The sequence below is a fragment of the Cannabis sativa genome, chromosome 5 (assembly GCF_029168945.1).
Source record: "Cannabis sativa cultivar Pink pepper isolate KNU-18-1 chromosome 5, ASM2916894v1, whole genome shotgun sequence".
NCBI lineage: Eukaryota > Viridiplantae > Streptophyta > Magnoliopsida > Rosales > Cannabaceae > Cannabis > Cannabis sativa.
In genome coordinates, this window is record NC_083605.1 from 74,205,547 (window position 1) to 74,258,116 (window position 52,570).

The following is a 52,570-nucleotide window of genomic DNA, read 5'->3' on the forward strand; positions in this document are numbered from 1 at the left end:
ATAGCTCTTCTTACTGGGCGTTAGCTCACGGGTACTCTGTGTGCAGGTAAAGGCAAAACTATATAGTGAGGGTGGCGAGCTCGAGGCGTGGATTACATGTTAGGGGATTGTCACGATGTTTTGGTTTAAGAATATTTCTTTAAAGATTATGGCTCGATTACTTTTGTAAAAATTAATGTTTAAAAATTTGTAAATGAATCAAGTGTTTTTGTTTTAAAATAATGAGATCTCATGCTTTAATTATTTTCAATAAATTAGTTTATTGTTTTTATTATAAATGGTTTTAAACGGACTAGCGAGTGTGACGTCTCGGGAAATCGGGGCGTTACAGTTATAATATTATTTCTATAAATTTTTGAAAAATTCTAAATATATAATTTATAGTAACGAAAATAGAATTCCTGATATTTTATTTTAACATGTGTTTAAAAAATTTCAAATATAAATTATCCAAAAAAATTTAAAAATTTATTACAAAGATAATATTGTAAACATAACGAAAATGTTTCAATCACGAAAATTAACTAAAATTTTATAACAAGAAATTAACGATATCACTTTTATAATATTTATTATTAATTATAGCCAATTTAACAACTTCTTGCTCGCTTGTACGTAACATATATAATTATATGATTAATGTTATATATATATATATATGCTAATTAATTAAACTATATATTTCAAAGAGTTGGTAATAATTTTATTTTATTATATAGTAAAAATTATTTGTTCTTTTTTTCTTATACTTAAAATTCAATGCCTTACCGAATTCGAACACAATCGCAGTAGTACTCTTGATCAATAAATTAAGAGAAAATAAAATAATAATAAATGCATATTCAAATTTAGTGTACAAGTGGTCGTTTAGTTAGACTATTCCCTACCAACATACTCAGATTAGATAACTTAATTATCATATTAATTATCATGTTTCTGGCTGCTATATATATATTTAAAGCATTGTTATTAGGCACCAGTAGTATCTAGCACCTTCTTGACATGTCACATTGCGATTGGTTAGCGATACTCCCTAAAAACTATTATATTAAATTATACTATAAGACTCGATACTTAGTTGGACTAATAACGATATTGACACATAAGAGAGTGCTACGCATTACTGGTGCCCTTTAATGTTTCTCATATATAAAATATATATTTATGGAGGCTTAATAAGTTCAAAATAATGATTCAACTGGTGGGTGACTGAACCCATGTATTATAGTTGTGGTGTATATATATAGATTGATTTTGATTTTAAGTCAATTAATTATATTATAAATTATATATATGCATGTTTTATTATAAGTACTCAAGAAATAACTATACACCTATGTTTTGTTTTCTAATTATTTGTTAAATATTAAGAAGTAAAAACATTGGAGAGTAAAGAAAAAGAAACAAATTAAGTACGATCCTACATATAATAAATATTCAAGCACATATATTATATAGTTGTACTTAAATTAAATTAATTAAATATTAATCAATAATTAGGGTGTTGTTGGATTTCTAGCTTATTATTATTAGTACTAAAATGTAGGAAATTAAATAGGCTGCTCCTTTTTTTTATTGCATGTGTCTAACAGCTAAGAATAAGCATCAATTAATCTTTGTTTTGTTATTATAATTAATTTAATTGTTTTTTAATTATAATTAAATTATTAAGATATTGGTTGGTGACAATTGGTCATATTTTCATGTGTACTTTATCAATAGTAGTATTAGTAATGGTTGATTTTATGTTCTTTTATTTTATATTAAATAATATATGTTTTAACTATATATTATATATATACATACCTTATGGAACAAGTAATTAAGAATATTTTTCTTCAGTTAGGAAGAGGTACTTTCAAAAGTTCTAATATAGGAAAATCTCAATCACCTTTTATTCTGAATAGAAATTAAAAAACTACAATCCATGTTGGAAAATTTTCATATATATATATATATGTAATATTATATTATTGGTCATATTTCAGGTTGAGTTTGTTTACTTATTATTAATCACATGCTAATTAATTTGGTGTATGTTCGAATTATAAGGTACATATATATTTTAATAAATATATTCATTTATAGCTTATTAATAAATAGACAATTGTTAGAAATCAGTTAGTTAGGTTTTTTTTTTTAAAAAATATTTTGTTTTTTTTTCTGGCCGAGAGCGCCCACCGACTTTTTTGGGTTTAGGAGTGGCCTGTTCAAAATTTGTAGTTTAGTTACACTGAATAGGTTTGTCTCCATAACATAATTTTGAGTGTCTTTTGTTTAAGATTTAACTCATTTTTTTTTCAGGTATTGATACAATGATACTGTAAAGTCTTTTTTTGGCAAGTTAGTTGACAAAATAATTTTTCCATTTATGGTAAGATTGGTGTGCATTCATATTCGATTTCTTACCTTATAAATTCAGATTGTAGTTGCCATTTTCCTTGTTTGGAAAGTTGCACTTTCAGCTGAACTTTCCTTTGTTGAAAACTTCTCAAAAGAGAAGGAATTCTCTTTTGGAAAGTTGTCTTTTTTAGGGAAACTTTGATTATTGCCTTTTCCTTATTAATTTCGATTGTATCTTGATACAATCAGAATATCTAATCTGTTTTTGGCAGGAATCAAGCATTGATAGAGGATCGGACCCGATTTTAGTAAGTTTCCCGTTTCTGGTCAGATCTGCTGCGTCAGCATCCGAATCCGATGTAGCAGATCGTGTTTGTTTTTGGAAAGTTTTTGTACAGCTGCTAATTCGAACTTGTGGTTGCCTCTTTGGTTTCTATGATCTATAAATAGAGCCTAGAGAGCAACCATTCGAATTACCTCTTCCATTATTCATTTTCTACATTTATCTTTTGAGAGAAGAGAGTCTTTCTTTGTTTTGTGAGAGCCTAGTTGTTCATCTAGGTTCTAGTTGTTCTAATTCTGTTCTTACTCTATCCTAGAGGTTGTGAAGAACTACTTGACTGAACAAGAGATTGGTCTTCGGGAGAAGACTTGATAAAGCCTTACTTCGGGAGGAAGTAAGCACTTGGTCTTCGGGAGAAGACTTGTTGAAGCCTTACTTCGGGAGGAAGTAAGCACTTGGTCTTCGGGAGAAGACTTGTTGAAGCCTTACTTCGGGAGGAAGTAAGCACTCACACTTCAAAGACGAAGGGAGTTCGGGCTTGAAGGTGTTTCAAGAAGTCAGATTCATAAAGTGGATTACAAAGGATTGCGGCAATACTTTAGAGGGAGTCTAAACTTGTTTAAGTCAATTGTCTTTGTAATTTTGATACTTTATTAATTGATTTCATTCTCTGGGCGTGGCCCCGTGGACTAGGAGTGTTCGGGAGAACACTGATACCACGTATAAATCTCTTGTGTCAAGTTATTTATTTTTTTGCAAATATTTTATATTCTGCCTGTTCAGTTCTGCTGTAGCAGAATTACTTTCTCACTACTACAAAATTAACTTTTCCCCACAGTTTATAACTGTCATTTATACTATTTCCCATCAGTTCCTAAAACTGTTGGCTATGTGAGTGTCATAAAAATACGGAATTTTAAAAGACAGTTTATAACTGTTGGGAAAAGTAACTTTTTCCAACAGTTATAAAATGTTAGAAAAAATAACTTTAAATGACTATTTATAATTGTTGGTAAAAATATTATCTAGATTAAAAAAATACATTTAAACTAATTTATTATATATGAATAATTATCTAATTACAATAATAATATAAATAAATTTTAAAAAATAATAATAATATAAATAAAAATTAAAAAAATAATAATAAAAAAATTTAACAGACAATTTCTTGATTCACAACAACAAATTCTTGATTCATAAACAAGAAATTCAACTCAAACAAATACACTAAAAAATAAATAAATTATACCTAAAGGAATTACACTCAAATGTATATTCATATCAATTATATATTCATAGACTTTATGGGTTTCAAAATGAAATTCGAAGATGCAAGAGAACCCAGAACACTAAGAACAAAGACTTCCCCAAAACTCGTTCCCCTCTGTTTTCGGCGAGCACCTCGCTTCTCGTACGATGCCATCATGCTCAACGTGTTGCTGGACAGTCCCGTCAACAAATCTAGAAACGACATCGTCTCATTCACCCAACGGGCATCGTTCGTGTACTTGAGGGTAGACCGGTTCTTCGTCGCAATCATACTGGAATAGGGGCGTCGCACTCATCCACGCCTCGAGGCAGTTCTTCGTCTCAATCGTACTGGAACAGGAGCACAAGACCTCGAGGAATTTCTTCGTCGCAGTCGATCGGTTCATGTTTGAGGCAGAGGATTCGAGGTTCGTTGAGATAGAGAATTTCTTCGTCCAGTCGACCGTCGCTTGATTTATTTGTCCCGGAGTTGAATCAAGGGGCAGTGGAGACACCGAAGTGGAGGCGGCTTTCGATGATGGTGATGGTGGTCTGTACTGGAGGCGGCTTTAGATGATGGTGATGGCGGTCTGTGGAGGCAGATTGGGTAAAGACGAAATAGAGGAAGAAGAGGGGCGGAAGGAAGAAGAAGATGAAATAGGGTTTGGGTTTGGGTTAGGGTTTCTTATTTTCCTTTTATACCCAAAGTTAAATTTATTTACTAAAATATTTAAATTAATCTGATTATTTTATTTTCTCAAAAAAAAAATCTGATTATTTTATAAATTATACCTAATTTAATTTTACCCCCAATTAATTAAATTTTTAGAAAAATTCCTTAAAATATATATACTTTTTTTAAAAAAAAAATTATTTACATCTCAAAAACAAAACTTATAAAGACATCCCATTTTAACAATTTTTATTTTATATAAAATATATATTTTTTTATACTATGTTTTTTAACTTTTTTCTTCCAATTTATATTCTTAAACATATACTTAACCAACAAAAGTAAATTATATTTTAAATATTAAGACAAAAAAATTAAAATAATTTTTCTCTTTCACAATAATTTTTTTTTAATAACTTTCATAATAACTTTTTAAATACAACTAATCTATAAAATTATCCTCTAATTGAAAATATATAAAATCCAAACTTCTCAATTTTATAAATTCTCAAATTATAAATTAGTTAAGTAATTTTTTTTATTATTTAAATCTGAAACTTTATTTTGTATTATATTTAATTAAATACATATTTATTTTACTAAGTAAAAAAAGTACAACTTTTTTTTTTTTTAAAATCTGAAACTTTTTTTTTATTATTTTTTTTATTAAATACAAATTTTTTTTATTAAGCAAAAAAAAAATTATATACTAAAACAAATATGGAATACTAAGTATTCCCGACAGTTATAAAATGTTGGGAATGCTTAGTATTCCCAACAGTTATAAAATGTTGGGAATGCTTAGTATTCCCAACAGTTATAAAATCTGGGGAATGCTTAGTATTCCCAACAGTTATACACTGTTAGCATTTATTGTTCCTTTTTTAAAACTCCATTTAGTTTTGCCCACGGTTCTCCACCGTTGGCATTTATTTTTCCCAACGGTTTTTTTGTTTCGGTTCTAAACCGTTGGGAAAAATCTCCTCTTACTTTTTCCAACGGTTTTCATAATTGACCCCCTTATTAACCGTTGGGAAAAGCCAACTTTGTAGTAGTGTCTGCTGCTGCAAACGCGTACAGTTTTTATATTTTCGTATATACAACTGACATTTGCAAAAACACGGTTTTTCAGATACTGCTAAATAGTTTGAATGTAAATAAAATGTAGAATATTTTGAATCCTTTGATTAAAAAATAAAATATAAAAAATCGTAATAAGAATCTCTAGATGTACCTATATTAATGTACTTAGCTAGTCACAACTCATAAGAAATCTTAATTAAACTTGTTTGATTTGGTGTGTTTTTTTTTTTTTTTTTGGGTAAATCAGCTCAAAATTGTATTATGTACAAACACCAATCATTTAATTACAATGTAAATTTCCCACACAATCTTTATTTACTTTGCTAATTCTATTTGTGTTTAAGAAAATAAATCTATTACAAAATTCTTTATATCTCTAATTACATGTGTGACAATTAATGGAGCTATAGAGTTCCATATATCTTTATATATTAAAAGGGCCTATCTAACGGCATTTTTTGGTTTAACATTCTTGGTTTAACAGAATATACTTAAAAATAAAAGAATATTCTGTTAAATTTAACGATTAGGTTTGATCTCCCGTTAAAAAATAAACCCAATAATTAAACCCAAAAAATTAAACAATTTTTTAAATAAACAATCTTTTAAATATTAATAATCTCTTTTTAAATTAAAAAAAATCATCTTAGCCACATATCTCTCTAACAAACCTATCTTGGGTGAATATTAATAATTTTTTTATTTATTTTTTTAAAAAGAAAAATATAGATAAAATATCTAGAAAAGATAATATAAAAGAAGATTGATTGTGTTGGCTTAGAGATTTTTGGGCTTGGGCTTAAAAAAATAATTAAAAAAAAAAGATGAAATGGGCTGTAATTAGTATTTAGGGCTATTTTCAAAAATATGGGAAAAATTATTAAGGTTATGATAAATATGGCATAAAAAGTAAATACCACTAAATATGACATTATCTAACCAATCAAACTAAAAATATGGTTTTTTTCTAAAAAAATCCATACAAAACATTAAAAAGAAATCTGAATTTAAAATTCATAAAAAATAAAAACTTAATTAAATTACCATAAAAAATATTAAAATTCCCTTCATATTTATTTTTTTTAAAAAAATAAAACAAATAAAACTATAGTGATTGCCGAAGTTGTCACTCATACTGGAAAAGTCACCGGAGTTCTTGTCGACACGGAAAAGTCGTCGGAGTAGCCGCGGTCTTGAAAAAGTCGCCGGAGTTCTTCTTGGCCGAAAAAGTCGTCGAATTAGCATTGTCGTCGGAAAAATCACCAAGAAACCGGTTTCTTGATGTTAGAAACCGGTTTCTTGGTGATTTTTCGGTAATTTTACCAGTGACAATGCCAAGTCCGACGACTATTCTGGAGTTTGATGTCGGTGCCGAAAAAGTTGCCGGAGTAGTTCCTGGTGTTGGAAAAATCGCCAGAGTTATTGCCGGCGTAGAAAAAGTCGTCAGAACTGGTATTGTCGCCAGCAAAATCATTAGAAAAATCACCAAGAAAGTGGTTTTTTCATCAAGAAACTGGTTTCTTCACCAAGAAAGTGGTTTCTTCATCAAGGAACTAATTTTGCTACACAACAATAATAAAGATTATGAAAACAAAACAAAAATGATATACACTGAAAATAATTGAAACCAGTTTCATCAATCAACCAAATAGAAAAAAAAAATATAAAAAAATTACCAAGAAACTGGTTTCTTCATCAAGAAAATGAAGAAACCAGTTTTTGGTGATTTTTTCGGCGACAATGCCAATTTCGACGAATTTCCTAGAGTTTCCTGTTGGTACTGAAAAAGTCACGGAGTAGGCTTGTCGGTGTATTAGTCGTCAGAGTTGCTACCAACGCTAGAAAATTCGTCAGGCCATTGTCGTCAGAAAAATTACCGAAAAAATTACCAAAAAACTGGTTTCTTCATCAAGAAACCAGAAACCAGTTTCTTGGTAATTTTTCTGGCGACTATGCCAATTCTAATGACTTTTACGAAGTTCTTGTCGGTCTTGGGAAAAGTCGCGGAGTAGGCGCTAGCGTCAGAAAAGTCGTCAGAATTGGCATTGTCAACGGAAAAATCACCAAGAAACCGGTTTCTTAGACTTTAAGAAACCGGTTTCTTGGTGATTTTTCAGTGATTTTTCCGGCAAAAATGCCAATTCCGACGATTTTCCTCGCTGGCGAAACTCCGACGACTTTTCCCGCACCGACCGCTACTCCTATGACTTTTCCCAAGACCGGCAGCAAACTCCGGTGACTTTTCCGGCATCAATGACAAATAAAACTTCCTAAACAAATAAAAACAGTAAATATGGGATTTAGAAACCTAATTACATATATATGGCATATCAAATACCATACAAAAACCTAAAAACAAAAAAATACCATATAAATTGGCCAAACTTAAATGTGCCATATTTATCATAAGAACTTTTAAAATCCCATACTAAGTGTAATTTCCTCTAGTATTTACCTTATATGTTTGTGCTTATTTTTAGTTTTATTTTTAATTTTACCACCAAGAGGAGAAGGTTGAAAAATATTAGAATATGAAAATATTATTGGTGCTTATTAGTAATTTGCAAAGAATGTGAAAGTCTATAAATATATAGTTGTGTAACTATTATTAGATATGAAATGAGATAATAGAACTTTTTTCAATTAGAAGATTAATGTATATTTTACTATTAATAACATACATTATTATAACACAACTATGTTTTACTTACTAAATATACTGACACATATTTTATTTTTATAAAATAAATCGTTCAAATAATTATACTATTTTAATTATTAATTAAAATAAAAAACTAAAATATTAAATAAAACTAACACTACGTGGCTTGGCACGTAACAATCACCTAGTATATATATATGAACCAAATATGATACATTGGTGAATTATTTGGATGATTAATTAATTACAACTAAAAATCTTAATTAATTACAGAAAATATACAATGTATAAAACTGGATTAACTAATGATAATATTATAATTACAATACATAAAATAATTAATAAATAAATGAAATATTTGCATGTGAATGAAGTTAGCTCTCTCATCCATGATCAATGAATATTCTTACACAAAGTAGTTTTTCCATCTAGAATTGTCCAAAGTCTTTTCTTTTAATCAACTTGGAACCATAAATTATAATCATATATTAATTTAATGTAAAAATAATTAAGCAAAGTCACAGCCGTTTAAAGTATATAATTAGGCCAAATAGTAAAATTTACGTACGTACCCAATAAAGGTCTAAATCATGATTTATATATATTCAGACATGCACTGTGTTTTGGTCCCCAAAAAATATAAATTAATTAGTTTTAAAGTAAGATTATTAATCATGTGTTAATAATAATAGCCGGATAAGTTAAACAAAGAATAGGGTAACTTACAACTTTCAGCTTTTACAAAGTAATTAATTAATTATTATAGAAAATATGGCAAGTTGTGTACAACACCCATTTTTTTAACTTCTCCAATAAAGACAGAAAGGTGTACTAATATAAAATATTAATTTATGGCCATATTTGTTAAAAAATGATTTTCCTATAATTACCACCATATTAAAAATAATTCAATGGTTATTAATTGTTTTTTCTAGAGGGAAATTATAAGTTCATTTTTTTTCAACTTAAATTGGTTAATTATAGGCACATATATATGTCAATGAAAAGTTGATTTCAAAGAGGAAATTTATGTTATTCTTTAGAATTTGGTTGTAGGACTATTTCTAAATATGTTCTTCCATTGATAATTCAATGGTATTTGACTACCCAACATAATAATGTATCATGATGAGATCATAGAATTTTAATCATAAAAATAAAAAATTTTATTTTTATTTTTAAAAAATAAAAATGTGTTTTATAACCACTTTTATTTTTCAATTTTAAAAACAAAAAATAAATATGTATTTTGTAAATTCATTTTTAATTTTTATTTGTTGATTTTATTTAATACGGGTTTTAGGCCAGGTCCGAGGTCGGGGCTAGGTCTGGGTTCAGTTTCTAAGGTCTAAATTGAGATCAGAGTCCAAAATATTAATAAAAAAAAACTTTTTTTAAAAAAATTTTGCAAGTGAATTTTTTTTTTATTTTTAAATTTTAGATTCTTAATTAAAAAATTGAAAAGTAAAAACAGTTTTATAGAACATGATTTTGGAAAATATTTTTACTTTTTTAATTTTAAAAACAAAAAACTAATTAAAAAAGTGTTACCAAACGCACCATAAGTTGTTCGAACTCAAATTTAGCTGGCAATAGTTGAATTTTTATGAGTTAATTATCACTGCGAGGAAAGTACTATTGAGGGTGTATACCATGTCCAGCTTTGTCGAACCAACCCATAACTTATAAAATAAGCTACTCAATGAACTTATTTTGGCGACTCTTCATTGTCGAGCACATCGAGCTTTGGTGAGCTTATGTCGGGCTCAACTTTCATTCCCTTCTTTTTGGTGCCCCATTGAGCCCTTTTTGAGCTCTTGTCGAGATCAACTTCTTTTCTATGTTTTTGGTACTCCATCAAGCCCCTTCTCGAGTTATAAAAGAAGATACATTTCATTTGAATTTAAAATAAAGCTATTTTTAGTTATATGATGAAAAAAAAAAAACGGGTATATTTCAACTTACCCCTTGCACCTAGAGTCCACTAACCTATGAAGCACAATTTTTTTTTATATATATTTTTTTGAAAAACATATTTTTAGTACTTTTCAAAAAACATTTAATAAAAATGAATTCTCACTAAATAACAAATACCAAATACCAAAAAGAAGAGCAAAAACTCAAATACTACATTTTTTTATTATTATTTTATAGTTCTCACATACATTTTATTTTAATAAATAATATAAAAAATTACAAAAACTAATTATAAAATATAATATCGAATGATATTAGGCATTTTAAAATATCAAATAATAATGATTATATCTTTAAATTTTTTATTTGATAAGTTAATAGAGACTAGAGAGAGAGATTCTGATTATGTCATTATTGTAATAATTCTTTCTAAAATCTTTGTCGTAATTAATTCCTGATTTGAATCATTAATATTTTTTTTTCACTTAGTTCAACTGAGAAGTAATAATTAACTAAAATTAATTTATATGAGTTGCTCAAAAATTTCATAAAACTTTAAGAAATTCGTACTGTTTGTGTTTTGTTCTTTGGCTTTTAATTTTTATTCTGTTCTTGTTTCTTTCATGTGTTTTTCATTATTAATGGCCAAATCAAATTATTGTTGTTGTTGGAATAAAATTTCAATTTCCAACAATAACTTCCATATATAAATAAAATATATAATCAATTAATTAATAAAGCCATATCCCTCTGTCACACGTACGAGAATTAATTTGCGCCCTAATTTAATTTTCAGACATAGATATTATTAATTATCCTAATTAATAAAACTATGTTTTTTTATATGAAAAATAATTATTTCTTACAAAATTTACATCTCTTTTATATATCAAATATATGATTATACAATGAAAATTGTTGTTTTAATATTTTTTTTAAATTTTTTTTTCGTTATATTAGTTACAGTTAAAACTAATACGGTAAAATTAATTAATTAATTTTCTTTTTAAAAAATAATTTTAAATATCTACATTTAATTTATTTAATAAATTATAACTTAAATAATTATAGTTTGGGGTGCTATGGTGTTGCTCCGCTAGTTTTTAAGAGAATTCCTATGTAGATTTTAGTTGCAATGTAGGGTGCTCCATTAGCTAGTTGCTATTAGATTTCCGTAAAAATATAAATAAATTATTTTGAAGTATAAAAATAAAAAAACACAAAAAAAATAAATAATTATTTCTTAAATAGTTATATCCTATGCATATATATATATACTAGGCAGAAGGTACGTGTGCAATGCACGTATACTTAGTTATATACTTAATTTGAAAAAACTAAATGAAAATACAAAAAGTTTTAAAAATAGTAAATTAGTTGCAAAATATTTACAAAATGATAAGTTAAAAGCAATTACATTTTGAAAATGTTTTAAAAAAACTTGTTTCCAATTCTAAAAAATTAAGAAGAAATATGCTCTAAAACTTTAAAAATTAAAAAAAGACGGGAAAGCTTTGCTTAAGAGAAAAGAACAATGTCTATAATTTATCATAATATCAAAAATATAGGCCACATTTCATAATTTCTAAAGTTAATGTTACTTTAACCAATAAATATTTAGAATAGTCTGTACCCTCTTTCATAGTTTCTCTCCCTCTCATGAAGAGATTTGGAAAAACTCATGAAAAAATCATCAGTCACCGAAAAGAAAAGAATATACAAAGTGTCAATATAAACTATAATAAACAAGTCATATAAAGAGAAATATTACTAAACTTAAATAAAAAAAATCACAAAAATAAATGTTAAAAAAAAAAAAGCGAAAGACTTATCCCATATGAATTAATGTCGATACAATAACTAATCAAAGATAATAGCTAGTGGGAGAGACCTTCACACCACCGCAAACACCAGCACCAGTGGCAATCAAAGCTAGCTAGCCATCCTTTTTATTTTTGGAACCAGTGGCAATCAAAGCTAGCCATCCTTTTTATTTCTGGAAGAAACAAAAACTGTTGCACCAAACATCATATGATTGAACAAATTATATGATGACGACGTGGAAAAATACCAGGATAGGATAATGGTTGAGAGATGCGATTAAGAAGGTCGGAAAGGTGCGACTCGACTCAGACCACCAAACGTCAAGGAGGTTGTGCGACTGAGACGGCTGTCCGACTCGATGCCGATCGAAAAAATTATCTCTGAACATTCCATAGCTTTCATGGACTGATTGGGGCTCTACAGTCAATCGCGAATATTAATCGTGTAAATTTTAAAAAAAAAATAACAAAAAAAAAAATATGAAAATTTGGGGATATACGGTTTGTTAGAGAGATATGTGGATAAGATGATTTTTTTAAATTTTAAAAAAAAGATTGTTTCATTTTTTGGTTTAATTATTGGGTTTATTTGTTAACGGGAGATCAAACTATTAACATCGTTAAATTTAACAGAATATTCTTTTATTTTTAAGGTATAATTCTGTTAAACCAAGAAATGCCGTTAGATAGGCACTTTTAATATATAAAGATATATATATTCACACACGTTTTCATATGAACTCACAAAAAATAGACGTATGAAAAACATACTAATTATTATTTTGCACCTAACTATAGATTAGAAGAACTATTTTTGGATGTTTTTTTTTTCTTAAACATTAAAACAATATAATATTTATAACTTAATTGGTTGAACTAATTATATGAGCAACATGCTAATAACTTAATTAGTACGAATTTCTTAATTTTCAATCTAAAAATTTTAAGATCAATTTTCTATAAATTAAATTTTATATATAAATTTTTAGAATATTTTATTTTTGCTTCTATAAAATTTATATTTTTTTATTTATATCGTTATATATATTTATTTTTATTCATATAAATTTTATATTTTTCATATTATCCCACATAATTTTACTTTTTTTTTCCTATAATTTCTTTTTTTAATTTTTATCTTAATTATTTTCACATAATTTAATTTTTATCTCAACAAAAATTATATTTTTCATTATTACCTTTTTAACAATTTTTTTTTTTTGCCCCCACTAAAAAATTATATCATGTGTAATACAAATTAACATTAACTAGTTCTAGAAAATGTGCTATTCTCTTTATTTATAAAAATAAAAGTGCTAGCTCTTTTCATCTACTTCACGCAACACTAAGGGCTTGTTTGGAACGTCGTATTAGGTCGTATTGTATTGTATTGTATTATATTGAATTGGATTATATATCATATTTTTATATAATACTATGTTAAACTTTAATTTATACTAAAATATTATAGGTTTAGGTGTTCATAAAAGTTAATACCACATACAGTTTTACATAAAAATATTGCATAAAATACAATTCAATATAATACAATACAATACAATACGACTTAATACGGCGTTCCAAACGAGCCCTAAATATATTTAATAATACGTAATTATAAAGAGGGGAACATACATGATTATTTATACAATATAAAAAGAAATATAATTTATATTAATAATAATTAAATTGGAAAATTCAAGTACAATATACATTTGATGAATTACACCATACAATTAGGAGTTGTTGCCAAGTCTTAATCTTCAATCTTCCATTATTAATATTAATTAGTTTTGGTGTGTACTCAAGGAAATAAAAATCACAATAATAATAAAGCACACACACCCAAGTATAATAAATAGTTACCCTATTGTATATATATATACAATACTATATATTATAATGGCCCCATAACAAGACTTTAGGTTTATTTAATTAATTCATTTCATTTTTTTCATTGTTTAGTCAGCTGTAATAATTATATCTTTATATATTAAAAGTGCTTATCTAACGGCATTTCTTGGTTTAACAGAATATACTTTAAAAATAAAAGAATATTCTGTTAAATTTAACGATGTTAGTAGGTTTGATCCTCCCGTTAACTTTCAAAAATATATAAATAATTAAACCCAAAAAATTAAACAATCTTTTTTTAAACGTTTAAACCCAATAATTAAACCAAAAAATATTAATATTAATATTGTTACACGATTAGCGCAAGGCTTACACGATTTTTTTTTTTTTTAAACCCAAAAAATTAAACAATTTACGTTTAAACCCAATAATTAAACCAAAAAATTAAACAATCTTTTTTTTTTTAAATTAAAAAAAAACTATACCAATACCCACCCTAAATAACAATCATCAATATAAAATTTAAACTCTATACAAAAAATCGTTTATAACCGTTAACTTTCAAAAATATATAAATAATTAAACCTAAAAAATTAAACAATCTTACGTTTAAACCTAATAATTAAACCCAAAAAATATTAATATTAATATTGTTACACTTAACAGATTAGACTTACACGATTTTTTTTTTAAACCCAAAAATTAAACAATCTTAATTTAAACGTTTAAACCCAATAATTAAACTAAACAAATTAAACAATCTATTTTTTTAAAATTAAAAAAAAAAACTACACCGATACCCACCCTAAATAACAATCATCAATATAAAATTTAAACTCTATACAAAAAAATCATTTATAACATAAAATATTTGAATAGCAATGTGTATATTATAGGTTTATATACACAATTATGACATTCTTAACAATTAATTTTATAAAACATATCGTTTATAACATAATTTATAATTAGTCACTAAAGTCTTAAACAAAAACCACAAGAACTTAAAATAAAACTAATATTTACGTGGCTTGCCACGTAACTCGCATCTAGTACTGTATATATATGCACATATATTTTTGAAAATCTTAACTTGTTTTAGTGGTGGAAATTAATTAGTACCCTCCCATTGATAATCCATTTTGAAAGGAACCATATATAATCGACGTGTGTATGCATGAGATTATTCATATCACTTTATATATATATAGTAATGCATTTAGAAATTTATATTTCATTTCACTGTAAATGTTTCTATATAAACATAGTGAATAGAAGTCATGAGAAAAAGTTTTCTCAATAGATTGAAGAAGGAATACAAGTACACTATATATATAGCAGCTTGATTCCAGCTGCTGTAACTAATTAAATAGTTACAAGATACAACTGTACATAACTAACTCTTACTAATACAGTTCATTCTTAACTAATTCTTTTTTTGATACTCCCTCTCAAAATGGAGCATGAATATCAAATAATCTCATCTTGTCTTTGAGTAGTTTGATCAATTGAGCTGGAAACAGAGGCTTAGTTAATAAATCTGCTATTTGATCTTTGGTGGAAACGTGTAAGATTTTGATAATCCTTTCTTGAATCTTTTCACGCACAAGATAACAATCTATATATCTTTGTGTTTCATCCTCTCATGGAAGATTGGATTAGCTGCAATATGTTGTCCAGCCTTGTTGTCACAATGAAGCATTGTAGGCCCTTTGTGATCGATCTTTAGATAAAATTCACACTATTTCATATGTAGTGTTTGCCATAACTCTGTACTCTACTTTAGCAGATGATCTGGATATGGTTGTTGCTTTTTACTTTTTCAGGACACTATGGATGTTCCGAGAAAAACACAAAAACCACTAGTAGACTTTCTTGTATCGGGACAAGCTACCCAATACTGAGTCTGCATATGCCTCTAGCTTGATTTCACATGTTGCTGACAACATAATTTCATGTCCAGGATTTGCTTTATCATACTGTAAAACTCTTTGAGCAATATCATGTGATTGATTTTTGGAGTAGTTAAGAACTGACTTAACTTATTCATTAAAAATGATATATATATATATATTAGGTCTGGTTATGGTCAAATATTGCAGTTTACCAATAATTTTTTTGTACAATGTAGGATCAACCAACCTTTTGTTTATTGTCTTGGCATAGCTTTAGGTTGACCTCCATGGGAGTATTCATAAGTTTACTCCCTAAGTAACCCAAATCTTCAAGAAGTTGAAGAGCATAAGCTCTTTGAAAAATAATAATACCTTGTTTTGACCTAGCTATTTAAAGTCCAAGAAAGTACTTTAGTTTTTAAGATCTTTGAGCTTAAACTTGGTGTTCAATCTTACTTACAAAGCTTCCATCTCTTGTATATATGTGATTGATGACCAAAATAATATCATCCACATAAACAAGCAATAAGATAAAACTGTTACCAAAGTGCTTGATGATCGAAGAGTGATAAATGGCAGAATGATGGAATCCTTCATGTACCAAAGCTGTAGAAAACTTCTCAAACTATTATCGTGAAGCTTGTTTCAAGCCATATAATGACTTGTTTAACTTGCATACAACATTTGGCGGTAACAGTCATATACACATCTTCATGTAAATCACCATGCAAAAAGACATTATTAACGTCTAATTGGTACAAAGCCCAGCCTTTAATAGCAGCAAGTGCAAGAATAAGTTTGCCAGTGACCAATTCAGTCATTAGTGCAAAAGTTTCAAAGTAATCAGTCCCGTCTTGTTGATTGTACCCTTTTACAACCAATCTAGCTTTAAATCTTTTCACACTACCATCAACATTAAACTTGATCTTGTAAACCCATTTTCATCCAATTACCTGATGATGTAAAGGAAGACTAATAATAATTCGGGTATCATTTTCTTCAAGAGCCTCAATTTCACAATCCATAGCATCATCCAATTCAATAATCCCATGAGTTTGATAAAATTGCTCAGGTACTTGATGTGTTGAAATAGAGAGAATGAGAGCTCAAAATTTTGGAGACAACATGGAATAATCAATAACAGTAGACAGTAAATGTGCAATCACTAGATAATGATCCTGAAGGAAAACACCAGAAGAATAATTAGCCAAGAAAAAATGATAATCTGTGAGATAAAAGGGCTTTTTATGTGCTCTGGTGGGCCTGGTTGTCTGAGAAGAAGTAGGCATTTCAAGATTAGATTGAGGAGTTTCTGTAATGGAAATAGAAGAATGAGAATTGTCTATTGGAGAGAAAAGAGAGTTATGTTCTAGAGAATCAGAAGAAGCATAAAAGAAATAATAATGTGTGTATGGAAAATGGGCATTTTGAACAAAAGGAAAAATATGTTCATGGAAATATGCATTCCCACTGTAGAAGACACGATTAGTATAGAGATCCAAAAAATTATAGGCTTTCATACTCTTGGGAACCTAGAAAAACACAGGGAGCTGACATTGGAGAGAACTTAGTTCGACAAAAACTAAGTGTAGAAACATTTGCTAAACAACCAAAAGATTTTAGGTGAATATAATTGGGAGGCTTACCATAAAATGGGTTTTTTTTATTTGAGATTTGGTGAAGGAATTCTTGAGCAAAATAGGAAACTAAAGCTCTTCAGAATTGTCTGATCGAATGCCTTTAATAGACATGTTAAATTAAGTTTTGATAAGTTGAAGAAATTGATAAATGACCAATTGAGCATCAGATTTTTATTTAATGAAATTAACCTAAGTGAACCTAGAACAATCATCCATTATGATAATAAAATACTTATATCCTTCAGAAATCATAGTATTATAAGGCCCATAAATTTCAATATGTATAAGATCAAAACATTTTTTAACAATATTATGATTAGAAACAAAAGGCAACCTTTTTTGTTTAGCATAATGACAAACAGAGTAGTGAAAATGAGGGCTAGAGTTAAGGTCTGAATTGCACTTTTATTAATTGGATGTTGTTTGATACATGAGGGATGACCTAATCTGTAGTGCCACATAGTTTTGTCTTCAATTTCAAAATAAAAAATAACATAAAAAATAGCAGGAGAAAGTGAATTATGAGACAAATTCAGGTAGTAAAGATCTCCAATCAATCACCCATCTCAATCTGAGTCTTCATACTATCCTGAATAATGTAATGATTAAGAGGAAAAAATTAAAATGGCAACCAATAGATTTGATGATTAGTGTAGTAGCAAATAATAAATTGTGCTTAAAACAGGAACATGTATAACATTTTTAAGAATAAGGTCAGAGGAAAGATGAATTATCCTAATACAAGTAACAGAAATATGAGCATCATTAGGTAAATTGACACTTGAATAAGATGTATTTTTTTTTTAATATTGGTAAATAAAGATAAGCCAGGATACACACATAATGTGTGGCTCCTGTGTCAATGATCCATCTATTATGCAAAATAGGGAAGCTCTTACCAGAAAATTGTGACACCATGGGTTGATATAGTTTAGATGAGAGGCTTGATGATTCTTGATTCTTTTGAGACAACAAACTCATTAGTTGTTGGCACTGATATGTAAGACTCTGAATGAGATCTTGATATGGCATAACACACTGTCCACTTTGTCCTGCATGTCACTGTCCATTAGAATAATTTGTAGAAGCTTTTCTAGGTTAATTGGAAGAGTTTTGATTAGGATTTTTTTATTCCGCACAATACTTATGGCCTAGTGGGTATCCATGTAACATGTTGCATTTAGCCATGATATGTCCAACCATACCAATACCACAATGATTACAAGTAACTCCGGGATGATTAAAATTTACATTACCAGCAAACTGATTTGTAGTAGATCTAGATTGACTAGGTGTGATCTTAGGGACTTCGACAAGAATGGAAATAATGCACCTTTGTCTCTCTTCTTGAATTATCGAAGTGTACGCTTTGTTAACAGTAGGCATTAGATCTTGCATGAGAATCTAAGACTTTGCACTTCTATAAGATTCATTCAAGCCAATTAGGAACTCCATAACTTTGTCTTCTTCTTGATATTCTTGAACAACCTTCATCGCATCACACTTACAAATATGGTAGAGTGGTCTATAGTCTTGAATCAGATCCCATAAAAGCCTTTCTTCGAGTAAAATAAGCAGTAACTGTAACGTCCCCGCTTCAAGCCTCCATTGGGTCCTTACACCCACGGACTAATGGCTCTTATACACGAGTTCGTCACTCTGGCTGCTTCATGGACTGACGACTGACCCTACAGACCAACACGAGTGTTTCCAGCATGCTTTGTCCTCACTCGCACGCTTCCTGGGAAAACTTCCCAGGAGGTCACCCATCCTTAAATTACTCCAGGCCAAGCACGCTTAACTGTGGAGTTCTTTCGAGATGGGCTACCGAAAAACAAGATGCACCTTGTTGACATAGGTAGTACCAATCAATCCATTTAAGCCCTCTTCAACTGTGTAGTCCCATACCTACACAGTCTCAGAATCATCCCACTTGACCTTCCCGGGCGGTGTGAGATTGCACAGCTTACCCGGTGTTTCCCCTTACGGATCACGGGATTGCGGCCCATCACAATCACCCCCCCTTACGGGGTCCGACGTCCTCGTCGACCACACTTCCGGCTGGGTCAAGGCTCTGATACCATTTGTAACGTCCCCGCTTCAAGCCTCCATTGGGTCCTTACACCCACGGACTAATGGCTCTTATACACGAGTTCGTCACTCTGGCTGCTTCATGGACTGACGACTGACCCTACAGACCAACACGAGTGTTTCCAGCATGCTTTGTCCTCACTCGCACGCTTCCTGGGAAAACTTCCCAGGAGGTCACCCATCCTTAAATTACTCCAGGCCAAGCACGCTTAACTGTGGAGTTCTTTCGAGATGGGCTACCGAAAAACAAGATGCACCTTGTTGACATAGGTAGTACCAATCAATCCATTTAAGCCCTCTTCAACTGTGTAGTCCCATACCTACACAGTCTCAGAATCATCCCACTTGACCTTCCCCAGGCGGTGTGAGATTGCACAGCTTACCCGGTGTTTCCCCTTACGGATCACGGGATTACTGACTGTCACACTCTCATATACTCAGTTATGAGAGTCTTCAGCTTCAGCCAGACACGACCTACGAGGAGCAACCAGTGCAGATCCTGGATAGAAAGGATAAAGTCCTTCGGAATAAGACCATAGTATTGGTCAAGGTTCTCTGGAGAAACAGTAAGGTGGAAGAAGCCACGTGGGAGCTAGAGTCAGATATGAGAGCTCAATATCCAGAGTTATTCAGGTTAGATTTCGGGGACGAAATCCTTTTAAGGGGGGGATAGTTGTAAAGCCCGCTTAGTTAATTTGGAAATTATCAGTTGTTTATGTTTAATTATGAAATTATTTATAGCTATTTAAATAATTTATTACTGTTATTTATGTTATTCAGTGGCTTGCATATTTTGCATTTCCGGTGTCCGGTATTTTGGAACTCGGCGTTTGGCTCAGTAGAAATCACAACTTAGTATGTTAGTAGTTTGGGGACGGGTTTTAGACATTGGGAATGTCGGGAACGGCCGGGAATTTAGAATTTCCCAAAAATACCCCTTTAGTATGATTTTCATGATTTTATGGTGGAGGGGCAAAATGGTCTTTTTGCCCCATTAGTGTTTTGTCTTTTAGTGACTTTTTATTTGAAAATTAAATGTTTAATTTTTAGTATTATTTGGCTGAAATAAGAGTTATGTAATGGGGGTTTAATTCATTTATCCAAAAATTTCAAAGTTTAGAAAAATTAGAAAATTGGAAAACCTCTCTTTTCTCTCTCTCTTTTTCGGCTGAAGGCTTGGGGTTCAAGGGCTAGTTTTCTTTCAATTTTCAAGCTAGTTTCATCCAATCTAAGTGTTCTTCTAATCCTTGGTAAAGTCTCTAACCTTTCTTGTTGTAATTTCTTGAAAAAATGATGAAAAATGATGATGCATGCATGATTAATTGAGGTTGTTGCTGCTGTGTTTTGTTGATGTTTTCTGTGGTTCAAAGCATGTTTAATTGATGTTAAGTGAGTTGTTTGAAGCATGTTAGTTAGGTTGTTCAAAGCTTTGAGTGTTCTATGCAAAAATGTGATTTTTGGTGAAAATAGTGTGAATCTGTTTCTGTGATGTTGCTGTTGTTTTTAATTGTTTTCAGAGGCTTAGATAAGCTTGATTAAGTAGAATTAAGCTAGTGAAATGCATGATTAGGTGGTTTTGCTCAAGTTTGAGTTTAGATATCAAAGCTTGAGCTCCAATGGCATTTTTCGTGTTTGAGGTTTCTGGGTTGTTTTGATGCCTTGGATATGTTCTAGGGAAGGTATAGAACAGGTCTGGAAAGTTTGAGGTGATTTGGGGTTGAATTGTGCAAGTTATGAAAATTTGATGTTGCTGCCTACGAGGAACCGGAATTCCGGTTGTGCATCCGGAATTCCGGATGGGGGTCCTGAATTTCCCAGAACCGGAATTCCGGTTGGGCAAGCCGGTCTCTGGTTGGGGAATTTTCAGAAACCCTAGTTTTCCTCGTTTTTATGTTTTAGGGGGTATTGCCATGCTTTTTATCGATAGGGAAACTTTTAGTTCCTAGTTTTAGTCCCCGGGAAGTGATTTAGCGTGTCACTTATAGCGTTGTGATTTTTATGGTTTAGGAGCCGATGTCCGTAGCTCGGCTTCGGTTCCGGTCGGGTTGGCACACGAATTCGGAATCCGGAGTAAGATTAGTATAACGGTATGCATATGTAGATTACATGTTTAGCGTGCATGTAGGAAGCCTATTAGATTACATTAGTTGTATGTTGGCTTCGAACCATCCAACCCTGTCACGTCGGTACGGTGGAGTATGACCGGCGGCGGAGTATGACCGGTTTGACCGATCAGTGACACTTGGTTGGTGGTTCCGTGCTATTGACGTATCCCGTCGGTACGAGTGGAGTATGACCAAGACGGCGGAGTATGACCGGTTCGGCCGATCAAGAGGATATAGTAACACGTCGGTACGAGTGGAGTATGACCGGACGGCGGAGTATGGCCAGGTTCGACCGATCAGGTTGTTACGTGTCAATAGTACCGTCCCTATGAACGTTCAGAACTCAGTACCATGTTGGACATGGCAGTAGTGGCTCAGTACCATGTTGGACATGGCAGTAGCGGGACTCAGTATCGTGTTGGACACGGCGGTTAGAATTATGTATGAGTATTTCTATGCTTTTCTTACTGAGTCTGTCGACTCACAGTTTATGTTCATGTGTAGGTAAAGGCAAGGCTATAGCTGATGGACCGTGAGCGAGCTTATGAGATTGTACATGTCGGGGCGGTTAGGCCTGGAGCGTACGATCATCGGGACAGCGAGGCTGATTTTTGTAACTGGTCGTTAGACGACCTTTATTTTATGTATCAGTTAATCAGTTAAATCTTTTTGTAAATGATTTTATAATCGGGATCCCGAGTCTTTTGTAATATTATTTTATGAGTTTAATTAAAAAGCAAAAAATTTTAATTAATCACGTTTTTCCATAAACCTCGTTGATTAGCAACGAGCTGCACAGCATGTTTAAAAATCACGTAATACGCCTATGTTAGTTAGGGTGTTACAGTAACATCGAAAGATATTGGTTAAACATTTTCATTGATCTCTTTGCTTCAAAAATCCTTGGGACATTTATTTGATGATATCTTTTTTGTAGATCATTCCAAATTTTAGTAGCAAATTCTATGTACACATGTGCGGACTCACATAGAGGCCTGCCCCCTAAAAAAAATAAAAAAAAATATATATGTATTTTGGTTAATTACAACATATATTTGTAATTAAAGATGATAATTATAAACATAATAATAAAATCGTATTTATTTTTACTATTAAATTTACTTTTTGCTCCCTTCACCAAAAAAAAGTGCCCCCCCTCAATTTTAATTTGTACATGAAACTATAATGTAAAAGTCAAGAAATTACTAAAATGTTACATCGATTTCAGATATCATGATTTTCATCTGCTTGCTTGATCAGCTTTCTCTATTGTATTTTGTTTTCGAGCTAACAAAGCAACAATCAAAGATCTTCTCTAAATATTATAATTGTCATTACAAGTAAAATTTTTTGGAACTAAATATTTATATGCAAATTTAATTTAAATATTTACGCTATAAATTATATTAATTTTTTCATAATATTTTTTAAGTTAAAATAAATAAAATTATGACTTGCCTACATAAGAAATATAAAAGTAATGATACACGTGATGGAAGATCCAATTTATGTGTGTGAAATATATTTGGGTACGTTGCTTGAATTTTAGATTAGTTACAGTTGAATTAATATGAAAAAAAATACAAATAAAATATTGGAAAATGAAATTAATAAAGTGAGTGTGTAAATTATATATAATATATGATTTAACACAATAAATAGGCATTTAATAAACTGAGGAAGTCTCTCTAATCTGAAAATAATAAGAGTGACTTTTTTTTAGTTTTATTTTTCTTCTTCTTCTTTCTTCACTTCTAATCAAAACCTAATAATTGGCTGAAAAAACAATAATAATATAACACGTGCTTGTTGTGATGATATATGAGAATAAACATTATTGATTTAACTGTGTCATGTCATTACATGAATATATATATATATATATATATATATATAATATATTACGGGCTAATTACAACTTTCTATTATAATCTTTTAGTTAATTTCCATGTCCGAAATCACATGTTAAAATATTTTTTTTTAATTTTTTTATAGTGGTAGTCGTTATAGTTACAGTATCATTCTTGTAATTTTTTTTCTTCAAAATTCTGAATAATTTACATTATCGAAAATAGAATTCTTGATATTCCAGTTTACCGCGTGTGTTCATAAAACTTCAAATGTATTTTCGGCACTGTAAACTATTTGAAAATTTTTCAAAAATTTACAAGGATGATGTTATAAACGCAACAAACACCGCCGTGGAAAAAAATTAAAAAAAAAATATTCCGACGTATATTTTCGAATGTGGAAATTGACTAAATAGTAGTTGTAACAGAAAATTGACGATAACATTCTTTAAAACTAATAATAATAGCAAAATATACGTTTGTATATATTTAGAAAGAACATTATTATTAGGGATTATTTCACAAATACATAAAAATAACAAAAAAAATTATAAAAATACGATTATACAAAATTTTAAATATTTTTATAATTTTTATGATTTTTTTTACAGAAAATAAAAATTTTTTATGTTGTACTCTTATTAATTTGTTGTTCATTTTTCGTTATATATATGTTATTTTTATTGTTGTTTGAATGTTATTTTTATGTAATTTTTTTGTTATTTTGTGTTGTTTTGATTCTATGAAAAACCGTAAAAATATATATATAAAAAAATTTTTAAACGTAAAAATGTAAAAAATTTACAAAAAAATATGTACCTTACCAAATTGATGTAGCGTGTTGTGAGCAATTTAAGGACGAAAATTTTTAAATTCAACAATCTCAACAATTCAAAATAAATTTAAGGTCTTACAATTACAAATTCATGGAGTAAAAATTTTAATTCACCTTATTTATTAAACTAAAATGTGTGGAACACCATACACCAATAACATATTATGCCACTTTTTGGAATGTTTGATACTTTAAAGTATGGTTTAGCATTTTTCATTTAGAAAATATTAGATGAAAGTATATAGATCATTGCTATTAAATATTAAATATCAATTTAGTTTGTAATATTCTTTAAAATTAGATGAAATCCTATACTTAATTTGTATTTACGTTATTTTGAAATAAATAAAAGGTTTGTGCATATTGGTTTGGGGTTGACTAAAAGCCAATCCCAGCCGTCGACTCGTGAAAGGCAGTATCAACGGTCCCACTCCCACCTCATCAACCCAACCCAAATTGCCTAACGTAAATAATTTAACTAAACAGGTAAACTATCCTCTATTATATTACACACTCTATAAATCCACATTTTGCTACTTTTATTTGTTTCACCATTCAAATTTCTTTTTTCCCATTTTTATTGGTATGATGGTATACCTTATTTAAGATGAACTAAAAATTTTAAATTATTTTTAAATAATTTATAATATGAAAAATAATATTAAATAATAAGTACTATTTGAAACTTATTCTTCATTAATATATATTTTGACTTATACATGGTCGTAACATAACTATAATAAGTGACGGGCTTAAAATTTTTACTTTGTGAGGGCTTATTTATTATTAAAAAATATTTATACTTATATTATAATCACTCTTACTAGATTTATTTAATTTTGTAGAGACTTTTCTATTATTTTGGTCTATAATTATTAAATTAAGAAAAATTACATTTAATTTTTTAAAAGACAAAATTTTTATTAGTGTGGAAGCTATAGCCCCACATCAACACTACTAGATCCGACCATAATATAAAGATTAGACTAATTAAAAATTTCTTTTAAAACATATTGGTAAATTTACCAAAAGACAATTAAGAGCACCTTCAAAAAGACTGCATTTCCCTATTTTACTGCTCCTACGTGCTTCAATGTAGCTTTATATAACACACCATTTTGTTGTGTGTGCTACAATGCATGACATATTGTAGCATATGGACATCTCACTTTTTTTTTATTATTATTTTATTGTATATAATATATATTATTTTCTTTTTATTATTATTTCAGAAAATAGTAAACTAATACACTCTTATTTATTTTGGTATTAAAAAAAATTAATTTATTTTCTTAGTATATTATAGTTATTTAATATATTTTATAAACTTTTGAGAGATTTTAAAAAATAATAGGCCAAAAATATAATTTAAACAATTTATTGTACACGTAACTCTTTTATAAGTGTTGATTAAAAATTGTTTAAATACTATTTTTTATATTGTATTTTATTAAAAAAATAATATGATAATAAAAATAAATTTTTATGAAAGTACTGGATAAAAGTTTACAATTTTATTGTAACATGGAATTTTTTACAAAAATACTGTTGTTTTATAAAACAACTTAAAATAACTGTAAAATAAATTAAAAACAATAGTAGAATAACAGTAAAAATTTAACACAATACATAATATGAAATTTACACAGTATTTTTGAAAAAAAATTTGCTCTATAATAAAAAAAAAATTAAAATTTTAATATGTAGTATAAAAATCTCTAATAAAAAATATTATTTTTAGTGTTAATTTTAGTATTGTCTCTGGAGTATAAAGTGTTTTTAACATTAAATTTGATGATAGTGTGATATTAAATATAGTGTATAAAATGGAGATGCTCTAAGGGTGTACTAAATATTTATATAAATATATATAATTTGATTTTCCATTTTAGTCCCTAAGCTTCTTCATTCTTTCTTTGCTCATTTTCTCTCTCTAAAAATCACTATAAACCGCGTTGTTGTTGTGTTTCACAAAATTAAAAATAAATTTTATAGTGTGGGGAAAGCAAATGAGTACTAATTAATTAGACCAACCAAAAAAAGCTCTAAACCTATAAATATATATATATATGTATAGTTTGATTCTTTTCTTCATTCATGGCGGTTTAATTATATACCACTGTACCATAATTTTACATTGATGTAGATGATCATGATCGTGGAGGAAGACTTGCTTTGATTACGAAGTTTTTTTGAAGTGTTTAGTCTCTTTCATCTTTCTCAGCTACAAATTTCACCTTTGTCTTTTCTCTGCTGGTTTTGATTTTAGTTTCTCTTCCGCGTTAACATGTCAATTCACTGAGATTCCCCTCAAAATCAACGCGTCCGAGAGTTCGTATAAAAAACTTCTGCCTCATTTCTCATTTTGAATTAATAATACATTGACCGAAATATTGATTGATTTGATTGATTTCTCAAGAAATTTTCGATGAGGGATTTTCCGAAGCACGAGCGACGTTGGGCGTCTGATTCGGTTCCTGTTAAATCGGCGGTGAGTGCTGGATCATCGCCGGGATACGATTCCAGTTCGACTGCGGCGGAAGAGGAGTTTGTTGAGGTTACGCTTGATCTTCAAGATGATAATACGATTTTACTTCGGAGTGTTGAACCGGCGACGGTGATTAACATCGATGACGCAATCTCTGTCGTTGGTGGTGCCGGAAGTGAAACTCCGGCTTCGGTGTCGAGATCTCCGTCTACGTTTAGGCGGAGCTCGTCGAGTCGGCTTCGTCAGTTTTCTCATGAGCTTAAAGCGGAAGCCGTCGCTAAGGCGAAGCAATTTTCGCAGGAACTAAGAGCTGAGCTAAAGCGATTCTCGTGGAGCCACCACGGTCACGGCTCGCGTGTGCTCTCGGCGGCGGCGTCTACATCAGCTACTCCTCAAAATGGCGTTAGTGCCGGACCTGGAGCTGGATTCGACTCGGCTTTAGCGGCTAGAGCTTTGAGGAAACAGCGAGCTCAGCTCGATCGGACTCGTTCTGGAGCTCATAAGGCTCTTCGTGGATTGAAATTTATCAGTAACTGTAAGACTAACAGAGTCGATGCATGGAACGAAGTTGAGGCAAATTTCGAAAAGCTCTCCAAAGACGGTTTTCTCTATCGCTCCGATTTCGCCAAATGCATTGGTAATAATTATTTTTAATTGTTATTTTCTTAATTACATTTTCATTTTTTTATATATAAATTTTTATTTATTAATAAATAAAAATAGGAATGGCGAATTCGAACGAGTTTGCTCTGGAATTAGTTGACGCTTTGGGAAGAAGACGAAGATTGAAAGTTGACAAAATCAGCAAAGAAGAACTCTACGAGTTTTGGTCACAAATTACCGATCAAAGTTTCGATTCCAGGCTTCAGATCTTCTTCGACATGTATGCATTAATTAATTTAATCATTATTACAAAACAAATTAAACTAATTCACTAATCTAATCTTTTTCAGTGATTACGTTTTTCTTAATTATTATATATATTTAAAATGCAAGCACTTATGCTCAACGACGTAGGGGCAAAACCGTCTTTTCATATTTACTAATTATGTGTTTTTTCTTGTTATTGATGTTGAAGGGTGGACAAGAACGAAGATGGTAGAATTACTGAAGAAGAAGTAAAAGAGGTAAATTAACTAATTATTATATTATAATAATTAACTAAGAAAAAAAAGAAAAAATTGTTGGACTTTTTTATTTTTTGAGATGATGTGTGACCTTACTCTTCATTAATTAGTGAGTATTTTTTAAGGCTGCTGCTTGATTAGTTATATTAATTAAATTAATGATTGTTGTATAATATGCATGAATTAGCCAACTTGCTTTCTCATTTAAATTATTTTATATTAAAAATAAATAATAATAAAAAGAAGTAAATATATATATTGAGCCGACCCTTCTTGCTAGAGTGACCAAAAGTGACACTGAGAGTCTTTAATTTTTGCATAATCTTCTTCGATTATTATGTGACCATCTTTAATTTTAGTCTACGGTAGGCAAGGATTGGGTGACCTTAATCCATGAGTTTGTAAAACTAACCACTCCCTCAAATATTATAATTATATTTTAATTGATAAAATAATTAATTAATTTTTTTTGTTGTTTTCTTGGTCTTATAATGTTTGCCATGTTCTTAAGCATCTTTATCTATTATTAGATGTAATATTCAAGAGTTAGTGAACTAGGACTCTTGAACAGAGACCCTGGGCTTTAGACAGGTGGACACAGTGTTTTCTAATTTTACCCAAAAAGTTTTGTAGAAAATATTATGACGATTTTTTTAGTGGGGTTGGTGAGAGGGCCTTTTCGTAATATCATGCAATTGCTTCTTCATCTCTTATTTTCTTTCTTTTTTTTTTTTTTGAAAAATAAAAAATAAATCAAATTCTATTTTTTTTTTCTCTCATTTATATGTTATAATTTGGTATTTTTGTATATGAATAGATTATTATGGTAAGTGCTTCTGCAAACAAGTTAGCGAGATTGAAAGAACAGGCAGAAGAATATGCAGCTTTGATCATGGAAGAATTAGACCCTGAAAGACTTGGCTACATTGAGGTAAGCTAACGTTAATTATTATTCGTTACCTCAATTTCTAACCATATTGGCAATAATTTTCTTTGGTGTGTAGTATAAGATTTACGTATATGGAATATTTTGTGAGAGAGAAAAAGACTTTGACTAAGGTTCACTACAGATTGACTTTGACTTTTTAGTTTTTACTATGCTCATTTTTTAGCTAGAAGAAAAAAAAATTATTAATTACTGTTTCAATTTTGTTTTGTTCGTGTTGTTGAACTGTGGAGGAAGGGATTTTTTCTACACGAAAAAGAAAATAACCATATAGTCTATATATATAGGAATTAGTCTAAGTTAATGACTTGATCAATAGGTAGTTGCTAATGAAATAAGATTTCCACTATATAATACATTACATTAGAAGAACAAAAAGAAAAGCAACCTTTATTTCTTTCATTTCAATAATTAAAATAAGTAATAAATATGTGTAGTAGTTGAACAATTTTTTTCTTTTTTCTTTTTGTCTTCAATTTGTTAGCTAATTATCTTTTCTAGTGCACTTTTAGCTAGTTGTCCCAACAAATCATTTTGATAAGTTTCATATCATATTTGCTAGCTATTTGTAATTTGTATACACAATCATAAATATATAAATAATTGAAATATCGGTGCTAATAATTTGTGGCTTCGTTACTGACATCATTGATCTTGAGCATTCCGCCCCTTCATAATATTTGTATTCTTTTAATTGATCCACATTATAGATGACTATTTCAAACAAATATAGCTAGCTAAGAATTTCCTTGAATATATATAATACTATATACGTGTGTGAACAATGACTACCGGAAAGGTATTATATTATATATACACATCATTTTAAATTATTTCAGATGTCAGCGTATATATATATAATTTATAATATATAGTGCAAAATGTCGTGCCGATAATTAAGTAGAAACAGCTTATTACATTAATATTTAATTACTAAACCTTCATGATTGACCTTCTGAACGTATAATTTCTCTCAGCAAGTGTTTTTTTTTTCATCAGCTTAATCTATTTCTATGCTTGGCTTTCACTCCTACGTGCACGTAGGCACGCGCCGTGATCTTATATTGAGTTGACAAATTGAAGATATTATTATTAAATGAACAACATTTTCATACCATGATTTATATTGTTTTTCACCATAGTAATTTTGTTTTTGTTTTACTCAGCTATGGCAATTGGAGACGCTTTTGCTACAAAAGGACACATACTTAAACTACAGCCAAGCGTTAAGCTACACGAGCCAAGCCTTGAGCCAGAATCTCCAAGGTCTCAGAAAGAGGAGCCGAATACGGAGACTGAGCACCAAAATGGTTTATTTTTTGCAAGAAAATTGGAAGAGAATTTGGGTTCTGATGCTTTGGGTTGGCATAATGGCTGGATTGTTCACATGGAAATTCTTACAGTACAAGGAGAAAAAGGCCTTTAACGTAATGGGTTACTGTCTCCTCACGGCTAAAGGAGCCGCCGAGACATTGAAGTTCAACATGGCACTTATACTATTGCCTGTCTGTAGAAATTTAATCACTTGGCTTAGGAATACAAAGATGGGTTACTTTGTGCCTTTTGACGACAACATCAACTTCCATAAGGTACGCATTATGCTTTATTTATACGTTTTTGTATTTGTTTTTTTTTGTTGAGTTTGGGGTCCTATCTTAAAAAATATCTATACATTATAGGTCAACGTTATATGGTCTTGATCATCTTTTTTAAACTAAAACTGCAACAATTTACGCGTTTTTGTTACACTTCATTGATTAGGCAGCAAAAGTTGAAGACAATAAATACCTTTCACTCCCCTTTCTTTAATAAAATGAAAACAGAGAGTATTGATGTAGACGTGACGAAATGACAATATTCTTAATGCATGTTTTGGCAAAAACATTAAAATTTGGAGTTAAATACCATCCTAGCTAGCTACTAATGACATTTTAACATATGCCTGGAACCAGCATTTGGAATGGAACTGAAATTAGATTTCTTAAATTGGGTATTTTATTTATTTTCTATTTTTCTAAGTAAGCTATAGGAAATAGGAAATGGACAATTTCCGTTTGACGTGCTAACTTACCACTATTTTCCAGCCATAGAAGATAATGAAAATAAAAATAAAATAAAATAAAATACGTGGTGCCCGCCGCGAATATATATTATAGTGGAATGGTTTTTCTTGTCCTTTAGTGATCTTGAATTGCCTTTTAGCTAAAGAAAGTGGGGAAAAAAGATACAGAAGCATCTTCTTACGAAAGCCAAATCACATTACTACGTAAACCATCGAAAATGAACAAGAGAGATTCTCTCTAAAAAGTAAATAAAGACAAACTTTACCATAAGAAAAAAAAAACAAATAACCAAGTCACAACCAAAGTATGTCCAAGCGTATATGCGTTCCAACTATGTAGATTCCCTGAGCTTCACACACGTAACATCTTATAATCTGATGTAGACTTTTGGGACTTTGGATATACTTAATCAATTTTCTTGACTGATTAGTACTATGTCCTAATTGATCAGTTTTGTTTTGTTTTAATGATTTTTTTGTAGACAATTGCTTCAGCCATTGTAGTTGGTGTAATTCTCCATGTAGGGAACCATCTTGCATGTGATTTTCCAAGGCTGATAAGTTCATCAGAAGAGGCCTATAAAAACAATTTGAGTCTTGACTTTGGAAGTGATAAGCCCACTTACTTAGATCTTATTAAAGGAGTTGAGGGTGTGACTGGAATCCTTATGGTGACATGTATGACCATAGCATTCATACTTGCTACCCGATGGTTCAGGAGAAGCCTTGTTAAACTTCCCAAGCCATTTGATAGGCTGACTGGCTATAACGCCTTCTGGTATTCACATCACCTGTTTGTCATTGTCTATGTCTTGCTCATAATCCACGGAGTATTTCTCTATCTTGTACACAAATGGTACAAGAAAACGGTACATATATAACTTTGACACCATTATTTCAATCTATATCTAAGTAGTGTAACAGTGTTGGTTCAATATATTTTAAATTTCATGTGTTTTTAATTGCAGACATGGATGTACTTATGTGTTCCGGTGTTACTATATGCTGGTGAGAGGACCCTCAGATTTTTCAGGTCCGGATTCTATAGCGTCCGTCTTTTGAAGGTAAAAGAATTATACTACATTTTATTGTTATGGAATCTGGATACTTGTTGTCCTTAAAATTAAAGCTGCATTACTTTTGTTGTAACTTTTTCTTTTATTATTGTAAAATTTTAGGTTGCTATTTATCCTGGAAATGTTCTAACATTGCAAATGTCCAAGCCACCCCAATTCAAATACAAAAGTGGACAGTACATGTTTGTGCAGTGCCCAGCCATTTCTCCATTTGAGTGGTATATATGTCTCCACTAGCTTTCCTTTTCAGTAATTTTCCCTGAATTGGCCTTGTTAAACATCATTAATTGCTCTGTTATGTCTTGACTGAATTGATCAGAAAGTTAGAGGTGTAAATCCTCTCTGATTTTCTTTTTTCTCTATAGTTGTTACATTCAAATAAATTGTACAATTTATAATGCCATACTGTTGCTAGTTTATTTGGTCCTACTCCTGCTAAATACTGTGCTATGATTTATAAACGTCAGGCATCCATTTTCAATTACCTCTGCTCCTGGTGATGACTACCTCAGTGTTCACATACGTCAGCTGGGTGACTGGACACAAGAGCTGAAGAGGGTATTTTCTGCAGCATGTGAGGCTCCTGTAGCTGGAAAGAGTGGACTTCTAAGGGCTGATGAAACGACAAAGAAAAGGTGGAAATTCACGAATCTTTTCTGCCTTTCATTTTGACTCTTGAGCACTATAATGCTGACTTAAATGTTCTGCATTTCAGTTTGCCAAAGCTATTAATTGATGGTCCCTATGGTGCTCCAGCACAAGATTATAGAAAATATGATGTCTTGTTGCTAGTTGGTCTTGGAATTGGTGCAACCCCTTTCATCAGTATCTTAAAAGATTTGCTCATCAATATCGTAAAAATGGAAGAACAAGCAGTAAGTAGCTTGTGCTATTATTAGTATTATTCATATCTAACTATGCTTCATAAACTTGTGATTAAGTTTCCATTTTCTTCTCTCTTGTTAGGATTTAGCCTCTGATCTCAGCAGAACATCAGACCTAAGTGTGGGTAGTGCAGATTCCACCACTCCCAACAGGGTTTCTCGAAAAAAGGCACTGAAGACCACGAATGCCTACTTCTATTGGGTAACTAGGGAGCAAGGCTCATTTGATTGGTTCAAAGGGGTAATGAATGAAGTTGCTGAGCTTGATCAAAGGGTATAATTTTTGTAATTTTCCCTATGCATTAAGAGATAATTATATTTTATTATTGGTAACTAAATTACTATATGCTCTGAATTTTTCTTTTAGGGTGTTATTGAAATGCATAACTACTTGACAAGTGTGTATGAAGAAGGTGATGCTCGATCGGCTCTAATTACTATGGTTCAAGCTCTGAACCACGCCAAGAATGGGGTCGACATTGTGTCAGGCACAAGGGTAGGATCTTTGATCTGTCATTTTCATAATATATTATAAGCATTTATCCTTAAAAATTATCACTGTTTCAATCCATGCGTAGAAAGAATTTTGGCCTTATTGTTTTACAAATATCACATGTTCTCTTTGGCACGCGGTTTTGTGTGCAAAAAAACAATCTTAAAAGAGACTTCTTTTCAAACCAGTGTGGTCCACTTATCTGATACCTTAACACAGAAATGAAAATTTGTAGCAATTTAAGTACACATTAAGTGTCTGCTGCTTAGGTACTTAGTATATTTATAACTAAGATTTCCCATTTTCAGGTGAGAACCCATTTTGCAAGGCCTAATTGGAAGAAAGTTTTCTCAAAAATGTGTTCCAAGCACTGTGGTGCTAGAATTGGTGAGTCAATTTTATCAAGCCATTATTAAATCACAGAAGATTTTAATCTCTTTTTTTATACTAATATTGATTGTTTTAATTTCAGGTGTGTTCTATTGTGGTGCTCCAGTTCTAGCCAAAGAACTTGGCAAACTTTGTTACGATTTCAATCAAAAAGGTACAACCAAGTTTGAATTTCATAAAGAGCATTTCTAGCCAAGCCTTCTCTCACATTTTATAGGCCTATTATGAGACTAAGCAATTTTGTAAACTTTAGATATATGAAATATTTGTACAGCCTTAGATGGGAAAAAGAAAAAATTACATATATTAATCATAAAAAATAAGTTAAACCGAGTCAAGCAGCAGAAAAAGTATCCTGGATTATATATATATATAGTGAGGTGGCTTGGCATTGTACATATGGCGAAAGATGGAGATGACACGTGTCAAGTAAAAGTAAATTGATACTGTTGTGGTACTCAAAGAGTGCGATACAGCTACAATATTTATATTTATACAAGTTTGACATAATTGATGAAGACAAGTATTGAATGGTAGACATTCATTGGTGGGTTAGGAAGAAGATAGTTGTTCTGTTACAAGGTGGGATATCTTTATATATATCTATAGCTTTTCTCAGAAATTATAATTAATTTATCTATTTTATTTCTTATTTTGGTGCCCAATTTTTCTTCTTTTTTTTCTTTCTTTCTTTCTTCAAGTGGGGCCCAGGGAATCCTTCTAGAATGTAATGACGCAGACTACCACTTTCAATTATTTTTTATAGATATAATTGTTTAGAATAAATAATTGTTCTTTTCTGTAGATGAAGATGGTACTTTTTAGCTATGTTTTTTCTTTGGGGGACCTTTTTTGGACAGAGTGATATATAATATAGTGAACCACTGAACCTTACATTGTCCCTTAATTTTCTCCTTAATACAATATATAATATGTTTTTTCTTTTCATTCATTACTCATGTCATATCTTTCTTTTGTCAAGATTATAACTTTATATTAAAAATAACTAAAATCTCAATTGGGACATAGAGAAAAGATTCACTAGCCAAATCAATCGTTAGTACAAAACTTGTTTTCTCCCAAAAAGGAAAACACTTGATTGAAACCATCTTAATTTTGCTCTTTGAATCTCACTGTTGAAATTCCTTCAACTCTGGTTGAAAAGCTTCCCTTTAATTCGCCAAGATAAAAATCCCTTTTATATATATATATATTCAAATCCTAAATTACCATTTTTGAACACCTTCAATCAAGAATCAAACCTCTGCAAAGAAAGAATAGCAGAGAAAAACTGCAAAGAGAATTAGATTGTCTACTAATTATGTCTGTTTTTAATAGAAGGAAATTATTTTTTAATGATTTTGGATCATTATTTATTAGATGATCTTGTAAATTTCTAAATTTAAATGATCATTATAGATTAAATATCCATGTTTTTCGAATGGATAAATAATTTTGTAGTTAAACATTTTTTTTTGTTGTCTTTGAGATGCTTAGTATATTATTAGGCTGTTAAATATTTTTTTTTTATTATTATTCAATATACTTGTCCATTTCCCTTTTATTGCATGATTCTTCCTATTATTAATTCACAAACCCAACAACAATAGTCAACCAAAAAAAAAAACAGTCAAGATTTTTGTGAATGTGGACTATTGAACTCAAAATGGTCATCATTTCCTTTTATTTTTATTTTCTATGTGGTCTGTATGGTCTATGTGGTCATCATTTTTTTTTTATTTTCTATGTGATCTATGTGGTCTATGTATCTATTAACATAGATCACATACAAAATAAAAATAAAAATACATATATATAAAATTATGTGCATTGCAAGTATATATGCTTAATTTTTTTAATTTATAAATAATTTCATTCAACTCAAAACAATACTATATAAATTGTTTCAATTCCAAAAAGGACCGAATATATAGACTTACAAAATGCTAAAGAAACCATTTCCTATTTTTCTTTGTAATCTTTTTATAACTACTAACTTTTGTAATTCTATTCTTACATTGAATCTCACCTCTGTATACACACTTCAACTCTTTGTATTTTTTGATTCCAAAAACTATCATTTCTACTTTCCATATTTGGTATACCAAACCAGCAACCATTGCACTCAAAACTTGTTTTCAAACATGAATATTCTTGGTCGAGATATCCAACACAGCAAGGCAAGGAGCGGTTTGTCACTTACTATTCAATCCATTCATTTTTTAAATTGAGTAAAGAATCGGCGACTGAAAGTACACTCAAAAAATAGATGGCCAATCGATTCCAAAGCTGAACCACATAACGAACATGTTGAATCTTGACAGACTTGAAATGAAACTAACCTGTCTCTAGTTTGAAGATGATTTGGATTGCTAACCAAATTATAAAACTATGCTTTGGTACATTGTAGCGATTCCACAATTCTCATGCCATGCTACTTTGCTTTGTTTCGAACATAAAACCTCATATCCCATTTAGATGCTATAAACCCCTATTGTTAGTAACTGAAAGTTCGGCATTCCTTTATATTTCTCTTTGATTCAAACTATATCTTGCCAATACTAACTTCCATTATAATAGGAGGTTTATAGCTCTACCAGTTAACCTTTTTGATGTAGATACTATGGATCCACTGAGCTCACAAGTTATTTTATTTTGAAGTAATTGTCCAAACATACTTGCCCAGAGCAGTAATATTCCTGTGTCTGAACCCTAAACTTTCCTCAAATTCGGGCCTACATAGCCTATCCCAAGCAACATAATTAGGACTATTTATTTCAGCTTCTCCTCTCCATATTTGACAAAATCATTGTTTGTGTCCAATAAAAATGGATAGTAAGAAGAACCAAGTTAATCAAGGTTACCCTTCCAGGAAATGATAAGTTTCTTGTTCTCTACACACAGATCTTTTGAACCATTTTCTCCATTAGAATTTCATATTTCGAAGCTAAAATTCTTCGAGCACAGATTGGTATGCCTAAGTATTTGAACGGTAAAACACTTCTACTGAACCCTGAAGCTTCCATAATTCTCTATACTTCTTCTTCCTTCATTTTACTATAATATAATGCAGATTTCGAGTCATTAGGGAATAAACTCGAAATAGCTGAAAATAACTAGAAGCCTTATAGCATAAATAGATAGATTTGAAGTCACCATGACAGGACAATAGTACATCATTCGCAAAAAAAGATATGATTTAAATTCAATTCAGAGCAATGATTTAATTTGAAAAAATTAGGGTTTTAATTCTACTGGAAGATTATATAATGGACATTTTTGTCTCTCGAGCTATGACATATGTATTATTGTGTCTCCTAAACTTTTTAGTATTTTACAAATAATCTCTAAACTATTATCAGTATTGTAAATTAGTCATTCTGTCAAGTTTTATCACATGTAGTAAATAAAATAATGATATAACTACTTAGCTAATTGTCGCATCAGCGCTCCATTTATAGTTTTACATTAAAAAAATAAAAATTATACATTTTTTAAAAAAATCATTAAACTAAAAATTAATTAATAATTAAAAAAATTACGTAAAATTAATTACACAGGTGGAGTTGAAATGATATTGACGTGACAATTGGCTAAGTGACCATATTATCATTTTATTTGCTACGTGTGATAAAACTTGACAAAAAGATTAATTTACAACTTAGTGAATGAAAAATTCAAGAAATATAATAATATATAAATCATAAAAATTTATATATATAAAGATTCTCAAAATATTCAAGTAAACTAAAAATTTGCCTACATAGTCAAGACATATTTTGAGGTCATGTAAAATAGCATAATGATTTAATAATATTATTATTATAGCAAAGAATTAAGAAAGTGTAGTCTCAAATAAATGATATACGACAGTCATCTAAATAAAACGACATATGGAGTCAACTCTATCTTCTAAAAGTCTTACGGCCGATTGATTATTTATCATAATGTATTTGGAACAAGGAAGGAAATTACATCAAGGATCTTATGTTATATATATATATATATATATATATATATATGTAACGCGTAAATTACTAATATATCATCATGGAATTTCATCCATATTTTTTGTTTTACTAATTATATATATATTGATTATAATTACTACCCCAACACATATCACTCTCTACTCTCTATCTATAATAATTAATATTATTATAGTTTTTCTTTTTCATTGAAAAATAATAATTAAGAGTAAATTAATTTTTGTTAGCTATTCCTTTCATTCTTCTTCTTCTTCTATACCTGGATTTGTAAGCATGTGCAGTATCTCTGCTACTAATAATCACCATGGTCATTTCCCATCATCACTTTTTTCTTCTTCTTTCTTATTTATTTGAAAGAATAATATATAATTGCATATTTTTGTACTGTTTTCAGAGTTTTGAGTTTTTTTTTTTTTTGCTGGAATTTTAAGCTTAAGCAAATAAAATAAAATAAAATAAATTCTTTATTTTTATTTAAATGGTACAACCTCACACTTTTTTTTTTTAAGAAAATAGTAAAATCTCTTCATCCTATTTTTATTTATAACGAAATTTATTTTAATTTTTTGGCACCAAACAGAGAATTATTTTTGGCGCGTGTTTTGTCCTTAATCATTACATATATATCCACGTGTCATTATTTGATTCGCTAAAGTAAATAACTGTTTTTTTTAACTATTCAGGTTATAATTCCGGTGACCGGCTTTTCATTCTCGGGTTCATACTGGTTTTGGTGACCGGAAAAGCTTTCGCCGGAAAAACCTTCGTCTACGAATCTTGTTTAAGCGTTAATGGAAATTATTCCAACAACAGTACTTACCAGAAAAATCTCAATCGGATCTTCACTAATCTCACCTCCGGCGACGGCAATGGCGAAGGATTTCACAGTTTCTCGTACGGAAAAAGTTCAGACCGAGTTTATGGGATCGGACTTTGCAGAGCTGATCTTGATCCCGATTTATGCCGAAGTTGTCTCAATCAATCTACTCATCTTCTTTCGCTGGCTTGCCCTAACCAGAAAGAGGCGATTGGGGGTTATGACGATTGTATTGTGCGATACTCCGATCGATCGTTGTTTGGAATCGTAGAAACTCGTCCGAGATTCCATTCATGGAGCGATCGAAACGTTTTGTCTGATTTCAGTGGAGGGTTTTCTCGGCATCTGAATATTTTATTGGGGAATTTGAAGAATCAAGCTGCGGCTGGGGGTGATTTTCGGAAATTTGCAGAGGGGAATTATAGTGGGGATCCTCAGTTTGATAGATCTTTGTATGGATTTACGCAGTGTTCGCCGGATTTGTCTGAAGTGCAGTGTAAGAATTGCTTAGATCAAGCTTTTGAGGATATTTTAGGGGAAAATGGAACTTTTAGGGTTGCGGGAAGAGTGATTGCTCCTAGTTGTAACTTTAAATATGAATTTTGCCCCTTTTATGAACATGGAAATCAATCTAATCCACCATCGGAATCTCGAATGCAATCGACACCACCATCTCCTCTGTCAATGAATCGAAAAGGTACGACAAGAACTCAGAAATCTACATTTTATCACCATAGAAGTAATTTCATGATCTTTTATTGAGTGTTTTGTAGAAATAGTCATTATGATTTTTTTTTTTATTATTCTAAAAAAATTATTAGCAAAATAACCATGTTTGATCGCACTATACGATCATAAAAAGACCATTACGATCATTTTGTCACCATTTGTGCGCCTGTTAAATTCAATATAGTTAATTTTGCTAATTCAAACTGATCTTTTCTTTGGTGTATATGTTGGAAGATAGAGTTTGATGAGAGGAGACTCTTTTGTTTTTGCAGGAAAGAAGAGTAACAAGTCTAGAACTATCATCATTGCAGTTGTTCCAAGTGTTGTTTTTGTGGTCTTACTTGTCTCCCTCGGTGTGTACTCAAGTGTGAAAAAGTCAATTCGTAGAAGGGATGAAAGTAAGCCTTTTTGCAAGTTTTCTTAGGTGGTACACAACACCAATAATGCAGTTAATTTAGAAACCATGGTGCTTCACTGCTCAATTTGTGGAATGAATGTGACTCAATTATTGTTGTTTACTTGCTAAAATCTTAATCTAAATATGAAAAGTTTAGTTTGTAGAAACTGATTCTTATGATGTTCCTTCGGTTGGTTTCTTCTTATTTTCTTCGGTTGTGTTAACTTTGTCTAGAAATTTGCTGGTTTATTTTGCTCTTCTGTTAGGCGTAGCCAATAGTTTTGGTGTTGAAAATATGTACAGAATGTGGTCTTCCCTCTCTTTGGATCGGTATTTTTTAAACCCTTATGCATATATCTATGAGAGACATAATTGTCCGGGCTGAAGTCCCTATTGAATGCATTAATATTTGTTGAGTGATGACACCCATATAGGCTTACTGAGTCAAATATGCATGACAAAAATCTTTGAGTTTGAGCTCACTCACTATTCAACCTTAACGAAATAGACATGGCCTTGGAAAACTCTTGTTGTTCTTACTTCTTAGCCTCCAACAACCTTTACAAATGGATAACTTTTCCTAACAGAATTTAATCGAATTATCTGACTCTGATTACAGATGGAGTGCAGGCAGAAGTTACAGAAGAAATCGGAAATGTGGAATGCTTGAAGTTTGACTTTAGTACCATCAGAGTTGCAACAAATAACTTTTCAGAGGAAAATAAGGTCAAACATCAAGATCTTTTATATAGGGTAAGGCATAGGATGCGAATAACATATTTTTGCTTTCCTTGAAGACAGAAAAAATTACGTTATGTTGTTCACACAGGCCACAAATAAAATATCAAAATTGCTGAAATAAACCAATTTTATTTTTTGGACGCTTTCCTCATGTATTTCAGGGTACACTTAGTGACGGACAAGACATTTTTGTGAAATGCTTCAATATGACGAATTCAAGGACAGGGGATTTTATGAATGAGTTACGAATTTGTGCTAAGCTTCAACAACGGAATGTTGTTAGGCTCATTGGTTTCTGCTTGAAAGGAAATGAAAGGTTCCTTATCTATGAGTTTCTTCCTCATAGTCTCCATCGTTTAATATTTGGTAAAATTTTCATTTGATTATGTTTACAGAACCACAAAGTTCCATTTACTTTTAAGTTTGAACAAAACCACACACTTATGTGAATGTGTAGATCCAGTCCTGGTTGAGGAGTTCTCTTTGGATTGGGATATTCGATACAAAATTATAAGAGGCATTTCTCGCGGGCTCCTATATCTTCATGAAGACCACCGGCTGACAATTATCCACCGTGATATTAAAGCCAGTAACATTTTATTAGATGATGATATGAACCCGAAGATATCAGGTTTTGGACTTGCAAAAGTGCTTGAAGTTGATCGTAGTGAAGATTTCAGTATGATTGGGGGGACCGTGTAAGTATATTGATTACTGAGATACAAGTTAGCAAATTACTTTTGTGGATTCTAATCATTGAACAAATAATAATATCCTTACAGTGATTTGACATTTAGTAATAAGATTTAAGATATCGTAAGCAGTGGATAATTATAGTAGATTCTGTTTACAGGGGATATCTGGATCCAGAGTACGCGAGAAGTGGGATACTTTCAGTCAAGAGTGATGTGTACAGTTTTGGAGTATTACTCTTGGAAATAGTAAGTGGACAAAGAAGTATCTCATGCAATGACAACAGGGAGCACCTCGTAGCCACTGTAAGTATAGATACAGATTTTCACATTCCTTAACTTTCAGAAAACCAAAGTAGGATTATGTTAGGATCCACATTGACTGATTACAGAATTGGTTAGTAGTACATAACTACTTGGATACCCTCTTCTCTTGAGCTAGTTTGAGTTCTACCCAAGTGGTTATATCAACTTGAGAGGAATTTATTCTAGTCAATTGATTAATTCAGTCGCAAAGTGTGTGAACAAGTAGGTTCTCTCCCACTTGGGATTCAAACTGAGAAATATATATGATTGTAGGTATGGAGAAATTGGAACGCAGGAACAAGTATTGTAGACCCTTATATAAGATTAAGATATGATTATGAAGAATCTGAAATAATGAGGTGCATCCAGATTGGACTTTTGTGTGTTCAAACACGTTCAAATGCTAGACCAAGTATGAGTTCAGTTGTTCACATGCTTAACTGCAACTGTCTTTCTCTTCCTCTTCCCTCGGAATTTGGAGATTCTCAAGAACTTAGTTATCCGTCAGGGCGGTCGACGTCAACTAATTTCAATTCAGGAATTATTGAATCATCCTCTGAGATCTTCCCAGAGTCAGCTAATGATATTGAACTGCCATAGTTCTTCCTAAGTTCCTAGTATCATAAGAGATTGTAGTGTAGTTTTAATAGTCATTATTAGTTCCTTTTAATTTGTTATTCTTTATATAGGTCATTTATTTTGTTTATTTTTTAAATTATTTGGATTTTGTATTTGTATTGGTTAGCCAGCCGACTGCTCTTTTTTCTTATTTATACAATTTAATAAATTAGACAAATCGCTCTTTGCGTGTGGTTATATTTTATTTAGTAATACTTTAGCTATGAAAATATATCAAAGAAAGAGAAATGCTCACTTTGAATAGTAATATGCTAAAAGACATTAATAATACTTAGCATTTTCAAATATGTCATATTGTTATTAGTAGCATTAAATATTGAGTCAAACATAACTTAATGTAATAATTTTTATAAAATATCGTTAATCAATTGCAAGACGTCACCTCTAAATAGCACCACCGGAAGCAATGCTCCAAACAAGACCTATTAAATTCGCTCTTTGCTTACTTTTTATTTATTTATTTATAATTAGCACACAAACATTTCTCAATTTAGGGGAGGATTCAATTTCCAATTTGTTAAGTTGTTGTAGTATTACATTCCATGTTTTTCACTTTACAAAAGAAAATGGGTTGGATATCATATAAGTATTTCCCAAAAACAGATTGTGTTGCATGTTACAACAAACCAAAAAAATGTGCAAAAGTTGGGAGAACTAAATTTTACAATTAAATTAGGTAGGAAATTAAAGATAGAAATCTAAATAAATTTTGTAAAGTTTAGTTTTTTGCTTAGGTAGGAAATTAAATTAGATAATTTTACAAGTACTGAAAAAAGAATTCAAAATAGTTAAGTTTTACAATTTTTGAAAATAAAAAATACCCTCTCACTATATTAGTAGAGTAATTTTTTTTTCATAAATATAAAGGAGGGGGCTACTAGTGTGACTCCTCTCTGCGCATTACCAAGAGAGCTCTAACCCCGCTTTGGAATATTTGCCAAGATCCAATTTGTGTAGTCTTTTACTCTTTTTCACCTATGATGGGTCGCGTCACTAAAATCACAGCGAACAACTAGTAGTGAATATCTTTTCTGGAGTAGAGAGTTTGAAAAATGAACTGCCACCAAAAGTTCATTTAAGACTCCTTCATTTTTTCCTAAATATAATATCAAACGAAAAGATGAATAGTGAGATTTTATACATGCAAACGTAAAAAAAATACCGATAACAAAAATTAACAATTAATGGAGTAACTTAAATCGCAATCAAAATTCCTATAGAAATTATCGAAGAAACCACTGAAACAAACTAAACTGTAAATTTAACAAAAAAAAAAAAGTTAAAAAAAATAATATATAATATAATTTTCATAATATTTAACTATCAATAAATAAATATACCTTAAGATTATGATCATATCAATGTAGCAAGTAATGGCCCTCCTTTTGCACATGCACACCGTTAAGGAGAATGTTTTTGGCATGAGAAATTTTGGGCCACTCATTCTCATCCCTCACTCGACAATGCTTCTCAAGTTTTGTTGCATTGCTTATGTGTATAAACTTCAAAGACTTCACATTACAAAGAAAGCCAGGCAATACTCCAAGGCTTGAGCAAGACCAAAAGTATAGTGATTCCAAAACCGGCATGATCTTGATCATAAGCGGTTCTGTTTTCCACTCGCACCAATTTTCCACGCTTGTGAATTTCAGCACTTTAAGTTTCGGGTAAAGAACTCGCACTTCATCATCATCAGTATCACCAAGTACTAAACCCAAAAGCTCGGGCCCAATAAACTTGGCGCGCAAGCCCCAAAATTCGAGTGCCTCTAGAGATGGTAGTTTGGCTACAGCTGATGGTAATGTGATTAAACAAGAACAACCACAGAATACAAGCTTACGCAAAGACAATAAGGACTTAATCCATTTTGGAGAAAAGGTTTGGATTCTACCAAATTGTCCTACTCTTAAAACTTTCAACTTTGGATGAGGTTGGATACTATTAAACTGATCCAATAGGCCAATTACTAATTCCTCTTCTCTGCTTATTGGGTATATTTCTAGTTCATAAATGTTTCCTAAAGTTGTTAGATCTATGAAAGTCTTGTTGTGACTTTCCAAATGAAGAGTCAAATGATAAATTTTAAGATTGTTGCAATTCATCATTGTAGTAGTCAACTCTCTAATACTCAAGTACTTGTTGTTGTCTTGGGTATTATGTGGAAACCAATCTAGAATTCTTAATGAAGGTAAGGTGGTAATACCTTTTGGCAATCCCTCAAACCTAGAATTTTCACCCCTAATATACAAAGACCTCAAATTTACTAACTTTCCAATCCCTTCTGGTAACTCTATAGGCACTAGAAAATGAGACTCCATTCTCAAAGTTTGCAAGTTGCATAAGTTACAAAATGAGTTTGGTAATTTCTCTAAAGGGTTGTCTCCAACTTCAAGATATCTCAAATGTATTAAGTCCCCTATATTCTCTGGCAATTTCATGAGCCCACAACTTGACAAATTTAAACTCCTAAGATGTTTTAAACATAACAACATGGAGATATCAAAAGGAGCATTATTGATATTGATATCACCTTGCCTTAAAATATGAAAGGTGTGCAAGAACTTTTTGTTGTCATTACTCAATTCCAATTTAGGAAACTCAGCTTCAGATTCCATTGTTATGGTCAAATGTCTAATCCTCTGCCTTAACTTTCTCTTACTCCTCTTCTGATCAGCAACCAAATCAACAATATTAAAAGCTTCTATGATCTCACATTCTCTTTTTGTCAAATACTGAATGAAATCATGTAAAATGTCATGCATCTTACAAACAACATTATCATCATCATCATCATCATCATATTCAGCATCATTTGGCTGTTGAAAATCTTGAAAGAAAGATCGAGTTGTTAAATTCCGAAAAATACTTGCCCCTTCCTCTTCTGAGTTTAGATAACCTTCTGACATCCACATTTCAATTAGTTTTCTCTTCTCAATCAAATGATCTTTTGGATAAATGGCACAATGCAACAAACAACGTTTTCCTAAAGATGATAAATCAAGGTAACTTAGTAACAATGGACCAAAGAGATATTGTTCAACTTCACAAACATTTAACTCCCACAAATGACTACACAAAACATCTTCCCATTCTTTTCTACTTCTCTTGAAACTCATAAGACCACCCAAAGTCTTTGCTGCTAGAGGTAAACCTTTACACTTGCTCACAATTTTGATACCTATGTCTCTCAATTCTATGATATCTTCTTCATTATTTCTACCCTTAAATGCATGCCTTTCAAATATTAATTGACACTCATTTTGGCTCAATTCTTTTAACTTAATCATATTGAAAGTAATACCTCCCATCACACTTGCTACACTCTCTTTTCTAATTTCTTCAAACATATTTCTAATGGTTCCCACTTACTATAATCTTCATTCCAAACATCATCTAGCACAAGTAGAAATCTAGATCCGCCTAGACAACTCAAGATCCAATTAAAGGCTGCTTCTAAGGTTTGGAATTTTGGTGGCACAGCTAGAGATGATTCATGATGATGATGATGATGATGATCTTTAAGAAGGCTCTCAGTAATTGCTGATGCAATATTGAGTAAATCAAAAGGGTCAGAAACTGATTCTTAATTGCTTCATTATTAAATGCTAATTGTGCAAGAGTGGTCTTGCCAAGTCCTCCCATACCCACAACAGATATCACCTCTAGTGGTCCATCATGACCATGAGTAATGGTATCATTGGGCATTAGCATTTGTAACAAGGCTTTCTTATCCAAATCTCGACCATGAATTTCTATTTCATCAACAAATGAAGTAGTCTCTAATGCTCTACTCAAAACTTGATCATTAGTCACTAATTTCTCTACTAGGCCTAAAGAGCTTATTTGACCAACAGCTACATTTACTTTTTCTTCTATTTCTTCAATTTGGTGAAGAATGGCATGGTGTGAAATCACCCGCCGGCGGATTTGAACTCTAAACCTCGAAGCTATTACTCCTGTTGAGAATCATGGGGTTCCATCTTAAAACCAATTGGCAATGAGTGGAGTAGTCCATGTTCTTATATATGACTCAATTCTTTACCATTTATTCTATGTGGGACGACAATGTCCACAACAACTCCAATCAAATTACCACCGAACTGTAACATACATTAACGTGTGTATTATTTTTTTTATTTTATTACTAACTTTGTTAGCTGTGGAGGGGCCTAAGACGGCCACCTCACTCGTCTCACCTCAGAGCCGGCTAGCCAATTAAATTTAGTGAAAATACAAAAGCAAGAAGAAGACAGGGCTACTAACCTTTCTCCTCTGATTAAAATCTTTCTTGATTTAGTCATCTCATGAGAGTAGTCTTCAAGCATCTCCAACCAATCTTTAACACTTTCGCGATCGCTAGTCCATCTTCTGTTCTCGGCGTCCTGCAACACAGCTCGAATGGACCTTAGTTTACGAGTCAAATTATCCACGCGCCTTTCAACTCTCCTTTTATTATGGCTTTAAGAGGAAGAGAAGTCAGCAGTTGTACCATCACAGAAATCACAGTCTCGGCCATTGTTAGTGTTTGTTTGAAAATCTCAAGCAAGAGTAAATGTTATGCATCTCAAAAATTAGCTATATGAGTATAAAACAGCTTCACGCAAAATTTAAAAACATTATTAGACCGTTTACTATGTGAAGTTAATTTAGGCCAATTTGTGATTACCAATACATAACCATGTGATTAGTACATTAATCGACAGTTTTGTTTCTTTTTTTCCTTTGACTGAAACACTCTTTCCTACATTACTTTTAATATTATATACACATTTTCATGCATATAACCATGGTCCATGAATTGTTAGAATATTTGAGGTGTACTAACAAAATGATGAATTGCTTATTTAGAGTCGGTATTAGCATACAATGATAGGACTTTTTACTGAATTTTTAGCAAAAATTTATAATTTTATTATCATATAGAATTTTTTATAAAAATATTTTTTTTTATAAAACAACTGTAAAATAACAAAGCAAAACAATTAAAACAGCAGTGAAGCAACTAAAAATATAACCGTGGAACAACAGTATAAAGTTAACACAATACACAGTATAAAAAAGATAGTATTTTTGAAAAAAATCCTATCCTACAGTTAAAAAATAAAAAAGTTAAAAATTTTAATATGTAGTATAAAAAATCCTAATAATAATAATAAGATGGATATAACGTACTAATATGTTCGGGATCCTATAAACATAGCTTTAAAAAATGTTTATAGTCTGCTATTTGGGAGAGGACAATTAATTCTCTTACATTAGGCATGTAGGCCTAATTAACCAATAATTCCTTATAAAAAGTGTTATGCTCTTAATTAGAAAATTAATGAGTGTGACTATGGTGTAGAGAGAAAGAACACTAGTGTTTAATATACCCAAACTTTCTTATATTTGTATCTGCATAGATCAAAGAAGTTTTATAAAATTAACAATAAAATTAAAATTAAATGTTCCATCTTGAATAATATGAACATAAATTTGTATTGATTATTATTGTTGATAATAGTATGTTGTTATGTACTATTTTCAATATGTACCACATCACGTGCAAAAACCTTAATTAATAAAGTACTGTTCATCACATCCAAACTTCCAAACTTTTTAGGTTTCAAGTACTGTTCAAATTTGACACAAGCATTGATAAAGTTTATTATCATATTTGGGTTTGTGAGTAATGATTCATTTTGGTCTCAAAATGTTTGGGGGAATTTATCCTATACCTTCTATACTTTACCTTCATATAAATTACACATCCATTTATCTTTATTAATAACATTTTTATAAATAATGCACCTATATAGTTATAGTAGATATTAGAAAAAGATTAATTACTAAAAACATTTGTAATAGCTCATCTCAAATGAGCTACAGGAGCTAATATAATAGAGCTCAACTGAGCTGGAAGAGCTAAAGAGAAATGCTCACTTTGAATAGTAATATGCTAAAAGGCATTAATGTAAAATTATAAGCTAGTTTATTTGATTTGTGTTTTTTTAGAATAATTTGTTGTGTAAATATTTAAATTTAACTTTTAATTGCAAGTTAAAACTTAAATTTATTTTTTAGACAGTAATAATACATAAGTTAATTATATTTCTGTAACTTATCATATCAATTTATTATCTAAATATTAATTTTTTAATGATATATTTAAATTAATTTTTTAATAAAAAATAAAAATTTAATGATTTAGATCAATTGAAAAATTTCACATGATAATTTACTTTATATTTAATATTCAATTACTTAAATAATTCAAAAATTATAAATTAAATATTATTAACTAAGAATTAAATTTAAATATTTATTTTTAATCTGACTTTAAAATTTTAGCTTACTTATTTATTAGAAGTAGTAATTATTGAAAATGCAATTGACACGTGTTCCTTTTTAATTAGCTAGATACCAAGTTGCACACACTCGACTAACTGCAAATACTGACGTCATTATTCTAAACGACTTCTCCTTTTTTTCCTTCATTTCTTTCTTTATTCTTTAATTTCTGTGTCCAAATAACCAGTCCGTTATTAACCGTTAGAGTTAGTTAGTACCGTAACTAACTAATTCTTGATCTTGGTAACCGTTCTGTTGTATCACTGATCAGCTATATAAATAAACAAAGTCTCAAACAAAGACTCATTCTCTCATTCCATCAATTCCTCACTTTTCATCAATTCCTTCAGTTTTGATCAATTTCCCATCTCTCTCTCTCCAAGAAGATGATGATCTTCAATAATTATTGTTCATGGCTGTCGAAACCAGAAAAGATCGCCATTCTTTTCGTCCTATTCCTCTCGACAGCGGCCTTAGCCTACATCGGATCACCTCATGATCATCAAGCGCCATCGCCAAATCCTCAACCCAAACACCGATCGAGATTTTCAGACATCGTAGCCACAGTGCTAATAATTCTCGGAATAATCTTCTTCACCGTCGTCTTCATCTTGATCGATCAATACATCAAAGGCAATCTCCATTTCCACGGTTCTGCTGCGAACAACAACAATGTCGGCCCGGGGGTAGAACTTCAGGCTCAGGCTCAGGCTCAGGCTGAGGCTCAGGCTCGGGCTCAGGCTCAGGCTGAGGCTCAGGCTAGGGAGGCGCGGCAACGCGCTGAGGCGATGGTTGAGAGGTTCCGGAGGGTTACTCACAGGGAGATTAAGATGCAACTAGGGTCTGGAAGAGAAGAGGCTGATGAATGTACCATTTGTTTGGAAGTTTTCGCAGACGATGAAGTTGTTAATATTATACCCAATTGTGGTCACGTTTTCCATCCCCATTGTATTCTTGATTGGCTCTCTAATGGCAGCATTTACAATTGCCCCAATTGCAAACGCGATCTCCAACAACCACCATCATTTCCGTCTTCGAGTACTGGAAGTAGTGTTGTGGACCCAAGATTTGGAGAAGGAACTAGCAGATCAAGAGGGTTGGAGTAGTACGTAGTAGTAGAAGAAGTGGTACTTTCAAACATTTCAATTGATATTTTCTTTTATTTTCTTTATCATTACAATGTTCAGACTAGATATACTATATTCTTGTTTTTTCATCAAAGGCAAATATTATTTTGATTAGAAGGTTAACCTTTGATGATCATGATGAGTAGTACGTTGTAGTTATATCATAATAAGTTTCAATGAAAATATTATTACAACATCTTATTCTTCTTCTTCTTCTTTCAGTATAACTTTTTGCTTTTATTACTTAATCTTGATTAGTTTGTGCTTAATTAATAATTATGATACTAAACCTTTGTTTTAGTCAAATTAAAAGGGTTAGGTACGAATCTTTAATATATAATTTTGCCATTTCACGTTATTAAATTATTTTTAACTAATGTTTGTGTTCGCATGCATTTGCTAATTTTATCATTTTTTTTTTTTTGGGAAAAGTTTCTTTATATAATGTATTAAATAAATTGTGTGAGACCCGATAAAATTTTATACCAATTGTAATATATATGTCACAATATTGTATCTAGTGGTTTTATGGTACCCTTTAAGAAAAAGATAATACTATAAACAAGAAATTGCAAATAATGGATCAATCAATATTTTAAAACTAGGTTATAATTGTATTGTTCAGTTCTATATTCTCATGCTTAGTAAAGACTAAAGATCACTTCTCTGTTAGTCACATATTGCCATTGGACAATTTAACAGAAGTCCCATTTTTCATCACTTTAAATAGTTTGAGAATTTTGCTCTATTGTTTGGTGTACTATTTTTATTATTAACAAATAATAGCAATTGATATTGTATTGTTTATGCTAATTAAAAGAGACTCGATATGATCCTCCCTTTTTTTCTTTTCATTAATGACATTTTTCAAAAGTAAAACTCAGCAACAAAATAAATACCACATCACACAAGCACTAATGAGATATTAGAAACAACATTAGGTGACATTCTCCAATAATTATATTAAGTACTAGTAATACTTTTTTAAATAAAAAATTATATGATAAATTTTTCTATAATATGAATTTATTTTGCCTAATACTACAAAAATAAAAGTATACTAAAATAGTTATTTAAACAATTAATTTGAAATATATACATCAAAATTTTAAATTTAATATACATTTACAATTAAATTATCACTAAATAATATTTTAAAAAAATTACCACTAAATAAAATATAACCTTAAACTAAGAGCAATTTAGTTTCTAGATATTATTATACAAGAGCTCATTTACTTAACTGCAAAACAGTAATTAGTCGAATTCAAAAAAAAAAAAAAAACAGTAATTAGTCATTTTCGTCTACCTTTGGCGATTTGAACGAAGACCATAATCTATTAGAAAAACTCGCCGTGAAATTCCACCGCTCCGACTTCCTACCCAACCGCCCACCTCTGCTATTTTCTCTAGGCAGCACCAATAAGCTCCTGCTCCGTTCCAATTGCCGCTCAATTATCTCCTTCCTCACCCTCGCCGGTAATCTCAGAGTAAACCGCTCCGTGTTCTCGCCCGGTTGTAACAACGATACAGACCGCTGAAATAATCTTCTAGATCCACGTGTACGGCTACGATTTAAACTCTTCCTCAATTGTGAAACTTCTAATTCCGTACTACTACTTCCAGCCACGGCCACTACTCTTTCTTGAATCTCGGGTTGTTCCACGGCGTCGTTTTGGGCCTCAATATCTATCTCGGGTCGGTGTACGGACTCATCGGGTCCGGGTACGAGATTAGCCCGACAAACGGGGCAAGTAGTATGCGACTGGAACCACATATCAATACAGTCCACGTGGAAAACGTGATCACACTTGGGAATTAAACGCAGCGTTTCATCGTTTTCGAATTCGCACAAACACACGGCGCATTCCAACGCTCCTTTGCCGATCTTGAGCCCCTTTACCGTCGAATACTCAAGCGTAGGGAAAGCAGTGTGGAGCAGCGCCGCATCGAGTCCTTGCCCATTATTCCCGGCAGACCTTCCGATATTCCTGATGGGGTTGGGGCCTTGTTGTTGGTGATCATCATGGATATTGGAGCAGTGTATAATGAAGAAGGAAAATAGTGATATGAAGATGACCACAGTGAGGATGACTCCAATGATGACTCCTACCGATGTATGGAGCCCCTGAATCGCATTGGGGTCATTTTGGGAATTTCCCCGTGGCTGAGCTCCAACGAAGGGTAATAAAAACCAGGCAAAGAGAAAAGCAATAATTGAATATCTCATAGTATAATGGTTGGAGATATAAAATAAAATCTGAATAAAAGAAGTGGCTTATAATAATGGTAATCAAAAACAAGATGGAGATAAGAGAGAATAGTCGTAGATGGTGTGCCATGACCAAGGCCATACGTTTTGAGTCCTTTTAGTCCTAATAGTCAATAATAGAAACTAGTATAGTAATAAGGAGACAAGTTGATATACTAAGGCAATCTTCAATAGTAAAATTTAAAGGGAAATTTGATTTTCTATACTTAAAAAATTTTAATATTTTATTCTTAAACCAATACATTTCAAACTAAGAAAAATATGACACTTTTATCTAAAACCCAAAAATACCTCTCTCATAACTCAACCCCGTCTCTCTCTTTTACTCTGTCTGAAATAAAAAAAAAAAAAAAAAAAATTCCCCGAGTCCGATGGTGGGACCATGGGGTCCGATGGGGCCGATTTTCTCTCTCCGAAATCGCAAAAAAAAAAAAAAAAAAACATACGGAGTCAGATGGTCGGACCATGGGGTCCGATCGGACCCCATGGTCCGACCATCGGACCTGTATGTTTTTTTTTTTTTTGCGATTTCAGAGAGAGGAAAAGAGAGTGGGGCTGAGGAGGTGCGAAGTTTGGGTGGTTCGAGAGAGGGGGGCTGGGTCGAGGGTGTTGGTGCGGGTGGTGAGGGTCGGAGGTCGAAGGTCGGACGTCGGAAGTGGTGGTGAGGGTGGGCGGTTGTGGGATGCGAGATAGAGAGAGAGAGAGAGATGATGCAGAGAGAGTTTGAGGGAAAGAGAGAGAATGGGTTTGAATTGTGAAT

General features: G+C 31.1%; 5 protein-coding genes across 5 annotated transcripts; 3 read left to right on the top strand and 2 right to left on the bottom strand.

Moving 5' to 3' along the window:
- Positions 1-26,198: 26,198 nt before the first annotated feature.
- LOC115716306 (respiratory burst oxidase homolog protein A) lies at positions 26,199-34,723 on the top strand. Its single transcript, XM_030645065.2, has 14 exons — positions 26,199-27,430; positions 27,517-27,676; positions 27,872-27,920; positions 28,738-28,851; positions 30,033-30,455; positions 31,411-31,797; positions 31,897-31,992; positions 32,107-32,222; positions 32,472-32,639; positions 32,720-32,879; positions 32,971-33,162; positions 33,256-33,384; positions 33,690-33,768; positions 33,854-34,723. The coding sequence occupies exons 1-14, from the start codon at positions 26,734-26,736 to the stop codon at positions 33,961-33,963; spliced, it is 2,880 nt and encodes a 959-aa protein (XP_030500925.2). The 5' UTR covers positions 26,199-26,733; the 3' UTR covers positions 33,964-34,723.
- A 3,015-nt stretch (positions 34,724-37,738) lies between these two features.
- LOC115717432 (cysteine-rich receptor-like protein kinase 26) lies at positions 37,739-42,256 on the top strand. Its single transcript, XM_061116091.1, has 8 exons — positions 37,739-38,067; positions 38,444-39,274; positions 39,579-39,704; positions 40,323-40,456; positions 40,606-40,810; positions 40,902-41,142; positions 41,298-41,442; positions 41,716-42,256. Exons 1-8 carry the CDS (start codon positions 38,034-38,036, stop codon positions 42,040-42,042), a joined length of 2,043 nt encoding a protein of 680 aa, XP_060972074.1. The 5' UTR covers positions 37,739-38,033; the 3' UTR covers positions 42,043-42,256.
- Positions 42,257-42,788: 532 nt separating this feature from the next.
- LOC115717250 (putative disease resistance protein RGA3) lies at positions 42,789-48,059 on the bottom strand. The gene is made up of 2 exons (XM_061116092.1): positions 43,422-48,059; positions 42,789-43,177 (listed from the first exon to the last, which is right to left on the bottom strand). Exon 1 carries the CDS (start codon positions 45,426-45,428, stop codon positions 43,440-43,442), a length of 1,989 nt encoding a protein of 662 aa, XP_060972075.1. The 5' UTR covers positions 45,429-48,059; the 3' UTR covers positions 42,789-43,177; positions 43,422-43,439.
- A 657-nt stretch (positions 48,060-48,716) lies between these two features.
- Positions 48,717-51,913, bottom strand: LOC115715627 (E3 ubiquitin-protein ligase ATL6). Its single transcript, XM_030644285.2, has one exon. The coding sequence runs from the start codon at positions 51,766-51,768 to the stop codon at positions 50,830-50,832; it is 939 nt and encodes a 312-aa protein (XP_030500145.2). The 5' UTR covers positions 51,769-51,913; the 3' UTR covers positions 48,717-50,829.
- On the top strand, positions 48,798-49,517 carry LOC115718105 (E3 ubiquitin-protein ligase ATL6-like). Its single transcript, XM_030647066.1, has one exon. It carries the CDS (start codon positions 48,798-48,800, stop codon positions 49,515-49,517), a length of 720 nt encoding a protein of 239 aa, XP_030502926.1.
- Positions 51,914-52,570: the final 657 nt, after the last annotated feature.

Bases quoted from the DNA above. Each gene is read 5' to 3' on its own strand.
- LOC115717250 (XM_061116092.1), bottom strand. From the start codon at position 45,428: ATGTTTGAAGAAATTAGAAAAGAGAGTGTAGCAAGTGTGATGGGAGGT.
- LOC115717432 (XM_061116091.1), top strand. From the start codon at position 38,034: ATGTGCAGTATCTCTGCTACTAATAATCACCATG. The intron at 38,068-38,443 runs GTCATTTCCCAT...TTAACTATTCAG, and splicing joins TGCTACTAATAATCACCATG to GTTATAATTCCGGTGACCGG. The intron at 39,705-40,322 runs GTAAGCCTTTTT...CTCTGATTACAG, and splicing joins AATTCGTAGAAGGGATGAAA to ATGGAGTGCAGGCAGAAGTT.
- LOC115715627 (XM_030644285.2), bottom strand. From the start codon at position 51,768: ATGAGATATTCAATTATTGCTTTTCTCTTTGCCTGGTTTTTATTACCC.
- LOC115716306 (XM_030645065.2), top strand. From the start codon at position 26,734: ATGAGGGATTTTCCGAAGCACGAGCGACGTTGGGCGTCTGATTCGGTT. The intron at 31,993-32,106 runs GTAAAAGAATTA...GTAAAATTTTAG, and splicing joins ATAGCGTCCGTCTTTTGAAG to GTTGCTATTTATCCTGGAAA. The intron at 32,223-32,471 runs GTATATATGTCT...TATAAACGTCAG, and splicing joins GCCATTTCTCCATTTGAGTG to GCATCCATTTTCAATTACCT.
- LOC115718105 (XM_030647066.1), top strand. From the start codon at position 48,798: ATGATGATCTTCAATAATTATTGTTCATGGCTGTCGAAACCAGAAAAG.